The sequence below is a fragment of the Camellia sinensis genome, chromosome 13 (genome assembly GCF_055761805.1).
Source record: "Camellia sinensis isolate YWXY chromosome 13, ASM5576180v1, whole genome shotgun sequence".
Lineage (NCBI taxonomy): Eukaryota > Viridiplantae > Streptophyta > Magnoliopsida > Ericales > Theaceae > Camellia > Camellia sinensis.
In genome coordinates this window covers 102,917,199-102,989,287 of record NC_138973.1, presented here as the reverse complement: position 1 = coordinate 102,989,287, position 72,089 = coordinate 102,917,199, and the positions used below count along the sequence as shown (strand labels likewise).

The 72,089-nt window shown below is 37.6% G+C and overlaps 3 protein-coding genes across 25 annotated transcripts; 1 reads left to right on the top strand and 2 right to left on the bottom strand.

Annotated features, from left to right (window-relative positions):
* Positions 1–726: 726 nt before the first annotated feature.
* LOC145805936 (uncharacterized) lies at positions 727–2,194 on the top strand. Its single transcript, XM_082901411.1, has 3 exons — positions 727–1,128; positions 1,214–1,312; positions 1,555–2,194. Exons 1-3 carry the CDS (start codon positions 754–756, stop codon positions 1,837–1,839), a joined length of 759 nt encoding a protein of 252 aa, XP_082757537.1. The 5' UTR covers positions 727–753; the 3' UTR covers positions 1,840–2,194.
* A 27,765-nt stretch (positions 2,195–29,959) lies between these two features.
* On the bottom strand, positions 29,960–32,623 carry LOC114278922 (toMV resistance protein Tm-2(2)). The gene has a single exon (XM_082900762.1). The coding sequence runs from the start codon at positions 32,621–32,623 to the stop codon at positions 29,960–29,962; it is 2,664 nt and encodes an 887-aa protein (XP_082756888.1).
* A 4,703-nt stretch (positions 32,624–37,326) lies between these two features.
* On the bottom strand, positions 37,327–66,231 carry LOC114283494 (uncharacterized). Of its 23 annotated transcripts, none has more exons than XM_082903029.1 (8): positions 65,842–66,231; positions 63,045–63,089; positions 61,564–62,000; positions 61,257–61,419; positions 60,772–60,840; positions 60,264–60,345; positions 59,371–59,520; positions 46,207–46,381 (listed from the first exon to the last, which is right to left on the bottom strand). In XM_082903029.1, exons 4-7 carry the CDS (start codon positions 61,377–61,379, stop codon positions 59,414–59,416), a joined length of 381 nt encoding a protein of 126 aa, XP_082759155.1. In that variant the 5' UTR covers positions 61,380–61,419; positions 61,564–62,000; positions 63,045–63,089; positions 65,842–66,231; the 3' UTR covers positions 46,207–46,381; positions 59,371–59,413. The 23 variants fall into 23 exon arrangements, with proteins under 23 accessions (XP_082759177.1, XP_082759170.1, XP_082759171.1 ...); XM_082903049.1 differs by lacking the exon at positions 59,371–59,520 and having other exon boundaries at positions 61,257–61,416; positions 61,564–61,665; positions 61,920–62,000; XM_082903050.1 differs by lacking the exons at positions 59,371–59,520; positions 65,842–66,231 and adding an exon at positions 63,378–63,993 and having other exon boundaries at positions 61,564–61,665; positions 61,920–62,000.
* Between the last annotated feature and the right edge of the window lie 5,858 nt (positions 66,232–72,089).

Sequence of the window (72,089 nt, the reverse complement as noted above, 5' to 3'; positions counted from 1 at the left end):
ATATATGAGCTCGGCTTCTCGCGGCAGCGGCCAGCTGCTCGGAGGTTACTGGCGAGCTTGGGAGGTACATTTCTTCTCCACTTTTCATTTCTGTCTCGTACTTTCTGTACTCTGTATACTGCACACACTGTAGTCTGCGTTACACTCACTGTATACTGTACACACGGCACACACATACATTCTGTTTTACACTGACTGTACACTGCTCACACTGTACACTGCACACAATACACTGCACAACACACGGCTCTGCCATTTCTGCTTTATTCTGTATACCCTGCTTTATCTGAAGGTCATACTGACATCTGTTTTGCAGTTGTGGGTTTATGCCTACTTCCCTAGGCTTGCACCTGTACCAGTTGCGGAGCCTCCTCCGGCTGTTCCTTTCTCGAGTCGCTTTGACGGGGGATGCACCCGGCGACCTCGGGAGACATTCGGCTTCTTCCGCCGATACTTCGACACCATCACCCCCACAGAGGTATGCTTTACTTTCAGTTCGTTTAGCTTCGCTTTCCCACTGCATGTTTCAATAACAGTAGATAACAAACTGTCTGTTACTTTCAGATCACATGGCGGCCATGGGCTTCCTTGCCGTCGGCGATGCGGGGTCGGTTCCCTGGTGCTGAGGAGACCTCGCGTTTCCGGATTCTGCTAGAGGGCCCGGTCTGTCGGGCTTGGTACCTAGGGGAGCGTTTTCTACGCCAGACCCGCGGGTTACCTGAGCAGATAGTCCCGGCTCACCCTCCTGCAGAGATGAGGGAGACCGAGGGGCTGACCCCTGAGCAGCTGGATGATTACTCCATCGGCTGGGAGGAGGCCGGCTTTCGAGGCACCGGCGACTATCAGGAGTACGTGCGGACGTACCTGATGCGACCTTTGAGCGGTCGTCGAGCAGAGGGGGCCAGGCCTGTAGCATCGGCGGCTGGGGCCGGAGCAGGAGCAGGGGCTGGATCTTCGAGGAGGGCCCGAGTCCGTGGCAGGGGCGGAGCGCGGGGAGGACGAGGAGCTGGCTGGCCTGCCCTGCCTGCTGTACTGACTTTCCAGGGGCAGGGTGGGGCGACCTATCAGATCCCCTTCGCCCCTCCACCAGCTGGGCATGAGTTCACTGACATCCCCGACCTTCCGCCGGTATGTATCACTGCACTTCGTACAGTTATCTCACTTCAGTTTACTGATATTCCACAGAATACTAATGCATCTGATACCTTTGCAGGCTTCTCCTGAGTACACCCGTCAGTCGTTGGCGATGAATGCCTCGATGATGGGGATGCTCCAGCGGACATTTGACCTTCTGGCTGTCTACAGCATACCGGTATGTCCTTCTGACACTGGCCTCAAACCATTCATACACTGCTTCGCATAATCTGATTCACGGCACAACACCTGATACACTGATCTCACTGTATCTGAGCACTGCATACACTGCATTCTGCACTAAACTCTGTACTGACAAACTGCTCACGGCATTCATACACTGTATCCATACACTGCATTCTGCACTGATAAACTGTCTACAGTATACTGATGCATTTCACTTTTTGTGTGCTTTTTCAGCCTCCCTTCCAGATTCCCATGGCAGGAGGTGCTCCAGCCAGACCTTCTGTCCCTGCCCGGGGGAGAGATGAGGAGGGCAGGATATTTCCCCGCACTAGGGGTGGGCGTACTCACGTCGGGAGCAGCTCGCGGGCTCCAGTCCCGGACGATGACGACGACGAGGAGTCAGAGGCGGAGGCAGGGTCGTCGGAGGAGGAGACCGCAGACGGTTCTAGCTCGGGCTCTGATGACGACGCTGTTGATGCTCCTGGACCTTCGTCCAGGAAGAGGGCCAGGACGGACTGACGGCCCTTGGAGTGATCGACACAGATGCAGATTTTTGTTATCTTTTCTTTCTTTCCTTGTACTTTTCTTTTTGGTTGGTAGATAGATTACCTTGTACTGCCACAGGCAGGTTTTGTTTCCAAAGCTTGTACATTTGAAAAAGATAATGAAATGAAACGAAACGAACTTTTTATCTGAAAAAGTGTTTACATTTACACATTTCATGCATTGCATCGCATCTCATCATGTTACACCTCAATGTAAATGGAATTGATTGGTTGTCTGAAAATTGAACACTTGCACTGTAATAATCAGATAACTTAAACAGCTAACAACCGAAACAACCCAAGCAACCCACTGCCTGATTCTTAGACACACAGCCCTTACTCTGTTGGGGATTGATCTGCATACAGCCCAAAACACAGCATTCAGTTCATTCTGCACACTGCAATTCTCAAACAAGACAGCCCAATCTAATCAGGACGGACCTCAAAGATGGAACCGGTTGGAGTCGGAACACGTTCCAATGTAGAGAATGGCACAGCATTCTGAGCATAAGCGATTTTTGAAATCGAATGAGGGTTTTTCAAACCGGGATATCGAGCCTACCACTGAACAGAGCGGAAAGGACTCAAATATAGGTACACGACCTAAACACAACGAGACACGCTCGGGAAAGACTAAAAACAAAAGACGAGACCGTCAAATGAAAGAGACACGACACACAGACGCGTAACCAAAGATGGGGGACCTCGGACCACGAGGAGCCAGTTCAATCTGGGTATTGTTTCCCACCCCTTCTTATTTGTGATTCTCACATCACTCAATTCTCAAGCTCGGATTTTCTCTCGAAACCCTTTTCCTCGCTTTTCTCTCAACTTACACCTCTCTATTCTTCATTCTCTCATTTTTCATCCCTCCCCGGGGTGATTGATGGATAAATGGAAAGGTGCGGGTTTATGCTCGACACCGTTAGCTCACGGCTATTCTTCGGGCAGGCAGAGTGCTCTTCTGGCAAGTACGTCGATGACGGGGGAGAGACAGAACGCCTGGCTCAACTGTGCCCCTAGTTCATCATTTTAACCATTTTTTCGTTTTTGCTTTCTACTAAAACGGTTTTGATCGAAATGAGAGTCGGATTAACGTACTTGTTCGACTTTTGTTTTGAAAAGCATGCAAGTCAGGCAGCAAGCACTGAAAATTTTCCTTTTAGGTCCAAGACAATGGTCCGGTTTTGGAAAATGAAATAGTTTTCGAGAAAATAGTCAACCTCAGTAAAAATTTTCAAAAACTATTTTTTAAACAGCTGATGCTCAACAAGCATGGAACTTACTCTTCGAGATGCGCGACCTCGGATCGGAGGCAATGGAAAATTGCCCCTGGTTTAAAGGAGGGTGGGAGGCAACGGAAAGTTGCCCCTAGTTTGAAAGGCGGCTCACAGCGGCTCGTGGCAACGGAAAGTTGCCCCTTGTTTGGGATGGTGCCGCAGCAATTCACAGACAGTCTTCATTGGCGGTGGTCGAGCTCTTAGACACAGCGATGACGAAGACGGTCACAACACATATATGGACACAGTCACCTTGAAGGGTGTTGGCCACTGGACTTTGGAACGAAATTGAAACCATTGCATGGACTGAGACGCTTATGAAAGCGTTGGGGGCTGGACTTCATGATGAAGTTGCCTACGTATCCCAAACATGGGAATCAAGCCTTACGTAGTTCCGGTTAAGGTCCACTCGGGTATTTTAACCTTCACTTTGTTTGGCTCTTATTTTTGCCAAGGCGCCCAATGCGGGTTTTCGACCTTGCGAGCTTCTTTTCATTTTCTATTTCTTCTTCATTTCTTTTGCATTTTTCTTTTTCTTTTCTTTTTTTTGTATTTTTCTCTTGCTCTAACTTTTGCCTGGGTCGCCCTTCTGGGTTTTCGGCCCAGCGAGCCTCTCAAAGGGTAAAAGTGTAGCAAGTCCATGCCAAATGGTTCCTGAACTGGAAGCCTCTCCGTGTCTAAGAGAACGGCTGTTGCACTGATTTGCGGAGAACCCATCAGGGTTACTCTACGAGCTTCTTCCGGCGAGATCTACTCCTTCTGATTCGGCCTTGATGCTTCTTGATCGAAGGCTACCTCAAAACTGGCCACACGGGCCTTTCATGGCGTTTGTCCGTTGAACTTTTTGAACAGTCTGAATGGGTTCAAAGTCGGAGCGGGTTGAATCTTGAGGCTGAGAGCGATCCTAAGCTGCGCGATCTCAAGAACGATTCCACACAGGTCTTCACAAGGCCGCGTAAAATATTTGTTTTTGAAAGTTTTTAAGAAAGCGACGAATCGCTCGTGCCGAAGATAGTGTGGAACCAATCTGGATCAGGCCAGGGTCCTTCTCAGTACTCACGCCGACAAGCATGATTTCATTCATAAAAAGGCTTAGCACGCCTCTCTTTCTCTCAAAGTGATCAAAATTTTGCAAAACCCGAGGAATTCCTTCCTCTTCGTTTTCATCACCGCAGTGTTCAAAAGTTTGTTTTTCTTGAAAAAATTTAGGTTAATGCAATGAGTTTGGGCACACAGGAGAGCAGGTGAGATGTACTGTCAGCCCATTCAAATTCTCCGGTCCTCATGCTGAAAGCAAGCATGAAGGTTGAGATAGCAACAGCTGTTTCAATCGGCTCTGTTGGTGCAACTGGCCCCTCGGCAGAAACAGACTCAAAACAAAAAAAAAAAAAAAAAAAAAAAAAACAGATAATAATTACAAAACAAAATGGTGTTCGGGACAACAACCCCAGAATCACCTGGTATTATATACAACGGGGACTGACTCGATACAACAAGACAGACCTTTAAGCAAAAAAGACTGACTCAAGACAAAGAGACAGACTCAAAACAAAAGACTGACTCGATATCCAAGCCAGGATTTACAAAACTCGGTTTCACCGATGCTCAAAAATGCGTGCCAGACGCTTCATCCAAAAACGTACCAAATGTTGCCCGCAGGCGGTTCACTTTACATACTCGCAGTATCTGAGCCCTCGAAATCCAACAACTGAGTGGTGACGGGCTTGCCTGAGGTAGGTGGTAGGATAACCTTGTTATCAATCAAATCCTGCACTTCATGACGAAGGCGGGAACATCCATCGGTACTGTGACCGGACTGCTGATGGTACGCGCAGTATAAGGTAGCATCATGGGTGGTGGGGAGATTCTTCGGGAGTGGCCGGGGCTCCAAAGGCTTAAGATGCCTATTCTTCGCCAATATCAGCAATGCTCTAGACAAAGGCATGTGGAGGTCGTGAAAGACCCTGCGCCCTCGGGGCAGGTACTTTGCAGTTTGAGGATTCTTGCCAGATGCGCTGGCGAAAGGATCAGCTGGCGCTGCCTTGGCTTTTTGAACCTTCCCCGGTGCAGGGTTGGGAACTACTGGAATTGTCTGGGCATGACGGGGCCCATCCCGGTTTTCTGTCTGGCTTGAACTGCCTTTGATTGGAGCGGGGAAAGCATCATCTACAGCTTTGGTCACTATTGCGGATGTTTGTTGCTTGTTCATCCCTCTGGCCTTCAGAGCCTCGACTGCCCACAGCAGTTGTTCAATAGGGTCGGCATCTACCTTTGCCTTGTCCTTTCCTTTGGCCTCAGCCTGATCGAGGGTCGGGGTTAGTGCTGACATATCGTGGCTATAGCCAGAAGCCATCTCTGGCTGGCTGAGCTCTATCACAATCCGCCCCAGTAGCGGGGGCTCCTGTGGTACAAAATTCCCGGCATACGGTGCCGCTGGTGGTGAAGCCGACATTCCATAGGCGAGGTCTGCCACAGACCTTTGGAGATCGCCTATCATCCCCATCAATTCGAAGGTGGTGGGCTCACGAGCCTGGTATAACTGGGGAGCCCAAACCGGGTGCACAACGGGCGACCTGGGCGGATATGACATACTGATGCTGGCTTCATTCTGCGGAGTGGTTCCCTGCTCCGGTGCGGCTGTCATAACCACAATTTCTTCTGAACTTTGTGTCGCCATAAATCTTGCCTCAGCAAAGGGGAGACACTGGCTGTTCTGTATCAACTCTGCAACTCGCTGGACTGAAAGAAAAACAGACAGCACTTCAGCCCAAACTGATCAAACACGGGTGTAGCCGAACAACTGTTCCCTACTGCTGATCACTGTTCCCAGATTTCTGTTCCCCAAAATACTGAATCTGATACCCGCGGATACCTGATTCTCAAATTCTGATACCAATGCCCTTAGGCCTGATGCCCCAAACTTGCAAACTGGTATGTACATTCCTGTAGAGATACACTCTAAAAGCACATAGCAAGTAAGAGAGAGCCAAAACACCCCTATGTTGGGGTAGGGTTTCCCTGTCCTATTTTGTCAGGAACTAGGATTTCACTACGCACGCAGCGGTTTCAAACAACCTATAATCGGGTAAGCAACCTGTCCTAGCTTGGAATGGTCACTATGGATTCCGAATATGCACTAGGTCGAATGGTCAAAAAAGGGTGCCCCGGTAAAACCGGGGTTTGTGTTCCCACACTGTCAGAGCCCATAGCCGGTCAGCCTTATGGACATGCCTTGACAAGACAAGCCTCCGGCAAACCGTTCAGGAATGGCAGATGGCAAACACTGTGTTCCTAGGCGCACCAATGCACATGCAATGCAAAAAAACACATAAATGAGATCAAAAACAGGATATCACGAGTTCGAGTCAAACTCTCTAAAAGTCCCCAGCAGAGTCGCCAGAAACTGTAACAGCGCCCGGGGAGGGGCCTCGCGCTACAGTTCGGACTCTCGATTTGTGTCACGGTTCTAAATCTGAACCAAAGAGTCCAAATCTGGCAAATCGTTTTGAGAAACAGATTTTTGAAAAAGTAGTGCCAAACATGGACTGCTTTGCCAGATACAGATTCGCCACCTAAATATTTTAAAATGGGGGAATTTAGGAAACCCTGACTCGGTGCCGAAGGCCACATGTCCGTCATCACCGGAGTTGTCTCGGCTCGGGAGCTTGGGTACGATCGGGGAAGGTCAGCTATGAGCACCCCCTTTCGCCCGGTCCGAAGACCGGCCTCTACTAACCGTGATATCTGATTTTGAAAACTTTATGTGTTCTTATCCCGGTTATTAGCCTAGAATTACTATGTTATGCGCACAGCAAACAAGTATAGACTAGATTGCCTAATTTGGAAATAAACATTGCATATCCGTTTGGTTTGAAAATGCTTTGGAATTTGCTACTCGCAAGTAGGCTAAAATACGGATTTCAACGAGTTTTTCCAACTCAAACAATCCGGCCTTCACCCACAGGCATTCAAAACAGTTTAACACATAAGCATCTAGCCACATGTTAAGCATGCTGTTATGGCAACATTCACACTCATGCGATATGCTAAAGCAAAAATACTTACATCGTACTCCGTGCCAAAACAGTAAACTAGTTAGCAAACATGTATGTCCTAGTTCATGTTAAAAGTGGCTAATGCATCACATGCAAAATGTCGCTAAGATAGGCTCGGCTATCCTAAACATGTCATGTGAAAATGCACAATTATCACGTATTCAGTTTGAAAATTGAAGTATTGATGCAATTAGCGTGATGTACCGAGCCTAATGCATGTAATACAAATGCATGGATGCACACATGCATAGCATAAGGTATGCTAAATTAGACGTGACCTAATACTAACCATCAAAGCAGGTAAGTAAAAGGGAAGAAAGAAGTGGGGATTGGAAGACATTCACACACCCACACACACTTATTACAGATTTGCCCTCGCTCGGAGGGACCAAATAAATATTACAAATTAACTAACTACGCAAGCTAATTAATATTACAAATTAACTAATTTAATTAACAAATTAAATTAAATTAATTAAAGCAGGAAAGCGTCTCGGGAAACGCGCCACCATGCGCAAGCTGCCTCTGTTTTCCTCCCTTTCCTCCTCTGGAGGTTGTCAAAACCTCAGGACTACATCCTTGGACAGAGGGGATCACCACCGGCTAGATGAAACTTCCACCGGCAGTGTGGTATGGCCATCGGCACAAAATAGGGCCTGTCGGCAGAGAAAAATGTGCCGGTCGGCACATTACACTGCCGGTCGGCAGAGTATTTCTGCAGAACCTGCAACTCACAGCGACAAAGGGCAAAACAAGGCATGGCAGCATATTTCAAGGCATGTATGCACCAACCATGTCTCTTATCATTGTAATGACTCAAAGGGACATGTGCCTCGATTCTCGGACCACCAATCACGTATTTCCATGCATGATGGCCCAAAGAACCGAGTATGCATCTTTGATTTCAAATGTATGCACACCAATCAAACAAATAAGGCCCAATTCCTATCACCAATTCAAGGAACAAGGCATGCATGCGAAATGCAATGCAACCTAGGCATACAAGCTAGGAGTGCAACATGGCATGGCAATCAACTCATGCAAGCATACAAGCATGCATAGAGCAATGCAAATGGATGGCAAAGATGGACTTAAACATGAATTAGGCGACTCTAAAATAGGCCTAAAACAGTAGCCAAAAGTGCTAAAGAGTGAGAGCTAAATGGCATGCACACACACATGCTCATAAGGACCAACACTTAAGCATGAATCAAACAACATTCAAGCACACTTGAAAGAAGGAAACATGGACAAATTAGCATGCAACATGAGCCTTAAAATCATGTTGTAAAATGATGCCAAATCAAATTATAAATCAAGTCAAGCATGCAACAAAAAGTCCAAGTGTTCAAGGCAAGTTGATAAGGCATTGAACTACACTTATCATGACCAAACATGGCATGCATTAAACAACTAAAAATAGATTTTTAGCTCATAACAAGGCCAAAGGACTCCTTAGATAGCATCTAAGTGGCCCAAATTCAAAGGCATGCAAAGGCACCAAAACATGGAACATTGCAAAACATGCTTTCAAAGCATTAAAGAGACATGCGAGGCAATCAAACAAGCATGGAAATGGGACTGAAATGACATATAGAATGATCCCAAATCACCAAAACAATGCAAAGATGGCATGCTACACATGCACATACTCAAGGCCAACAAGCCCAAATGCAAAGGAGCCTTATAATGCATGCTAAAATCGACCCAAACGACTATGGACAGATCTAAAACATGGCAAAATAAGCATATAACCTTCACAAATACAAGCCTAAAACATGCTCCAACAAAGGCTAACAACCTAGAACATGTTAAGGCACAAATAAGGCATTACATGGCAACTATGCTAAACATGCATAAGGTTCCAAAACCAACTTGAAATCATGTTATATCATGGATATATAAGCATGAAAAACAAACCAAACATGCTCAACACACACTCAAGCATAGGCTTCTTTAAGAGGCCAAAATGTGCCCTTTTCAAGGACAACAAGGAGAGGGGGTGGCCCTCTCCTTCTTGGGACTTCAAAGCATCATCTTTACCACTGAAATCCCTCAAGATTTCAGTGGTGAAGAGACCTCAACACCAAAATCCCGGAGCTAGCACAAAATGGCTCAAAATGAGGCCTTTTGGGGCTTAAGGGTGGTCAACACCCCTCAAACAACAAAACACTCTTAATAAACAATAAAGAGGGCTTAAAAATAGAACTTTTTTATGTTATACAATAATCACAAAAACAGCTCTAAGATAGGTATAAAATTGATGCAAGAATGGGGAATAAAGGTGTAAGTTTCTTACCCTTGTAGTCCTCTTCAACAAGGATGCTCCAATGGCCTCCTTTGGCTCCAAATCAGTCAAGAAGCTCAAGAACAACCCCTTAGAACTCTAATCTTAAGAGGAAGGTGAAACACTAGGTGTTTGTGTGCAATAGTAAGGCACAAAACACCTAGTGTGCAAAATGGGAGGGAAAGAGAGATAGATTGAGTGTATCTAACCCTACCCTAGAAAACCAGAGCTCTCCTCTGTCTTTTTTTCTCAAAAATGTCTAAGCCTCTCTCTCTCTAAGCCTTAGAGAGAGCCCTCTCTATAAGCCTCTTGTAAAGCTTATTCAACAAGCTTTGCAAGAGGGAGATCCCTCCATACACGTGTATGGAGGGGAGAAAAAGTTATACAGCTGTCCTAAAATATCTGCAAAAGCAGATGAACAGCAATCGGCCGGCAAAAAATGCCATCTTGGCCAAACAAAGTGCCGACCGGCACAAAAAAGTGCTGACCGGCAACAAATAGTGCCGACCGGCAAACTATTTTGCCGGTGGCAGCAAAAACCAGCCGGTGGCCTCTAGCCACTGCCGGTGATGGGTGGGGATGGTCTACAAGCCCTACCCTGCCCTTCCAAGGCAAAACACAAGTGTTCGGTGCAAAACCGGACACTGAACGGTCAAGTTCGGAGATTCTGAGGTAGGGCGCGAGAGCCAAAACCTCCGGGAACTCCAAACAAACACAAACAAGGATAATCACCGAGTGTTCAAGCGGTGACGTCCGAGTCTTGAGGACGGTCAAAAATGGGGTGTCTACAACACCCCTTGCGTATTCGGTTGTTTGAAAGTTGGGCTTATGTGTACCACACTGCTGAAAATTTTGAAAACAGTTTGAAAATCAATGATATGTGATGCAATGCAATGCAATAGAATGATGATAAGGATGTGAAGAAGGCAATATGCGAAGCAAACCTCATACAAATGATATGAAGCATACTAAAAGATGCGAACATGAAGAGTACAACCTTTTTTATGTTTTCCACACATCAAGGAGGTGAACATATATAACAAAGTGATCAAGAAAGTGCATCACATACAAACATGTTTCACACGAATGAAAAAAGAGGTGTATTGCATACAAGTGTGTTTCACACAAATGAAGAGGGGTGCATCAAATGAAAGAGGAGGGGTGCATTGCATAAAAATATGTTTCACACGAATGAAACAGGGAGGTGAATTGCATACAAATGTATTTCACACAAATGAAAGAATGGGGATCTATTAGTTTTTTCTATACTTAAAGATGGTTGGTGGAAACATACTCCAAAAACTTGCATGCGACCGGTAATCACAACAATAGGGAACTCCAATCCTGACCTACTAGTCAATAAAGGCAACCCCCAAGGTACAGGCCAAGCACACTTCATGCCAATGGCTAAGAGGTTGTTCAAACATACTACCTCACAAGTGATATAGGGAGAATTATGTAACCAACAACTTGTATGCAACCAATAGTCACAACAATAGGAAACTTTAATCCTGACCTACCAGTCATGCGAGCCCCGGGGTGAAATCCAAACACACTTCGTACGAATGGAGGAAAAGGTTATAGCCGACAAGCCTAAATGCATTTCATGTGAAGAGGGTGAAGTTATAGCCAAGTGATAACAAACCTGAATGTGTTTCACACGAAAAGGGTGAATGTAAGCCTAAACGTATTTCATGCGAAAAGGGTGAAGTTGCAGCCAAGTGATAACAAACCTAAACGTGTTTCACCCGAAAAAGGTGAATAAAACAAGAGAAACTATGGTATGCAATGTGATATATGCAACAAGGAGTTCCATAGATGCACAAAAACGGTGAGATAAATACATCTCACAAGTTTGGAATTCAGCGTATGGAATCGCTTAGCTCCGGGAAGCAATGCTTTTCAAGTATCTCGGGATGAAGTGTTACAGATAGCTCTTGGAATATTGACATATAAGGTCTTCTCATCCTTGTTGAAGCAATGTTCTTCAAACATCTCAGGAAGCTATACTCCAGAAAACATCTCACAAGGTTTGGAGATTGGTATACAAACCATGTCTCTATGAAGCAATGTTCTTCGAACCTCTCAGGGTGAAGATTGGCATACATGCCATGTCTTCAGGAAGTGATATCTTTCAAATATCTCATGAAGCGATACTTCAGAAAGTATCTCATAGTTCTGGAAATGGCATACAGGGCTGCTTTAATCTGTGAAAAGTGCGATGTTCTTCCGAACATCAAATTTTGAAAAAGTTTTGGAACTTGGTGTATGGAGCTTCCTCATTTGGGGAAACAATGTTTTTTAGAAAATATCTTGGGAACTGCTTAATTCCGGGAAATGAGGTTTTTTTTAAAACATCTCAAGAAGCGGTACATATGGGAAAACACCTCAATGAATGCAACAAAGGCGGTATGAAGGGATGCATCTTATTTGAATGAAGAAGGAGTGGTGTGAGGGGACACACCTTATTTGAATGGAGAAGGAGTAGTGTGAGGGGACACCTTATTTGAATGAAGAAGGAGTGGTGCGAGGGGATGCACCTTGTTTGAAAAACACTACAAGTAAAAAGGGTGCGTGATGCATTTCTTAAAACATGAATGTCATGGAAAGAAATGCATGATGAATGATATGATATATGCATAGTATATGGAGCAATACATGATGCACTTTATAAGATGAATAGTATGGAGAGTGGTGCATCACATACCTAATGAAATAAATACAAGGCAATGTGCATGACAACTTGTGCAGCTTATTGAAATGTAACTAAAGTATAACCAACTCCATGGGTTAAACCCAAACACAACTCGAGGCACCTCAACGCAACTTAATTATTAATAGTGACAAGTACGGAACAAAGCCAAGAGCTAGAGCAACGAATCATGTAGTTCAAATCAACTAGAGTGTGTGAGTATGCATGTGTAAGCCAAAGCACATATATTAATCAGAGGGAAGAGGGCAACCAAAAAGAGTCTTGAATTGGTTGGGGATAACTTTCAAAGGCTAAATCATATCATAATCATCATAGGAGTGAGCTCACCCTAACCTAGGAAAAAGTGCTTGAGAGATAGCTTGTGTAGACTGGGAGAAAAGTATGGTTCATGCTCCTTGTTTAGTTAATAGCCCAGTTAGATGTACTCTTGTCCTAGTTGCTAGTCACTATTTGAATTTTTGAACATTATGCAAGCGCCTGTGATGAGGATCATCAAATCATAGAGCAACTGCCAACCAATTAGACTCATGCTTCTCCTATGCCCCAGAGTGTTGAGAACTTATTTCAGTCCTTGTAGTAGTGATGGATTTCTCATATATATTTCACAATGATCATGGACTTGATGCCCCTTGTGTGGGCACTCTCAAGTTGTTTGTGACTTCCACAAACGGACTTGTTTTGAATTTGGAGCGCAAATTCATGTATAAAATTTTGACCATGCCACTCTATTGAACTTTGAGCCATGCATACACTAATAGACACAAGAGAGACTTGATGATTGTAGACTGAAACACTCACTCGACACGAAAACAACAAGACTCGTAACTCACCTAAAAGCCAAAGAAGAAAAAAAAACTCAAAGTAACTGATCATTCATTATGCCCCTAGTATTCTCATGCTCACCCATTTATTCAAGAATCGACTTTAGAATTTGATTTTACAAAAGTCAAGTTTCAATCCCCTTTGGGCTCAAGTTGAAGATTTCACTGATAAGTTCAAGTATTGAAAATTTCTCTCCTTATTGATTCAAACTAGTTCCTCTTTACCCAACGCAAACATACTATGTGCAGCAGTCATTATAGCTCAGGGATTTAAAGATGTGAATTGGGCAAGGATATTGGATCGAACCTCAGGAAGAAGGTACATATATATCTCAAAACGAGAATCAAACCTCATGTAGTTCATAGTTAAGGTTCACTCGGGTGTTGACACTCTCCTTTTACACTCTAACTTTTGCCAAAGTCGCTCTTTCGGGTTTTTAACCTTACGATCTCTAACTTTTTTCATTTTTCACTTTTTCACTTTTTCATACTCTAAGTTTTGCTTGAGTCGCCCTTTCGAGTATTCAGTCTAGCGAGCCTCTCAAGGGCAGTGTTACAATATTTGCAGTGAATTTGATCAACAATCATCATTGCCCTAACAATGAAACTTGTTTCACCTTGATTTGAGCTTGGTTCTCCCTTGACTTGTGTATGCCATCTTCCTCACTTTTACTCCACTTTCAAAGTCAATTCTTTTCACAATGTGGTACCTCATTGCATTGGCTTCTTTGAATTCAGACCGAACTTTCTTTGATCGGATTTTTTTCCATGGATGCCCTTGGCTTGATGGTTTTTTTTTTCTTTTCTTCTCGTTTCTCTCCTTTTTTTTTTGATTTTTTTTTAGTGATGAAAATGACACGGGGAGGAATTCTATGATTGTGTTGCCACAGTGATTACCATATTGGAAAGAGAATTCCCAAAATAGTGTAAAACACCACATATAATTCTGAATCTATCATTGCAAGTTTGCAAAATAAAAAATAAAATAAAATAATGCTTTAAATTTTGGAATAATCGTGAAGAGCATTGCACCGACAATTCAAAATTCATTTGGACCATTTGGGGGATCCTTCTCACCACTTGAACTTATTAGTGAAATCTCATTCTTATTAGCACATTGGTCAATTTACACATTTCCCTTGCTCAATTAAAATTTTCAAAGCTTTTCTTATTTTCATCAGGTCATACATGGATTACTGTAGGCACAATTAAATGATCAAAAACTTGACTCTCTTTCTCTTATTGAAAAGACAAAGACATGAGGGTACACAAGAGAAACTCAAAAGAAAAGACTCAACCGACACGATGACACAAGAAAAGACAAAGAAAACAAGGCTCTTACTCGACACACAACTAAACCACCCACAAGACACAGCTCAAAATTTAACAAAATCACATCATCAGTATCCCAAACATAAAGAGTTTTCATCATCTAAGTCCATCGGTAGAATTCATGATAAACTTCAAATAACCCATTGGTGGGTCCAAACTCGCTTTCATTTCAGCATCACTATCATCTACACCCAATGGACTCGACTTCATATGTTCAGATTAAGTCTCACAATTAGCTTGGTAACACTTCCCCTTGACTGAAACAACTTTCCTTTCAAATTTCTCACGACATGCCCCTAGTTTAAAAGACCATTACTAAGTGCTTTCAACAATTGCCCCTAGTTAATCTTATTATTCATCATTCCAATCATCATTGCTGGCAATAGTTAAGGGAGCCTCCCGCTTCACTGCAACACCATTAAGGTTAAGCTCATTAAGATTGAGTAAGCCTTCTACCTCTTCAATAAATTGTTCATTTTGCTTTTCTTTCTCAAAATTTTTGATGAAGTAGAGATCTGAAGATTCAGGAATGAACACAATGGGTTTGGGCTCGGTGGTGGGTATGATGTATTGGCTAGGGTCGAAATTGATTATTCGCAAGGCATGGATGGAATTTATGTTCTGTGGTGGTAGCTTGTTATAGCTCGACTTTTCCGCGCTCTTTTCGGAAGGTGAATAAGCCCTACAGTGTCGGACTCTCGTGATTCTGAATTTTATTTCACAAGTGTAATGTGAAACAATGAAAAAATGCAAAAGAGTCCAAATTTGGCAATTCTTTTGGAAAATCAATGTTTTGAATCAAATGCCAAAAATGGACTGCTTTGCTAGATTTACAAAGTCGACACCTAAATATTTTTTTTTAGGAAAATTTAGGAAACTCGAAACTCGTGCCAAAGGCCATTAGTCCGTCATCACCAAAGTGTCTCAGCTCGGGAACTTAGGTATGAGAGGGGAAGGCCATAAATTGAACATCCTACTAATCATGATATGAATCTTATTTACATTATATGCTCTTGTTCCAATTATTAGGTTAACTTTACTATGTGATGCATACAAGTATAGACTAATTTTGTAAGCATTGGAACACTTGATTCATGTTTGTTTTGGAAAAGTATTTTGAATATACATCACTTGAAAAAGTGATCGCATATGAACATTATTCAAATTATTCCAATTCAAGCAAATAGCCTTCATCCATAGGCATTCAGGCAGTTTATCAATTAAGCATTTAGCCTCATGGCAAGCATGCTAGACATAGCAACAATCACACTCATGGAAGTATGCTAAAGCATTAAAACTCACCTAGTACTCCGAGCTAAGAAACAAAAGAGTTAGAAAAATATGCATGGTTCCTAACTATACAGGATGCCTAATGCAACATAGGCAAAGAATACAATTAATAGGCTCGGCCACTAATATGGCATATGAATCGATTTGATAACATGTGGTTAAATACATATTCAAAGAAGTATTGAAATAACAATGCGGTTAGAATGATGCGTTGAGCCTCAGTGCATGCAATACAGATAAATGGATGCAAGCATAAAGCATAATGTATGCTAATTGAAACATGTCCCTAATCTAACCATCATAAGCAAGTAAATAAAAGGGAGAAAGACGTGGGGTTGGAAGACTTACACAAATTATTACATATTTATCCTCACGTAGGAGGGTCTAAATTAATGTCCAATAGTCCAAATTAAACTAATTATTACAAAACTGAATGAATAAGTGAATTAATAAGTAACTAAATAATAAGCTACAAATCCGAAGATGCATAATGCTCGCATGCGTAACATCCAAAAGATGCTCTATCTACCCAGATTATTCTGTTTCACCTTCAGTCACTGCCCTCTGTTTCTACACAACACACTGCCTTACCATTCATTGATGACCGACCGGCCTTCACTGATACCCGGCCGGGCCTATAGAAGGCCGGCCGTGCCTCAATCTCATGCAAAATTCCATTTGGTGTCCTGAAGTGAAGACAGTGCAGACAGAGTGTTCTGGACTCTGTTTGTCCCTCTCACACTTCTCTATCGTGGGAAAGCCTCGAGAGAAGGTTGAAATTGATTCCAAAACCAACAACGAGAAAATTGATTGCTCGATAATCTCGGATACAATTTTGGAAAAAAATTAATGAAATGCAATAAATATGACCACCCCTCCCTCTTGTCATGGAGTGAACTCAAATGGGGTGGTAGAGACGCTTCAAAAATCATCAAAACACCATGAATTAGCGCATGATGACTCTTGACTCGACAAACTTTGCATAATGTCCGGCCAAGTCTAAGCAATTAAATTCATTTTCTTTATGTGCGTTGATCTAATTTTAAACTAATTTGTTTAGTCATTGCCATTCATTAGTCCATTTGTCCATGGTGATTAAGTCCTCTAAAAGGAGAGAAGCATCAAATGGGAAGTAATTCTCAACATGAAAGAAAGATTACACCGTTGACAATGAATCTCCGTAGAGATTAAGCCATTAAGTGCAAAACTCTCGTTCATGTGCTGAATAACCATCGACTAATTGAAATAACTCTCAAATGAAATAAAAGAGTGGCAACTTGATTATTAAAATGAAATGAATTGAATAAAAACTAGAACAACATGTAACAAACTATACAATCAAACTTATGAGACAACAAGCAAACTAATCAAAGCATAAGCTATTTAAATAAATTAAAACAACCCTAAAACAGCCCCTAATGGGTGGAAAACAGTAGCTAAAAGCAAGAGAAAATAAGTAAAAAGAGTAGAGAAAAGCTATGGAACAAAGCATAAGGAGGGGTGACTAACCCCTCCAATTTCAAAACCTCAAATCATGTTTTTGGACGTCAATTCAATTCTGAAAATCGGTATATAAAGGTAAAAAAAAAAATAGAGTAAAAGAGTACAAAAAGATGAAAGAAGAAAGTGCAAAATTATACCTTTGAAAGAGAGGTAAGCTCTTAGTTAACAAACTTGATTCCAACACCCTCAAGTATGAGTTATGGTTCACAAATCTCAATCAAGTTCCAAGTCCAAGCTCTATGTTGATATGGTATGGATGGATGATACAAAGATTATGAAAGTAGGAAGATGACTTACAAAAGAAGGATTATGCTTATATAATTTGGTATCTCTAAACTTTGATATATATCAACCTCTCAACCTCCTCAATTCAGTCCAGCAACTTCATATTTATAGAGCCTGAGCTGCAGATCAAAATATCTACAGAAATACATAGCTGGTAGATATTCACATAATCTGCTTTGAAAAGTCAAGAGGTCTGGCCGGGCATTAATACCCACAGCCGACCACCACTGAGGCACGACCGGGCTTCAGTGTATTTCCACTACTCTTCATTGTTAGGTCCAATGCAGGTTGGTACAATGTTCAAAATTGAGTTTCTGGGGTAGAAATACAGTGGGTATGACAAGTGGGGATTGTTTAGAGCTTGAAATCGGATTTCTTTGTTGAGAATTCAAACCATTTACATAATGTAACATTCATCATTGAGTGCTTGGAATCAAGCGCCTAAGTCTTATGATTGGTCAAAATTGGGGTGTCTACACCTGTTATGGTCAAAGAAAGGATTGATGGCAACTTTGGAATTTTTAGGTCGGATGATGACCTTATTGTCATTCAAGTCTTGAATTTCATGCTGAAGGCGAAAGCAATGGTCATTATCATGACCATGTTGTTGATAGAAGGTACAGCATTGGGTGGAGTTATGTTTGGTTGGGAGTGGATATGTGAGTGACTTTGGTTCAAAATGTTTGAGATAGCCTTTTTTTAGTGAGGATTTGAAAAGCTTTAGACAATGCAATGTAGAGGTGATCAAAGGTGCGGTTTTAAAAGTGGCGAGCACCAGTCTTAAAAACATTGGCAAAGAGGTTAGCAGGTATTAACTGGATACTCACAGGAAGGACTCCTATGGGTTTGGTATTGGAGTTAGAATGGGTATTTCTGGTAAAACAATTCTCTTTATGGCTTGGTCTTCCTTTGTTTCTCAACCCCTGACTCAAAGTGCCCTCAACCTAGCTTCTCCTATTGAATTTACTTATGATAACCCCCACCTTGGATTGGTGGATTGAACAATAAAATTTTCATCCAAAATCTTCTCAAGAACTACAAGGACTTGCTGCTTGTTTAGGCCTTTGACCTTTAGAGTCTCAATAACCCATGGGAGATATGCACAAGGATCAATACTTACCCCAAACTCATGCTTGCTTGCTTCAGCATTGTCATGGAATTGGATGGCTATATTTAGGCAAGGCTCATTTGCTGTTGGCATGACCCAAGCTTGAAATGTCTTTAAACAATGTGTCCAATTGGGCTACCTTTCAATTATCACCATCAGCCTTCATCACAGTTTCGACTTTGGGTTGGCCCATTCCATTTTTAACTTGCCCCAAGATTTGAGGGCTTTTTAATATGAAATTCCCAACATGGGATGTGGTCGATGATGGGGCCAAAACCCCAAAGGTTAAATTTGCCACAATTCTCTAAAGGTCTTTAATCATTCTCAACATCTCAGAAGTAATAGGTTCGGCCATTGGTGCACTTGCTATATTTGAACTGGATTGGTCTAGATAGATTGACTAAGCTAGGCTTTTTTGAGTTGACTGGACTTGAATTGAATTGAACTGGGCTTTTTCGAATGGGCTTTTTGGGATTGGATAGGTTGGACCTTTTTGGAGTTGGCTTTTCGGGATTGGATGGAATGGAGTGTTTTTGACTTGGATAGGTCGGATTATATGGAGTGTGATGGGTTAAGCTTTTTCTGAGTTGAATTGGACTGTGCTTTTTATGAATTGGGTATGCTTTCTCCTGACCCACCAAAGTATGTAAGATCATGTTCTCTTGACCTCAATGAGTCCTAGCAGCAAAACAAACACCCTATCAAATCATGGTAATAGGCATGCCAATCAAAACAAAGCATGACACAATTTTTAGCCTTGTGGTTCTGATCTTATTGTAAATTTACCCATTCAGATACAATACCCAAATTCTGATCCTTTACCATATCAAACACAACCCCCTAGATTCTGACCCAAATTATGATTCTGATATGACCCTAAATTTTGAAAAAAATTCCCTTAGAATTAAAACTCTCCAAGGATTGGGTGCCCCTTTTTCCAAGATCTCACATTTGCACATAAACAAGCATTCCAAACACCCTTATGAGATGTTAGGATTTCTCTGTTCTAGTTTTGGATAGATCTAGGGTTTCTCTATTCAAGCAAAGGCTCACAACATCCTGGAAATGAGAGAATATCCTATCCGAGATTGGAAGGCACTATTGCTCACTTTATGCAATGGGTAGGATTGGTCAAAATAGGTACCTCAGTAAGATCGACCAATATACCTCTCGTATTTTCAACTGGGCAGTGAAAGGAGAACCAAGCGGTACATTAGGAATCCAGATCCAAGGGTTGTGTTCCCACCATGACAAAGCCCATGACCGACTAGTCATACAAGATATCAGGTAGCAAACACAGGAATTTAAAGCGCACCAATGCAATTGTAATGCAATGAACATATAGATGGAAATGAATCTCATATTTAGAATTCACGAGTCAAGTTCTTTTAGTGTCCCCGACAGAGTCACCAAAAATTATGGGATCTCCTGGATCGAGGGATCTAAGCACTCCCGAGAGTTAGAACCCTTGGTCTAGTTCCACTAGTGCAATGTGGAATAGAATGAGAGTTTAAATCTGGAAAATCTATAAAAAATTCACTAATCACAAGAAATGACAAAAATGAACTACATCACCAGACTCAGAATCGCCACCTAATCTTTTGGGAAAACTAGAAAACCTATGACTCGTGCCAAAGGCCATTATTCGTCGTAACCAAAATGTCTGAGCTCGGGAACTTAGGTATAAAGAGGAAAGGTCATGAATTGAGTACCCTCGCTCACCTAATCAAAGATCAGCATCTATTAATTCTAGATATGAGATATATTACCAATATATGCTCATGTTCCGATTATTAATGCAAAAAATTGCTATGTGAAGCAAATAAGTGTAGACTAGATCACTTACTTTAGATTGTTTTGATGTCATGCATTTTTAGAAAACAGTTTGAAAATGTGTGACTCAAAGAAAAGATAAGTCTACATGCATGGAAACCAATATCATCCCAACTTAAGTGAAATAACCTCCATCTGCTAGCATCCAAAGAGATATATCAAGTAAGCATGTAGTCGTATGGTAAATAAAAAATATACATAATCAGGATGCAAAGAAGAAAAAGAAATAAGCTCACCTAGTACTCCTCGGCACCAAGTCAAGCAAACAAGTGTTAGGAAAATATGCAAGATCTTAGATGCAAGAAAACTAATGCAAAACACAAAATGCCACTAAAGACTTGGCTACTAAACATGACATATGAATCATCTCACGATATGGGATAGTGTACATAATCACATAAGAAGTAATGAAATGAGAGGTAAAACGAGCCAAGTCTTATGCATGAAGAATGGATGCAAGACATGAAGAATGATAAAGAAAACATGATGCCAAGATAGGAAAAACTCTAAATAAAAGGGATAGAGAAGAAAGAAATGTATACACAAGTATCTATACTAACAAGAAGTGAAATGACAAGGATAATGGAAGCTAACTACTAATAATGCTACCAAATGAAAACACATAAGAAGCTACCAAACAATACTACATCATGGAAGCAATCAAGTGATAAAGGAAATGAAAATAAGCTAAATCCACCATTCTCACCATGGAAGGGATGAAATGGTGGTTTTCCTTCACCAATGGATATGGAAAATCACATGATGACTAAGGAAGCAAAACAGAAAAGATAGCAACCATACTCATCATGGAAAATGGATGAGATGATAGACTTCTTTGATCATCAAAGATATGGAAGATCAATGATGATTATAGAAACAAATATGTAATGGAAACTAAACAAGGAGTAAATCAAAGAAAGGAGTAAGAATCTACATAATCTTTCATGAAAAGGAGCAAATTGATGCTCCAATTTGTGTTAAAAGTGGATGAGAGAGTAGATTGCAAAGTCGTTTCTAGGTGGAAGCCATGCTTGGTTTCCAAGAAAATAGAGAAAAACAAGAGAAAGTAAGAGAAAATGAAAGAAAATAAGATTGAAATACACTCTAATCACCAATTTAAACCCATGGATCACCTAATTAATCCACAAGACAATCCTAAAAGATCATTAGAATGTAAGCAATAATTCAATTATGAAAATTAAACTTGTATGGATGATGAGAAATTAGTGAGAAAGTGATGAAAAATTGAAGAAAATGAAAGTAAACAAAACAATTATCAAAACAAGTTATAGGGTAGGACTGGAACCCTCTATACAAGTCCAAAACTAAACTAAATTACTAAAGAAAATTAGAAGTGGAGTGTTTGGGAGGTAAGAAAATAAGAGAGAAAATGAGAGAAAGTGAAAATTCAAGTAATCCAATAAATCCTATGAAGAGGTGGCTAATCCCCTCCACTATCCACAAGGCCCAATTACATAATAATCAATACATAACCTCATAGTTATAATGTTTGGCAAGAGAGAAAAGAAAAGAAAATGGGAGAGAAAGTGATAAGAAAGTTGGTGGATTTACTTCAATTGAAAAAGATAAGCCTCTTGATTAGCAATCATTTCCTCCAAGCACCCTCAAATCTTCTGAGCTTGATCTTCAATCTCCAGCAACTTGAGCTTCAATCCATGGTCTTCAATGGTGTATGTATAGGTGTATGTATATGTATAGAGAAAAGATTTGAAGAATTGCACGCTTAGAGAATTTTGGGTGTCTCTAGGCTTAAAAAAAATTCTTCTCTCCTTTACCCTCTTAAAAGAGAGGCGTTTATAGACCTTGAGGTTGCTTGGTTCGTAATTCATGCTAGAATTATGGAGGTGGCACCTCGAAATGCATGGGGGGACCATCTCTCCAAAACTACTCTATTTCTTGACAAACTTGTCTGGCTAGCCAAAAGATATCTTGCCATCTATTTTATGACCGGCCAGCCAAAATATGGCCGGCCAAGCATAAAATTTGTATGATTGGGCTTCTTTTTGTACGCCTAAGGCAATTTTGCAGGGAAAACAAGGTTTTTTGAGAGGATTTTCCTCCTTTCCACTCATTCCTACTTTGTCTTTACTTGCTCACCGAAAATCACAACATTTTGATTTTGAAAGATGAGCTCAAACATTATAAAAATGATTGGATTTATGCATGGCTATTCTAGGAAATGCTTTTTTAAAGGTCTGAAAACATTTGGCCAAAACATGTGAAAAAGTTGGGATGAATTTTTGGGTAAAGCTCTTTGTTGAAGGGATCGAAGGATTTGTGCGTTTTGGTCTTTCATTATTATGTGCTTAAAGAAAAGGAGCCCAAGTCTTAGGATTGGTCAAAATACGGTATCTACAGTAATTCCTCAACTTATCTACAACAGCTCATTCACACTTTTGGCTAAGAATTTGCAATCAAGCATCATGGTGCCCTACATTATTTTTGGGTGTTGAATCTCATCACCAAACTCATGGTTTATTACTCTCTTAAATAAAATATATTCTGGATTTATTAATCAAGTCTAGTCTGGTATGCAACAATCCAAGCCTATTCAGACACCAATCTTCGCCGCTTCCAAGCTTACTTCTGCTTGTAGAAATCCTATGGTTGGTCCTACACATTATCGCATGGTGGTTAGGTTTCTTCAATACGTTACATTGACACAATCGGATATCTCATTTTTTGTCAATAAGGTATGTCAATTTATGCACTCACCAACTAAAGAACATTGGCAAGCAGTGAAGTGAATCCTTCACTATCTTAAACACACCTCTAATTTTGGACTTTTTATTAAATCCTCATCTCCCACTCATCTACAAGCATTTTGTAATGCTGATTGGGTGGGTTATGTTGATGACCGAAAATCTACAGGTGGTTAAGCAATTTTTCTTTGTGACAACTTAGTTTCTTGGTCCTTTCAAAAGTAATAAACGGTGGCTCACTCCTCTACTAAATCTTAATACAAGGCATTGGCTAATACTTCCGTTGAAACTTCATGGCTTCAATCCTTACTTTCTGAACTGGGAGTTTTATTATCAGCCCACCGATTATGTGGTGAGATAATCTTGACACTACCTATTTATCTACTAACCTAATTTTTCATGCTCATACTAAGCATGTTGAGATCAATTTTCACTTTGTCATTGAAAAGGTAGCTCACAAGGATCTTCAAATTCAGTTCATATCTACTAAGGACCAAGTTGCGGATATCTTCACCAAAGGCCTACGATCGCAGTCTTTCTGATTCTTCCGCGACAAGCTGCAAATTCATTAATTTCAGCTTGAGGGGGGGTCGTTGATAAGATTGTTGAATATCCAAACATTCAAGATTGTAGTTAAGATTAGCTCCTAGTCTATCACTTAGTTTCTTGTATATATCAATTGTATCTATTATTATGTCATCCTTATCATATCAGCAATAGTTTATACGTATACCATCGCCATGTAATACGTGAGTGTATGAAGAAATCATTATCATTGAATAATATTATTTGTTAAATCCAATAATCTGTTTAGTTTTGATATCCCTAATGTCTTCATGTCGAAACCCTTTTTTCGAACAAACAAATCTGCTAGAAGTGATCTTCCTTATTTATTTATTTTTTTCCATGTGTTAGAGTATTCAATTCGAACACTGAAACCAGTAATCCTTCCGAACTCATTGTAAAATTTTTTGCATCATCCAATAAATCAAACTCCAAACCTATTCGGGGTTTCTAATCTGACATATTGAGGCTTGGGTTGGCATCCCTACTTCAATTTTCAACAACAAAATAAATTATATTATCAAATTGATTGGAAAAATCATAAATTAATCCCAAAAGTATCAAAAGTTATTGTATATAGGTTATATTCACAAGAGTTATCTAAACCACGTGAACATCTAGAAGAAAAAAAAAAAGAAAAAAAGAAGTCCAATAGATATACAATATATATATATATATGTATAAACATATATATTCCTGTGAAACTAGCTACCAAGAGAGAGAACACAGATCACCTAGTTGATCCTGACAAATCTCACATCCATAGAGGTTCAAAACCTTCTGTAAAAACTGATTCATCCATTCGTTTTTTGCAAATGAAACTTTTGGTGAGGAGGAGAGAAAATTTCAGGAAAAAAAATCACTTCGATTTTCAGATTTCGAGTGTGAAGATGAAAGATGAAAAGTCACCAAGATAGTGATGAAATTTTTTCCAACGCTCAACGTTAGTGATCCTCCCTTAAACCCAAACGATGTCATTTTGGGTTAGAGTCAGTAATATACTTGTATGGCTGGAGCTCAACCATTAATTACCATATTTGTTGATGTGTCACGATCTTCTAAACTGGACTGTTTCGTCCAGTTTTTCTCTCAACATGAGAGAAGCCACTCCCGATTAATTTATACACGTTAGATCAATAATATTTATAGTCCCAACAAGGAAGGGAAATAGTTTTCAATTCTTACTGGATCAATTTTATCCAAAATAATAAAACGATGTTTGACTTTAGAGACTCAAAATTTTCAAATCTCCCTTTCAAACATTAGTTCACAGAATTTAAAGAAATTTTATTCTATAAATAAAAATACGGTTTAACATTCTCTTCAGGTGTCTACACAAAAATTTCTCATAAGTAAACACATTTGAAGAAAGAGTTTCTAGTCAAAATTTTAATATCTATTCATTCATGCATTCATTCATATTATAAAGGAACAACATACTTGTTATAAATAAAATTAGTACATATTTAATTTAAATTCTAATGCAATTCAGATTGGAATATAGATCATTTGTCTCCTTCCATGTACCATTCCTATGTCTCCTTGAATCTTATTAGTTCATAAGATTACTTTTGCTAGTATGAACAATCCTATGAAGGTCTTGTTTGTTTGGGGGATTAGAAGGTAGGATATGACTCCATGTCCAATATATGAAATAATTTGGTGTATGATTCAAAAAATATAAGACGGACTAATAGTCCAACCGGACTATCAATCCCATATTTATAGGATTATTGTGTCCAATGAGAGGTGTGGGATACAAAAATGTGGGATAAATCCTCCTCCGGATTAGAGGGTAAAAAGACATTTATGCCCTCCCTTTTTTTTGTTTAAATTTTATTTTCAATCAATAGGAGAGTAATACAAATTTGAGAAATATTACATCAAATAGAACAGTGTCCTAAAATAACTAGAAAGTTTATTCCTGACATATAATCCCATGAATAACCAAATATAGGATACACATCATTTCCAACCAAACAGTCTAGGAACTATGTATCCCAGTATTAACAATCTGATAGATTAGAATACTCCCTTATTCAGTCTGTCCAAACAAATATAGTCTAAGGGAACATAGAAGGAAGTAGACGATCTTTATTCCTCAGATTGTGCAACAATGAGATGTAGTAAATACTTTATGAAAAATGCTAGAGGTCCCAAATTTTCTACCAAATAAATGACCAAATGTCTCACATGGGTGTGGGGCCCACAAAATTGCGGACCCCACACTCATGTGAGACATTTGGTCATTTATTTGGTAAAAAATTTGGTGTCCCTAGCATTACCCAACTACAAAACAGATCGATCCAAGGAACCAACCCCTTGTAAATCATTTTCAAATAAAGAAGCTACTAAATTAGGTGGCACCCGCAGTATAACATCAATAGCACGCTGACTTCTAGCTAACTTGGCCAAGCAATCCGCACAACCATTTACATCACTCCAAATAACGTGAAGATTACAACACCAATCTTTAGCTAGAAGAGCTTGAACTTCTTTTTTATTTTGGAAAAAAAAAAAAAAAAACAAGCAAACAAACAAACAAACAAACAAACAAAAAAATGGGGTGTGTTTGCACCCGTTTTTGTAAAATGTTTGTCGACAGGCGCAAAAATCAGATTGTTACATGTGGTAACAAAGTCATAGTTGGGGTGCGTATTAATCAGAGGATTATGTGGCAAGGAAATAGTAGTCACGTGTGCAATACAACAAGAGCATGTCATGGGCTAAGGTTGTGGACCAGTTGCAAGCTTTATTGGAGATCATGGGCTAATTTCTAGAAGATGTTGATGTTAATAGGAATTTCCTCAATCGATCATGCTCATTAGTTGAAGGAAAATTGGGTGATGATGTGGCTAGAGATTTAAAAGTAAAGTTGGGACAAAGATAAAAAGTTTAAAGAAGCAAAGGAGGTTGCAAGTAGTTATGGGTTTTAGTAAAATGGTCTCCTCTGTCGAAGGTAGTGCTAGAGATCATGGGAGACATGTGGCAAGTCTGTGTGAAGTGCTAGAGAAAGATGAAGAAGCAGTTGCAGCAATTAGGGAAAGATTGGTCAATAAATTTCAAGGAAGGTGGGATCATGTGCTAGAGTTTCAACTAAAAGTATAAAAGCTGAAAATTTGCAGAGAGAAGGGGCAATCAACAAGTCAACAACACATGGCTTTTAGACGTAGGAGTAGTTTATTGTAACTTAGAAATAGTTTCTTCTATAATTTGTAGTTTGTAATTGGGTGAACACCAATTGTTTCATTTTGAAATTACTTTGTGTTTGCTTTGTTTACTTTTTTACTTTCAGTTGTTTCAAAGAAGTCCTCATCCTTTTGAGGCATTTGAACCAATTTCACAATTTGTTGGTTGTTCTTGTTTGATTGTTTAGTTGAAATTGTTGTTTAATTCCTGTTGATTGGAAGTAAGCATAATTCTACTAACAATTTTTGGCACGCTCAGTGGCACATCTTCCTAATTTGAAATGATGACAAGAATTCGAAGGCAAGATGAAGTACAAGAAGACCTAAAATATGGCATGAAAAAATCTCATAAAACACAGTCACATGATGTTCCAATAAGTGGATTTCCATAGAATGACATGTCGAGACAAATAGATGAAATGATTTTGTTTTGTGAGATGAAATTCGTTGGCATGAGAATGAAATTTTGTATTTACAAGAAGAGATCGATTATCTTGATTGGCAAGAATTTCAAACAATAGCGCCATTGCCATATTATTTGAGGTTAAAAACATGAAATCATTTTGATAGAGTGATTGGGAAACTTGATGATCAAATTGACCATTTCAAGATCGATATTCATCAATGGAGGGAAACATTGAAAATTCTTACGGAAACCAAAATTTGTGGCTTTTCAGTTGTTCTTCCTATGCCTTTAAAGGTTATGAATAATGAAAAAGTTAATTCATCAGTTGTTATGAGTGAAAAAACAAAAGGCCATGAGAATAAAAATTCCATGGCAGGGGGGCAATTTCACAAGAAAAAAATATTTTCTAGGTTGTCAAACAATATTTCTAACCCATTGATGTGTAAAAGGAAAAATCAGTCATTTTTCTCAAATCTTAGTCTAAAGAGTGATGCAAACAGGGTGGTTAAAAAGTTTTAGTTCAAGCCAACTATGTAAAAATGATGAACATCAATTCATGATGATTTTAATATTTTTGACATTGTTCAAAATGTTGAATTTTTCAAAAATATTGAGCCATGCAAAATTATGAATTATGGCATTCAACACCCATTTTGGGTTTGTGGATCACACCAAAACTTAATGTTGGTGAATTCGCTAAAGATCCAACGTTATTTGAATAATATTCAGTTGGTGGAAGGTGGTTCTAATTAACCACTTGAAGATCACATACTTAAAATATTGCCAGTTTGCTCTGTCGAAATAATATACCTCACTTGGATTGAGTGTTATTGTAATTTTTCCAATTAAATGGCATATAATCATTAATAACAGTGACGTCAATTTATCGACAATACTATTTTGGCATATATGGTGTTTAATCACTAGATTTTTGGCCATAGGCATATATTTTATATATGTTTGTTTGTTAAAAAGGCTGCTGTCGATTTAATTTTGATTTTATAACTCTTCAAGAATTCGATAAAGTCTCATTCTTAAAGAGTTAGTGGGGCATATTTTTGTAAAATGTCTGTCGACAGGTGCAGAAATCAGATTGTGACATGTGGCAACAAAGTCATAGTTGGGGTGCATATTAATCAAAGGATTATGTGGCAAGGAAATGGTAGTCACGTATGCAATACAACAAGAGCATGTCATGGGCTAAGGTTGTGAAGCAGTTGCAAGCTTTATTGGAGATCATGGGCTAATTTCTAGGAGATGTTGATGTTAATAAAAATTTCCTCTCAATCATGCTTATTAGTTGAAGGGAAATTGAGTGATGATGTGGCTAGAGGTTTAAAAGTAAAGTTGGGACAAAGATAAAAAAAAAGTTTAAAGAAGCAAAAAGGTTGCAAGTAGTTATGGGCTTTAGTAAAATGGTCTCCTCTGTCGAAGGTATTGCTAGAGATCATGGTGGACATGTGACCAGTCTATGTGAAGTGCTGGAGAAAGATGAAGAAGCAGTTGTAGCAGTTCAGGAAAGATTGGCCAACAAATTTCAAAGAAAGTGGGATCATGTGCTAGAGTTTCAAGTGAAAGTATAAAAGGTGAAAGTTTGCAAAGAGAAGGGGCAATCAACAAGTTAACAACACATAACTTTTAGACTTCGGAGTAGTTTATTGTAACTTAGAAGCAATTTTTTCTGTAATTTACAGTTTGTAACTAAGTGAATTTCAGTAGTTTCATTATGAAGTTATTTTGTGTTTGCTTTGTTTACTTTGTTACTTTCAATTGTTCCAAAGAAGTCATCGTTCTTTTGAGGCATTTGAATCAATTCCACAATTACTTGGTTGTTCTTGTTTGATTATTTAGTTAAAATTGTTGTTTAATTTCTGTCAATTGGCAGTAAGTATAATTTTTACTAACTGGGGCTAAAAGTTTTTACACTCTAATTAAAGCATGAAGCAGACAAACAACCATTACCTATTACTTTCTTCTGCAATCTTCTCCAATGTACTTATAAGTCAGTTTCAAAAACTAGGGGGCGGCTTTCCTCTGCAAAAAAAGATTACTCCTAATTAATAACAGATCATGTTCCTTATTATATTCCTCCAGAGTAACGTGTAACACAAAATGTAATAAAAATAAATAAAATATTTTCTTATATTTAATTGTTACTTTAACATTAATATTGTATTGTATTTAGTAGTGCTGGTGGTGGGACAGCGGAGGCGATAAGGTGGTGATCTTGGTGGTATGTCATATGGTAAGATTTTAATTCAGAAAATATTTTTTATCTTTTAAAAATAAAAAATATTTTTGACTTATTTTTCATTTATCATAGAAAATATTTTCATTATTTTATTTTTCATCGTACCAAACTTCAAAAAATATGAAAATAATTTTTTTTAAAAAATATTTTCTTCCAAAACAAATATTGGAATCCAAATTAAGTATCAAAAACAAGACGATAGTGAAGAAGCAAACCATTGTCCCAAAAAAAATGATAGGTTAAAAGGGGTCTGAAAATTTTGATCATTAATCAGAATAAAAAGTCAAAAATTTAAAAATATAGAAAATAATGTCAAATCTACTTTACAAATATTCCTGTTAAAAACACAGCTTGTAATTTTATTTATTTATTTATTTATTTTTTAACATGCTAGATTTTTAAACCAAAAAAAAAAAGAAAAGAAAAGGAAATGATAAAAGAGTTGAAAGAGTTGGCTACTGACTATTTTCATTGATAATGCTTATGTCTCTGATCCTCTTTGGAAGTTTAATGACACCTTCGAAACGGAAATTTGAGATTCTCAACTTGTTGAGTTGTGGCATCACCTCCTTCTCCAATATTAACTCCACTAAAAAAGGCAAGTCAAAAACTTCAAGCACTTGAAGTTGAGGAAAGTTATCATCAATTCCTCTTCTCCCGGAGCAAACCATCTTCTGCCCAATGTAGGAATTTGAATCCAATTTGAGAATCTTTAATTTTGGTAGTTTCTTCAGAGTCTCCATTGGGTTCTCTTTCAAGAAAGTGAACTTGAGAGTAAGTTTTGTGAGGTTTGGAGGAAAAAGGCTAACATGATGTTGTAACTCCGGTAATGCTCCTCTCAAATGCAACCTAGAAAGATTCTCAAAGCGAAATAGATTCAAATCTTGGATATTAAATGAATGTAATTCTCCTACTTCAAGTCTAGACTGCAATCGCAAGGTATCTAGCTTGTGTGATGCGGTGATTGCATCTAGCAACACCTTGACGTTTGACAAGTCACAGCCCTCGAATGAGACTCCCAATTTTCTCAAACTGGTAAATTTTGGCACCCGGTGCTTGATGGGCCTACGTTGAAGCTTTAGACCATAGAGGGTTTGGAGATTTAGAGAAGAAGCTTCGACTGGATGTAGAAACTTAACCTTGTCAAGCAAAAAACCCCTTAAATCAGATTTAATTTCATAATGCAAAGGTAGAAAAATATGTTTTAAATGCTTCATCTTCCATATAAAATCTGGAATGGTAAATTTACCACCACATCTTCGAAAATCCAATGTCAGCAAACTTTTGATATTGATGATAGAGGAAGGAAGTTTGATAGTACAACCACTTGCCCCAATCAGACGTATGTAACTCAAGTGGCCCAAATTGCCAATTTCACTTGGCAAAGAAATTTTGAGGCCTCTGCACTCCAGACGTCCACACTGTAGACGTACCACGCGAAGATATCTCAAGTCTCCGACAACATTCTTAAAATGTTTCTTTTCCAATTCCTTCCAGTCTTCTTCTCTGAAACATAGCAATGCACGAAGTTTAGGAATTCTACTGAAATTAGTGTAATCACAGAGACTATTGTGATAGGTTGTAACTCTACGAACTTTCAAAGCAGAATTAGCAGAACCAACTTCATTGCAAGTGTGAAAGAGGTTACTCTCCTTGGCCTTCTCCACGCAAAGAGCGTGCAGAATATCATGAATGCGTACGCTTTTAACTCTCCCATCCAGTTCACTACTTTGAGCCACTTGAATCATGTTCCTAGCAATCAAGTGATTTAAGTAATCATCGCCTACATCATCAACCTCCCGCACTCCACTACCTTGAATAAATCCCTCTGCCTCCCATAAATTAATTAAGTCAAAAGCCATAATTTCACAATCCTCAGGAAAAAGACCAAAATAGAGGAAGCATAGTTTTAATTTTTGGGGTAAATCTTTGTAGCTCAGAGCAAAGATCTTTAAACATTCATCTTCCTCTTGACCCATGTTCTCTAACACCGCCTTCCATGCATGTGTCTTTCTTTCTTTTTTTCTCAACAAACCTGCTACTAATACAATTGCAAGTGGCACGCCACTGCATCTTTTCAATATTTTCTCCGCAATGTTCTCCAGTTGTTCTAGAGGGTCACTTGCTTCTTCTTCAGGATTATGTGGAGGCCCCCCAACAATTTTGAAAAACAGGTTTCTACTATTATTTAAGTCCAAGGGTTGTAACTCATGTAAAGAGCTTTGCCCACCAACATGTACACCTACATCTCTGTGTCGAGAAGTAAGGATTATTTTACTACCATTTTCAAAATTGTTAGGGATGCCAAACTTTAAGTAATCCCATGGTTGGGTTTCCCAGATATCATCAATGACTATTACGTACCTTTTGTAGTACAAAAATGCAAACAAATTGGCCTCGATGTCATTCTCCCGTTTCTCTTTCCCTAAGCCCACTTGTCTTGCTATGTCACGCAGAAGTTGATCCATGTTTGGCTGTTGAGAAACACAAATCCAAGCTGAACACTCAAAACTTCGTAGAACAGAGTTATAAACTTTCTTAGCAAGTGTTGTCTTGCCCAAACCAGCCATCCCAGTAATTGAGATGACACTAGACCGTGAATTCTTATCTAGCAATTTGCCCACCAAACTATTAATGTGTTCTTCAAAACCAACAACATTTGGTTCATCATAATGAGGGAAAGATCGTCTTCTACTATAACACGTCTCTCCTTCGTCGGTGACATTCTTTTCTTGAATCCCATACACTAGTCTGCGAGATTTAATGTCTTCGACCCTTCTTTTGATCGTTTCAATCTCTGCAACAAACTTATGAGTAGTGGAAATGGAGCCAAAGATACCAAAGAAGCCCTTCCTCTTGGATGATACAATCTTAGGGAAATACTTGTCCAAAATGTCCTCCACTTCCAAACCAAGGTCCCTTATATCAAGCAAGAAGGAAGCCACTCTTTTGTCACCTTGCTTGCCATCAGCATCTTCCAAAAAGGATTGAATATATGTCATCTCTTGCTGGATCCAATCCACATGCTCTCTTACATGGTGAGGAACTGCTTGGATGATCAGATTACTGCCTATTTCAATTGCTTTTCGAACCACTCCCGGAATAATGAATTCTGCCATCTTTAACTGATTTTCCAATCACAACTCACCACAAGATGAACAAGAACAAGAAGGAAATGACAATAGTGAAGAAAACAAACCTTCAATTGGCTAAAGCACTGTATTGATAAGACTGGATTTTGTGTTGAGAGTTGCTGGCCAAAAAAACCAAATCTGAGAAAAATCAACCCATACAAAGACTTCAATAAAGACTTCGATTAAATTAGACCAAAAAAATAGTATGTGCATGTGAACATATGTATTGAAAATAGTGACATTAGTATTATTATATATCAATCTGATTGATTTTTTTTTTTTTTTTTTCGATAGGGGAGACAAGCTAACCAGATTCAGCCGGAAGACCATCTGAAAAAAACAAGAGCTTGAATCAAAGATGGAACCTCTTCCATCCAAACACGAACTTCCTCAAACCGAACCGCCATTCGAGCCAAACAATGAGCGACAAATTTGTGGTAGGTCAGTTAATTTCACACTAATCCTAACTTATTTATTTATTTTTTAAAAACAATGAGCGACAAATTGGTGGTAGGTCAGTTAGTTCCACACTAATTTATTTATTTATCTTTTAAGCAGGGTTAAAAATGATTTCTCCATATGAAAAAGTAATGATTCCAAACAGGATCAAAAACAAAAAAAGGTAAATTACACTCACCATATTGAAATTTAAAAAAAAAAATAAAAAACTATATTTAGTCATATACTTTTGACATAATTTCACTAATATAACACTCCAACTTTTATTACTCGAATTTGCTTCCAAATCCTTTATATTATTACCAGTTCCAATGATATCATACACGTGCCACATAGACAAACAAATACATAGTGGCATTCTCTCTTCGAAGTAATGATGTTACATAAACAAATTCTTATAGAATGCCCTTAGTCTTATATGAATAACAATAAATGAAAGGGAATCTACCTTTATACAATCATGGCATTTAGCCAACAAATAAAAGGCTATGTGGCCAACAGATAAATAAAAGACTTCAAATTCGAGCAATCCCTCCAGCCATGTACCTGAAAAGTTTGTCAACACGTAGGATGAATACAAAGCCTAGTAGAGATCTCAATATAATCCTAAACAATAATGACATGCAAATATCTATGATCATGACTGCATCAAGACATAAGATATAGATAATGTGACAATTTGATAATCAGAATATACTTATTGTGGTGAAGTGGTTTGGCAATACCCTTTATGATCCAAGCAGATGCTCTTGATCCTCTAGTTGATACCTAAAATAGGAATGAATGCTCCGGTCGGGGGGTTGCCGGTATTAGCACTCCGACGAGCAAGTTAGCATTCTTTACAATCTTTCTTCTATTACAAGTTATCGTTCTCTTTTTTTACATACCTCTTTTTTGGCTGATGTTCCTCTTTATATTACGCCAGGGCCCAGGTTCGGGCCCGCTCTTGACCTTACATATAATTATCTAGTCGGCCTTCCAGCTAAGTGTATTGGCTCCCACTCAGCTCTTTGTATGGCCGATTCATATACGCGGCTTTATGGGCCTCCGAGTAGGGCTGATTTGTCTTCTGCCCAATATCCCATCTGGCCTACTCGACCTTTCTACCTCATTGATTAAATTCAACCTCCACACTTGTATAAGTACAGTTTCTTCCAAAAACATTTAACACCACAAGGTGTAAAACCATTTGTTCCCTTTCCAATTATTCCATTTAGTTCCAAAAACATTTTTTTCACAACACAATCTTTACCCATTAAACATCCACGCTAATATAAAAGAATTTCACTCATATACATACCATAGCACTCATAACACAACCCACTACACTCGCTTATAACATAACACATCCAATACTCCCCCTGGCCATAGGCCCAAGGGCAAGAAACACCTATAATAGGATACCGATGTACAAATATTTCTAAACAAAAATAATTGAACGTAATACATACTCTCATTTCCATTTCCATCGGCATACAGCATAGATGACAAAAGATACAAATCCACATAATGCTTTACCGGCCTCACCTGAAGGGGAACGACCCCAAGGCCACACTTTACCGAGTACAAACCGAAAGGGAGAGGAACCTATCACAATGCGCCACGCTTTTCTGACCCCACTCAGAGAGAAACGGACCTCCATTCACACTTTACCGGCCTCACCTGGTGTGACACGGACCCCCCAAACAATATCACAATAATAGCACAACATGCTAAACTACGTAAATACCGTACAAGTGTAATACATACACATAACCTATTCAACAACAACAATGTCATCCTCCACCGATGACCAAGGACACCTCTAAACAGATAAATACATATACACCTCTTACAATATAAATCCCTTGCTAATTCCACCTTTTCAAAATAATCATTTTTCATTTCATTTCATTTCACAAAAGAGTTACACTCGTCATTTTATTTCCAAAATCTAAACCATTATATCAAATTCTCAACATCTCCAACCCATAGCCAAAACCATTTTCAAACCCAATTCATAAAACACAACTACAACCCAACTTAACACAAAATTAATCAAAACAACTACTAACCCAATAAGTTCTCATTTTAACAACTAAACCACTAGCCCAATTCTTTAACACATAACTCGGTTATTCCACATCTTTACCCCTTTATGATTAATTACGCCTACAATGATAAATTAGGGTTTCCTCCCCACTCTCAACATAACACGTTTAGATATCTCCCAAATCACCTAAAATGACTGAAAAACATGCAACTCAACTTCCGAAATTCAAACTTCTAAACCCCTTTATATACTTTGTGGAAAATCTCCCAACAACATGCTTTTAAACATAATAAAAACTACCACACACACACACACACACACATATATATATATAACAAAGTATTGAAAAGGAGCAAAGAAATCCCTACCTCTTAAAGCGAAGAAGAGACAATCCAAAAATCCCCAATGACGAAACGATGATCCGCTCAGATTAAATGGAAGCCCTTGTCGAGCTCTACATTTTGGTCCATGAGACTTAGCGTAGGAAATGGGTAAAAGTAGATGAAAACCAAACTTGAAAACCTGAAAATACCAAAAATGGTGGAAAGGAAGAGAGAAGAGAAGATGAACTCAAAAATGAGATATTTTCAAATTTTGGGGCCTTATATAGAAAAAAAAAAAAAAAAAAAAACCACGGGCGTAAACAGATAGACCACGGGCATGAACAGAAAGACAACACAGTCACCAGCGCGACCAAGCATGTCGCGAGCCACCACCACGGGCCACGCAATCCTTCGCAGGCCACGTACCCTCCCCTAGGCCAACAGACCTGAAGCTATCTAGGTCGCAGCCCGGTTGAAGCCCATTGTGGGCACAACCTCTACCCTTCAACCATTGGAACCATAAACAAGGTGGTCGCAGGTGCGACCTACTTGAGGCAGAACTCCTAGACTGCTGTTTGGAAGCCTGCCAGAACACACCGAAGGTCCAAACCACCTAAAGACAAACAGATACACTCGGACAACCCCGTGCCCCAACAGAAAAAATAAAATGGGTTGGGTTTTCTAACCTGAGCCTCTACTACTAATCTTTTTAAACTTTATTTAAATAACAGTTAAATTATTTTTCATCAATAATTTGTTAGTCGTATGAATGAAAAAATGATATTGTCATCTCTTATTTACTAAAATATACATTTATTTTTGTTTATTTACAAAAATATATATTTATCTACTTTAGTTTCAGTTGATTTAGCTTTATTAAAAGAAATGTCAATGTATTTATGTCAAAAATGTGAGACTAACTGTATTTTTCTCAAAACTCAAGGGAGATAAGTATAATTTACCCAAAGCAAATTGGTTATCATGTGAAAAGGTTACATACGAACTCAAAATCTTTGTTTGGGACATTTACAAAAAAAAAAAAAAAAAAAAAAAAAGAAAAAAGAAAAAAAACAACAACAACAACTCAAGGATTTGACCCTTATAACAAAATAAATTCTAAATTTTCAACTTTGTCTATTTAAACACTAATTTTTTTTTTTTCAATCTAAATTATTTGCCTATTTTCATTGACTAAAAGTTGACAAAAAAAATTATGTTTTAATCATTAAACTCAATTTAGATATACATAAAATGTCTAAAATATTCATTTTCATAGTTTAATGGTTAAAATACCTATTTATTCGTCAAATTGGAAAAAAAAAATTAAATAGTTCAAATTGATGGCCAACAACAAAAAAATTAATAAAATATTCATTTTTAATGGTTAAAAAAAATTATGTTCTAAAATATTCATTTAGTGGAAATAGGTAAATAGTTCAAATTGAAAACAAATCAAAAGTTTAGTGTTTAAATTAATAAAATTAAAAATTCAAGGTTTATTTTGTTATTAGAGTCAAACCTTGAATTTTTTATTTTTTATTTTTTTTGTAATTTTCCCTTTTTGTTTTTAGTTTTTTATTTCTCTCTCTTTCTTTTATATATGATTGGTTAAAATACCTCTTTCTTTTCTTTTCTTTTTCTTTTTTTTTTTTTTGTTGTAGTATGATTGGTTATCAAAAAAAAAAAAGAAAAAAACATTTAACCATCTAATGATGTTTTTAGTAAGATTGTTGGTAAGAGTTTAAGTAAATGTAACATTACTCCTTATATATACTTATTGTAACACCTCAACTTTTATTACCCGAATACATTCCCAAAGTCTTTGTTAAAGTCCATTTTCACTATAATAAATGCGGAAGTAATAAATAAATAAATGAACAAATAAATATTTTCTTTGATTTACACGATAATGAAATGTTTGATACAATGAATTTCAAATGCCCTTAGGCTTACAATTAAAATAAATAACCAAATACAAATACAAAAAAAAAAAAAAAAAGGTTTAATCATCTTTTACTAACACAACATTCCACCTATAGAAAACAAGGCCCCATCGCCAAAAAATGAAGAAGATCCTTTGATCTCGAACAACTCTCTAACTTGTACCTGAAAAATGGTTAACAACACGAGACGAACACTAATGTCCAGTAGAGATTTCAGTGATTCTAAGTAATAACATCATATAATGAATGCTCTCAGGTCATAATTATATACATAATGTGTGCATTTCGTAATCCAAAATATTCATACATAAGTATACATTTCTGAAAGAATCAATCTTTATCATTTCAAGAAAACGTTGCTTAACTCTCCATTTAGTCGTCAACAGTTCAAAAAAATTTCTTTCACTTGTTTGACTTTGAAAACCATTTTCCATTCGTTCAAACACTCACAAGATGTCCATTAAATTAAATCTTTATTACCTTTCTGCTTCGTCTCACTAACCAATAAAACTACTACAAGTTCACACCTCGCTTGACCATTACAACACGTAACCGATACTAATGCAACCAATGACAATACTTCTACTATCATACCCTAACCATCTATCATGTCATTATCACAAATTACGCGAGTCATAATTTACACATCAATACTAGTTCAATTACATTCTCAGTTCACGTACTCATCAACACACATCTATATAAATGTACACATATTAATAATGAAGTCTAGAACACATAAACAATCGGTGGTCTCACCAAGCCCCACTTTATAACCGCGGTCTCATCAAGCACCACATCACTATCTGCTTTACCAATTGCTAGCCGGAAGGATCGCATTACCTCTATGTAGCATCAACCTACTTTACCAGGTGCTAGCCAGAAGGAACGCATTACCTCTATATAGCATCAACCTACTTTACCGGGTGCTAATCACAAGGAACGCATTACCTCTATATAGCATCAACTTGTTTTACCGGGTGCTAACCGAAAGGAATGCATTACCTCAATATAGCATATCCCATCCTTCACATCAAATCTCCACATCATTCTAAACTACATAGTAAAACTATTTAGCAACAATCATTACTATCCTCCACTGATGGCCAACAACAAAACCTCTAACAACACCAAGCTCATAAAAAAAAAATACTCAGCAACAATAGTTTTTATCCTAAGTATAAACTCATTCCATTTCTCAATTTATATAAACATGCACAACCATCTCTTTAGTTTTCACAACTAACCTCGTTATTCCTAATCTTTAACATTCAGATCATTTGTTATATCAAGTAACACAATTCCATTCTTTCTAAAATTCACCTACTGATTCCAAGAATTTAACACTACAAGAAATTGTACTTTTGGCAACCACTTTTGGTGAGACGTCAATTTTTCATGGCCAAAAGTATATTTTTTGCGACATAGTGATCAATTTCATTAATAAAAGTAGACATTTAATATTGAAATTTACTACCATCGCTAAAAAAGCATAACGTTCACTAAGCGCCAAAATTATTCGTTGGCTCCAAAATTTCAAAAAATTTAGCGACGAGGGTTATTTTTTGGCAACATAGTAAGCATTGCTATTAGTTTGTTTACTTTTGGTGACAACAAATTAGCATAGGCAAAGAGTTAAACATTTAGTGACGACAAAACTATTCATAGGTAAAAGTTTTGCTAATGAAATGAGGTGGTTTCGTGATTTGCGTTTTTATTATAACTTTTCGAAGGGGTTTAAATATTCTAGTTAACGAATTGTAAAATTAAAGTGATCGTCGAACTAGATCACAAAATGAATGCACCAGGCCCAAACACTCTCTTCAATTGAGATGGCTAATTTGAGATAATCTAAACTCTTTCCAAAAAATGTGGTTTGATTATCAATTTCAATATGTTTGGTTTTGTTTTCTGAAACTTGTTTCAATTTTTTTTTCTAAAAAACTAAAAATTAATTTGGGGAAAAAATAAAAAATACTTATCATTTTTGTATAATTTTATCTTTTTTGAGGTCATAAATAATTTCTAAAATTTAAAAATGTATTTTTGATATTTAGTTTTCTCAAATTAGTTTTAATTTTTTCAAAAAAAAAAACTAAAAATTGCTTGTTTCTCCCAAAAAATAGAGGCGGTGGGTCAGTTTGTAGAAAAATATCAAACACTGCTTCAATTCCCTCCCAAAATTCCCCTCTTTTTTTTTTCCAGGGTAGGTAAACCCCGTCATCGCTCTTCATGATTTTTACTCTTGCATATCCTTCTCTTACGATTTGTTCTCTCTCTCACAATCATGCATTTAAATATATACATGAAGATACCCCAAAACAAGTATTCAATCAACTTTACGCTTTGATGTCTTCAACTACACAATCTCATTAAATTAGGTTTTTCACAACAAAAATTAGGGCCTTTCATATTAAACTTCAAATACATAATTCATTAACATAGAATCCTCGTAACCAACAACCAAGACATAAGTTTGAACTCAAAATCCCAAACCCTAACCCACACTCATATGCTTTTCAAAATCTCCCAGACAAACTTAAGTTTTTATGAAATAAAAACTGCCACTCATCTATCTATAACGATATATTAAAAAGAGTCAAGAATCCCCATCTCTTGAAGCGAAGAGGAGAACCCGAAAAAATCAACGACGACGAAATCACAAACTTCTTGGTTCAAAAGGAAGCCCTCGATGAGATCTACAATCTATCTCAAAGGAGCAAGATGAGTAGATGATCCGAAGTGAGGTAAATCAGAGGATTTGTGTGAAAGAGCTAGAATTTTAGAAGAAGAAAAGTGGGTCTTCGAAGAGAGAGAGAGAGAGTGTGTGTGTGTGTGTAAGAGATCCTATATATAAAACTAGGGTAAAAAGGTAGGTTGTTAGCCCCAAGATTATTTAAAATATAAATAAATAAATCCCAAAAAAATGGCTGCAAAACGTAGCAGAATTTCTCATTTTTTTGCTAGGTGTCACTACAACATATAAGAGTTTTAAAAACTAAATTTTTTGGTCTATAAAAGTAAAAAATTTGTTGCAAAAGACATTTAAGGACCAATTTCTATCGTCGTGAGGATAGTCGCTAAAAAGTCATCCCGAAAAGTCAAAAACAAGGCTTTTAGCGACAAAATTTTGAAAATGTCACTAATAAATAGACTTTTAGGGACAAAATAATTTAGTCTCAAAATGGTTTATTTTTTCAGACAAAAAATTTGGTCCCAAAATAACAATAATTCATCACTAATGTCCAATTTTTGTTGCTAAAAATATAATGACGACACTTTTCATAATAAAAATATTTGATCCCTAAAAAATAATTTTGTCCCTAAATTTTGGTCTCTAAAACCTTAATTTTTTGTAGTGTGTTGACACTTGAAGGAGGGATGTCGACACCCTAGTACAGTGGTGAGTTCAAGCATGTTTAAAACAAGTGAAGTGTTGACACCAGAAGGCCCAAGTGTCGACACCTCCATGCAGTGCTACACCTAGATTACTCAGAACAAGCTGTGTCGACACCAAGAAGAGGTAATGTCGACACCAGAGAGTAGAAGCATCAAAAGAAAATAAAAAGAATGCAAGTGTCGACCCCAGGAGGCCTAGTGTCGACACCTTGTTCAGAAATTCAAAGTTCTGGAGCACTTTTCTGACAGATCTGAGCGCAAATGAACATCTCTATCAAATTCTAGATCAGATTTCACTCAACCGATACAATGATACACCAATGATAGATTTCAATAACAAAATAATGAAATTAAACACATCCTATTGACTTATAGAGCACAAGTGTTGCACTCGAATATATAAGTATATATAAAGAAGAGAGAGAGAGAGAGAGAGAGAGAGAGAGAGAGAGAGAGAGAGAGAAACAGAGAACAAAAAGGAAAAAAAATTCAATTATCTTTTTTTAACTTTTATTTTTTTAATTCTTTTAGGAACAATCTAAACAATGTAGTGAAAAAGATAATGCGAAAAAAAATTTCAAAAATAATAAATAAAAAGAATTAAAGAATGAGATTAACAATAACTTCAATAATTAAGAATTATTTTATGATGAGAGAGAAAGAAATATATCAATGGTTAATAATAATGGTAAATTATAAATACACTCTTTAATGTTTGCTTAAAATACAGATTATCCCTTGTAATTCTAAAAATTACAAATATACTATTGTCTGAATTTTTTATTCAACAGAGTTGACAGAAAACATGAAATTCATAACTATCCTTATATATAACAATGAAATTATCATAACTGTTAATTGAAATATATTGTTGATATTATTAAAAATTATTAATTGACTTAATGGTTGAGTAATGAAAAGAGTTATTTGTTATGCAATTAGAAATTTGAAGGAACGAGATGTAATTTTTAGAACTACAAGGGACAATTAGTATTTTAAGTAGATTTCAAGAGGCATTTGTAATTTACCCTAATATTATTGAGATCTTTGGCAAATTCTATTTCCACACATCATTTAGACTTAGTGCACAACCCTCTCTGTTCACACACTTAAAAAATTATAATTTTCTCACTCTATATACAAGCACACACAATTATTCCAACTATGCCCTTTCATGATGGAAAAATCAAAAGTGTAGACACATCCTTGTTACACACACCCACTCAATCATGGAGTTATCCATTCGTAGGAGAAATTTCGTCAGACCTCCATTGACTTCCATTGTTAAAGCTTCATTTCATTGGGAAAATTTTTTCAGACCTCCATTGTTGAAGCTTCATTTCATTGGGAAAATTCTTTCAAACCTCCATTGTTGAAAGCACCTTCATTATTTAAAGATAAAACTTCATGAAGATTCAATGAAATATATGTTGTAAAAATGGTGTAATTAAATAAAACAAATAGATTCATAATTGACAATTGAAATTTCAGAACCAGAAAAACATGCTGAAAATTACAAGTAGATTGAACAGAAATACATAATAAAATAAAATAGCAAAAAGAAAGCAAACCGAAGCCTGCATTAGACAGTTTCCTTAAAACAGATTCACGACATCACCGGTTGGGTGCTGGAGGTTCTTCAACGTCTGTCTCCCAAGATACAATGGTTAGACCAACTACAACAATGCACCTACTATCTAGCGTCGGCGAACAGAACTACGGCAGCACTCTTTCACTAGGAAGAATATAAAAAACTGGAGGAAATTTTTTGGAGCACAAAGACAGCAAAAATTCTAGTGTCAAAACCTAAAGGAGATGGGCCTCCTTTTATACACATAGAGGGAGAAAGGAAGAGGCTCTTGCCATCAAAGCCCATCACAAATACAGAATTAAACTCTGCAAAACTGACGGATTTAATCCATTATGAACATAGGAGTTACCAGCTATTATACACGTATATTGTGTATATTCCTGCAACCACATATCTAGTTTGGCCAAAAAGATTAAGATGGGTAGGCCAAGAAACTCGGTTCAACCCCCACACTCAATCCAGTCTAGCAAGCCTCAAGCCCAAGTCCCAAGATCCACGATCCATGATCCACGGATCACGGACCCGGCCCGGTCCGATCCCGGCAAGCGAGCGACGCACGCACGTGTGGCAATTTTTGCATGACCAACTTGGCCCAAGTCCATCCTTGAAGCATCCATGACTCCCTTCCTTCGAAAAATCTGGATGCCCCAAAGGGCTCATACCTCTATCAATACTCTCCTCTATAATCAATGTGGGATAAAAGGTTACATACCTTTCCCAACACCTCTCTCATAATGCCAACTTAATGAGTCAATTTCTCATTCAAATCTTAATGGTTTGTGGTCATTCTTTTGCGGTATAAAGATCTCATTACAAAGAATCTAAACCTACTTTAATCCACCTCAATTAAGGATTGGCACTCACTTTAATACTGCATTAAAGTCACCAAAAAATATTATTTTCCAACAATCCCCCACATGAATAAAAATTGACCGAATAACAACAAGCGAGCAATGCTTAACAACAAAAACTCGGAGAGAGAGTGCAACGGAATAACCCCTGCATTGGAAAAGGTAGCTTTTGGCTTTGAACCCCTCTTAGTGAAGTCTATCGAATTTACTGGCTGCCCAGTGAATGCGAAGTCTTGAACTATTCAACCGTTTATATAAACCAAGACAATAGGCCTCACACAGGTATGACTCCAACCATCATTCTGTTCTCACTATTGTGTCCGGTTTGGCTCTAAAACACTAGTCTGGTTCAGTGAGTGGTTTAAAGAATTTAGCATTGTCAATTTTTATGGAAGCGGCCCCACTTCACACTCACATAGGTGACTCTACTTGAATATCCTTCTATACTCAGCTCAACACACTAGAGTCATTAAAAGCTCAGCTTAACCTTTACACTTGCATGTATCATTGATCAAAGGAATGGCTGGAGGTTAAACCTCCTCAGTGACATACCACCGTTACACGCAATTAGGTTGTCTCATTGAACCTAGAGCTTGGGATCTCCAGTCAACTAGGTTAAGTTTCCATTCCGGTAACACCTTACACTAAAGGCCTTCAATACATTCCTTCTGATGACTTCTCTACCAACAATCGATTTAACCCTTTAGTTAGCAGATCTGCAATGTTGTCCTTAGACTTCACATAGTCTAAAGTGACAACTCTGTTAGAGAGTAGTTGTTGTATGGAATTATGTCTACGACAGATATATCTAGACTTTCCATTATACATATTACTCTGTGCCCATCCAATAGCTGATTGGCTATCACAATGAATAGAGATGGCTAGCACAGGTTTCAACCAACGTGGAATATCTTCAATGAAATGGTGAAGTCATTCTGCCTCTTCTGTTGCTTTATCCAACGATATAAACTCTGATTCCATCATTGATCGTGATATACACGTCTAATTGGAAGATTTCCAAAACACAATTGCCCCTCCAAGGGTGAACACAAAACCACTAGTGGATTTCGAATCCCTAACATCAGATATCCAATTCGCATCGATATAACCTTTTATTACTGCTAGATATCTAGTGTAATGCAGCCCATAATCCTGGGTGAAACGAAGATACCTTAACACCCGAACGATACCCTTCTAGTGAGTGGCATCAAGATTGCTCGTGTATCTACTAAGCTTGCTAACAGAGTAGGCTATAACCAGCCTTGTATAACTCATCAAATACATCAAACTCCCATTGACACGAGAATATTCTAGCTAAGAGACACTCTCACCATTATTCTTGGTCAAGTGTAGACTCAAGTCTACCTGGGTCCTAGACACACCTATATCTGATTTACCAAACTTCTCTAGTATCTTCTCAACATAGTGAGATTGAGAAAGTACAACACCATCAGATGTTTTGGTAATCTTAACACCCATAATTACATCTGCAAGGCCCATGTCTTTCATGTCAAACTTAGAGTTTAACAATCTCTTGGTAGTTCTAATCATCTCATCATTACTACCAACAATGAGTATGTCATCAACATATAGACACAAAATGACATAACCTCTTTCCGCGTCTTTGACATATACACATTTGTCACACTCAATGATTTTGAACCCATTTGACAACATAGCGTTGTCAAACTTCTCATGCCATTTTTTAGGAGCTTGATTCAAACCATACAATGATTTGACAAGCTTACAGACTTTCTTATTTTGTCCTGGAGCTGAAAACCCCTCGGGTGGCTCCATGTAGATTTCTTCATTTAAATCTCCATTTAAGAAAACTGTCTTTACATCCATCTAATGTATCTCCAGACCACGTAAAGTTGCTATCGCAATCACCATGTGAATGTATGTAATCTTTGTCACAAGTGAATACATATCAAAGTAATCCAAGCCTTCTCACTGCTTGTATCCTTTGATAACTAGCCTAACTTTATACTTATCAATTGATCCATCCGCTTTCATCTTCCTTCTAAAGATCTACTTACTCCCCAAGGCCTTACTACCTGGGAGTAGATCAACCAACTCCCAGGTATGGTTCTGTAAGATAGAGGCAATCTCACTCTTGTGAAATCGCAGCTTCATGGAAAGTTCGAGGTACTCCCTCTAACATATAAGTCAAAAAGTTCGGACCAAACGACTTTGCGGTCCTAGCCCTTTTACTCCTTCTTGGCTCATCAACTTCCTCAACTTGATCATCTATGTGATCATTTGCGTGATCATCTATGTGATCATTGTCACCTTCAACCTCTTTCATGGAACTCGAAACCCCTTCTTAAAGACGACAAGGAAAGATGTATTTCTTGATTCCATGATAATATTCTTGTGTACGTCTGGAACAGCAAATCTATACACAAGAAATCGATACAAAATCATAAATAGATGACATTTTTTTTGTGTGATGTATGTTATTTAATCACACATTTTAAGTTTTATTAAAGTGTGATGTTTGGGAGTGTGATTAAAAATGGTCATTTTTAATCACACTCCCAAAGTGTCATTAAAAGATGATTCCATCACATGCTTTGAGTTTGATAATAAATATTTAGATCACATCTTTTAAATGTAATTAATAACTAATAAAAAATATTTAGATCACAGATTTTAAATGTGATTAATATCTAACAAAACCTGTGATTAATAACATGTAAATCACATCTTTTAAGTGTGATTAATAACTAATAAAACCTGTGATAATAAACATTTAGATCACAGATTTTAAGTGTAATTAATATCTAATAAAATCCGCGATTAATAATGAGATAAGATTACACGTTATATGCATTTCTCATCACAGTTAATGTGTGTGATAAAAAAAAGGGTTCCAACATATGTGAAAAATAATCAATATTATTTTTGTATGCACATTTGAATAATATAATACACATTATATAATATACTTTGAATCACAACCACATATTGAATGGAATAACATCATAAATTTCATAAATGAAAGTTAAATGTTCAAAAGTAAATACAAAAGAATTAATAAAAAGTTTTTAACTGTGATTATATATATTAAGAAATGAAAAAACTTGAAAACTAGAGTCTTGAATTCTTTAACCATATTTTGCATCTCTCTTAAATTTCTGATCTGAAAAATGAAAACACAAATTAATTCAAAAGCCGCTAGAAACATATGAATAAACTTACTATTTGTAGAGACTGTTCTAGTCTTACAAAAGATAAAATGAAAAAAAAGAACCACTTTGACTGTTACTAGTATAAAATGTTTGGATTACCATATAGATATGACATATACATAAAATCAACAAATCCAAAATGAAAATCTTCAGTGTATAACCAGATATTTTAAAGTTATAAAGGCCAACAATTGTTTAAATATAGTGAGGAAAAAAATCACTTCTCAAGGTTTCTGTCCTCAACTAGTAATATAAGGGAAGCTCACTTGTCCTAGGGAGAGGAACATAAATGACCCCATGGTTCCTTGCAATTTTTCATTTCACAGAGAAATGCACTTCTAGTGAAAAAAAAAAAAAAACTGTACATATCAATTATAGAAAGAAAACAGGAGTGAAATTATAATTTAACCTGTCTAAATTAATTATAGTTCCCATGAGTTTACCATTTCTGCCATTGATGAGATCAAAAAGAGTGTAAATTGTGGGGAGGAAGGCAAGAATAAATCATCTAAGAATCACAAGGATACAAACTGCATGGCCAACACCAGAATGGAAATTGACGGTTAATTATTTACTATTTCCTCTGATTTCCTATAGACTAAAAGCTGCAGAGTGTGCAACTTAATGAAAGAATGATGAATAGAATCAACAGTTGGACAACTAAATTTCTATGTTATGGTGGTAGTAATGATGAATAGAATCAACAGTTGGACAACTAAATTTCTATGTTATGGTGGTAGGCTCCAACTTGTTCAATCTGTTCTTTTCAACAGCATATAAGTTTACTGGTCCTTAGTTTTTATCCTTCCTAAGCAAATCTTGAAAGAAATAGAAGCCATTATGAGAGACTTCCTTGGGTTAGGGGTTGAAAACCACTTAACAAATGCTAAAGTAAGTTAGGAACAAGTTTGCTGTCCAAAAAATAGAGGAGTTCTGGGAATTAAATCAATCATTCATTAGAATCAAGCTACAATTATGAAACTCCTTTGGGCTATATGCAAAAAGTCAAATATCCTATGGGTAAAGTGGATTCACATTTATTATCAAATCTAAATACTTCATGAAAAATCTAGAAATCCCCTGAATGTTGATTTGTGATTATGTATCAATAATGTTAACGAGTGTTGTAGACACCCCCATTTTTGACCGACCTTAAGACTCAGACGTCGTCGTTTGAGCGCTCAATGATTGTACATGTTTGTGTTCGTTTTGAGTTTCTGGAATTTTTGGCTTAGTGCCTTGCCTCCAAGCCTCTGAACTCTTTGTGTTTTGGCTTGGTTTGTAGACCATGCCTTGTTTTCCCTTGCCTAGAGGGAGAGAGAGGTTTGTAGACCACTTTTTGTGGTCGTAGACTACTTTTCCCTCTGGTAGGCTAGTTTTCGGTTTCCGGAGCCTTCGGCCGAGCGCCTTGTCTTGCTTCCTTTTTGGTTTGGTTTTGAACCAAACCTTGTTTTCCCTTCCCTGGAGGGAGAGAGAGGTCTCGTAGACCACCTTTTGTGGTTGTAAACCACTTTTCCCTCCTGTAGACTAGTTTCCGATTTTCGGAGCCCTCGGTCACGCGCCTTGTCTCGGGACAGCTTACTATTCTCCTTTTGGCCTAGTTTTCGAACCATGCCTTGTTGCCTTGGTCTAGAGGGACACAGAGGTCTTGGAGACCACTTTTTGTGGTCGTAGACCACTTTTCCCTCGTAGACTACTTTTGGTGCCCGTAGACTAGTTTTCGAGGCTTGCAGCTACGCGCCTCGACCCCCGGACTCTTGTCTTGCATCCTTTTTGGTTTGTTTTTAGCACAAACCTTGTTTTCCTTACTTAGAGGGTGGAATGAGGGTTGGAGACTAGTTTCTCTCCCTAAAAACCACTTTTCTTCCCCGCCAGCCAGTTTTCTTCCCTGTAGACCACTTTTGGTGGTCTACAAGTGGTTTGCAGCTGGAAAAAGTGGTCTCCAGCCATGCCACTACCTTCCTCTCTCTGTGCATACCACCTTTCCCCCTTTACCGACCACTTTTTGTCCTGGCCGACCAAAAAAAGTAGCTGGCCGACCACTTCAACTGGTCGGCAACTTTCTTTCACTTTCTGCAGGTGCTATGGATGCCAGTTGTGCCAACTGGAGTGCACAAATTGCATCCTCCATACACGTGTATGGATGGATTGGTTCAAGCTCTTAGCTTGTTCAAGAAGCTTGATTCTTGTTTTTCTATAAGAGGGAACCTCCTCCCTCTTGTCTCAGGTTGAGAAAATCACTTAGGAGATATAAATACACATTTATCTCTATTTTGCTCTTCTCTCTTCATATTTGTGCTAGAAAGTGCTTATTCTTCACACTTTTGCACACAAACACATAGTGAAACACCATACTCTTGGAGCTGAGGCACCTAGAAGCTGGTTTTGGTGTTTTTGAATTGGTTTGAGTTCAGAAAAGCTGCTGGAGTTGCAACTTTGAAGTTGTTCTTCAAGGGTGAGTCGACTAGCCCTTTAAAGCTTTATTTTGATTAAGCTTTTGGACCTATTTGCATGCTTATTTTAGCTTGAATTTCTACCGCAAAAAGTTCTTTTTTTTTAGTGCTTAACATGTTTGTTTAAGACTTTGTTGGTGTTGGGGGTGGTCCACCCCATCTTGTGCCTTGTTTTGTGCTATCTTTTTAAGCTATTGGAACCACCTCTTTTTGACCTTCTCACCATTGAAACTCAGAGGAATTTCAGTGGTGGAAAGGGTGTTTTGAGGTCCTAAATAAGAGGGGGCCATCCCCTCTCCTTGTACCTAGGATGCTTGCCTTATTAGCCTCATGTTTGAGCATGGTTTTCTAGCATGTGTTGGCTTGTTCTCAACTTGTTTTTGGTGTTATTTTGACATGGCATACCTCTGTTTTAGCTTGGTTGAGTCACCACTTGCATGCATTCTACACTTGTAGTGTAATCTTGCATGCTAGCCTAACATGCATCATGCTTTTGGACCATCATTTTAGCATGTTTTGGCTCAACTCCAAGAAGCTTTTGTTCATTTTTTAGCATGCTTTAGGTCTGATTTAAGTGTTTTGGGCCATGCATGCATTGCTTTGTATAGCCATAGTGCATTCTAGCTCACTAGCTTTGAGTTTCCAAGCCACTAGCATGTATTGCTTGGGCTATTTGCATGATTTGGCATCATTTTTTATGTGATTCCAGTGCATGTAGTGTGTCCATACACTCACATCTTTCACTCATTCAAAGTTTTGGAGGGTTGGTTCTTTATGCCTTAGGTATGAGCCATTGTGCATGCCATCTTGCCTAGCCTTTTGGACCACTATTTCAGTGTGTATTTGGTCCTATTTTGCCATGATACAACTCTGATTTTTGTTGGCGGAGTCACCTCATGCTTGGTTTTGGTAGGTGTAGTGTAATCCTCCATATTGGCCTTGCATATTCCATGCTTCATGCCTTCATGCTAGTTTGTTTTGGCTCTGGTCCATACATGTTTTAGCATCATTTAACATACTCTAGGGCTTTTTTGGGTTGTCTTGGCCATATGCTTCATGTATTGCATAGCTATATTGCAAGTGCTTATGCTAGTTTCAAGCTTTGAGCCTCTTAGCATGCTTCATTTGTGACATGTACATGATTTGGCATCATTTACCATGTTGTTTCAGAGCATATAGTATTGCCATGCTCCCACTTCTTTCACTTTTTGAGTGCCTTTAAAGGTTGTGCATTATTGCCCTGTTTGTGGCCTAGCTTGTACGCATGCATGCCTTGCCTTTTGACTGCTTTGTTTGGCTAGCTTACACTTTGGTTCTGTGCTGAAGTAGTTAATGCGCTTAGCTACTCATTTGTATTTAGTTAGCTAGTGTAGTTAGTTAATTAGCTTGTTTTGTAATAATTAGTTAACTTGTTAGTTAATTAGCTTTGTTTTGTAATAATTAGTTTAATTAGCTTAGATTAGCTAGTTAGCTTGTTATTCGGACCCTCCGTCGAGAGGGCACAACTGTTGTAATAAGTGTGCGTGTGTGTGATGCATGTCTTCCAACCCCTATTTCTTTCTCCCTTTTATTTACCAGCTTTTGATGGTTAGTTTTAGGACATGTTTCAATTAACATCCTTTTGCTTGCATGCGTGCATCTATTCATCTGTTTTGCATGCACCGGACTCGGCACATCATACAAACTGCATTGTATTTCAATACTAATTTGAATACATGTTATCAAGTTGCATTCACATGACATCTTAGAATAGCCGAGCCTGCTTAGTTGCATTTTGCATATATTGCATTAGGCATCTTAACATAGTTAAGAGCATGCATGGTTTTCTAACTAGTTTCTTTTTTTGGCTCGGAGTACACTGTGAGTGTTTATGCTTTAGCATCCTTGCATGTGTGTGAGTGTTTCCATGATAGCATGCTTGCCCTGAGGCTATTTGCTTAAATGATATAACTGCATGAATGCCTGTGGATAAAGGCTTCATTGCTTGAATTGGAACAATTCATCAAAATGTGCGTTTTAAGTCCACTTTGCGGAGTGGCAAAATCGTGTTGTTTTCTGAGACCACTTGAGGGTGGCAAAATCCGCGTCTTAGCCTACTTGCGAGTAGCACCTTCAAACTATTTTCAAACAAATGAACATGAGATGTTTTGTTCCAATTTAGGCGATTTAGTCTATACTTGAATGTTGTGCGTATCACGTAGTAAGTTAGATTAATAACCGGAATAAGAACGCATGTGTTTTCAAAAACAACATATCACGTTAGTAAAGGCCGATCATTGATCGCGCGAGCAGGGGTGCTCATTGCATGACCTTCCCCTCTCGTACCCAAGTTCCCGAGCCGAGGCAACTTTGGTGATGACGGACACGTGGCCTTAGGCACGAGTCAGGGTTTCCTAAATTTTTCCAAAACAAAATATTTAGGTGGCGACTCTGAAATCTGGCAAAGCAGTCCATGTTTGGCACTTTTTGATTGAAAATCGATTTTCCAAAATGATTTGCCGGATTTGGACTCTTTGGTGATTTATCAGTCTTACACTGCACTTTGTGAGATTAGATTCAGAACAGTGACAGGAGTCCGAACTGTAGTAGCTAAGAACAATGATTCGCACCCTCGCGCGCTGTAGAAACTCCATTTTTGACCGTCCTCAAGACTCGGTTGTGCTTGCAAGTACATCCGGACACAAGTTCGATTGCTCGTCAGGCATTCGACTTTCGCGGCGGAACGTCACAGATTCGAGTTTTCCAAACCCTGTATCCTTTCTGTCCCATTCTTGGACCATGACTTGGTCCTTTCAGCATCTTTCTCCTGGTGCACTACCGGCCATGGTCTGGCACTGCCGGCCATGGATTTGTTTTTGCCGGCCATTGAATGAGCCTACCGGCCATCAATGAGCCACTATCGGCCATCACTGATGGCCGGCAAAACCCTTGTCTCAGCTGGTTTTACTCCAAATATTTTGAGCCAGCTGGAATCCTTTTATCTGCCCTCCATACACGTGTATGGAGGGATGAAGCTCTTGCCAAGCTTCTTGAAGAAGCTTTGCATTGTTTTCCTTCTATATATGGAGAGAGCCTCTCTCCTTAGAAGAGGTTCAGCTCTTTAGAGAAGAAATATCCCTCTCCCTCTATATTTTGTTGTATATTTGTGCCTTGAGGCCCATTTTCCATGCACTTCTACACTACAACACATAAAGATACACCACCACCATTGGATTGAGGTTCTTGGGAGGACTTCTTGAGCTTTGAAAGTGAGGTTTTACCTCCTGAGGTTTCTAATCTCAAAGTTGGTCTTCAAGGGTGAGTATTTTCCCCATTTTAACACTTTTTTGTACCCCATTTTGGCCATCCTTGCATATTGTTTTAGGCCTTGCTTTCAACTGAAAAAAGTCTTATTTTTAAGTGCTTTTGGTGGTTGTTTAAGGTCTTTTGGCTGTTGAGGGTCTTCAACCCTCTTGTTGGCCTTGTTTGGCCTTGTTTTGAGCCATGCCTTAAGGCCTCCGAGCTAGCCTTGGTTTAGCCTTCTAACCACTGAAATCCAGTGGATTTTCAGTGATAGGCATGAGGTCTTGAGGCCTCAAATCAGAGGGGGGGCCCTCTCTTTTGGTTCTTGTTTGCTTGCATTTTTGGCCTTCCAAAGGAACATGCCTCTATGTATTTTTGAGGCTTGGTTCAGGCCAATTTTTGTGACTTTTAGGACCTGCCTTAAGGCTGTCCATGGATGGTTTGGTCATATTTTGCATGCATCTTACATGTGTAGTGTAATCCCATTCATAGCCTTACAAAGTAGCATGTTCTTCTTGCATGTGTTGGCTCCATTTCAGTAAGTTTTTGGTGATGTTTTACCATGCCTTAGATCTGTTTTGGGTTGGTTTTGTCACTCCATGCATGCATGATACACTTGTAGTGTAAATCCCATAAACTAGTCTTGTATGCTTCTTGCTTTAGCATGTCATTCTAGCTTATATTGAGCCCATTTCAGCATGTTTTTTGGTGATTTTTTGCCATGTCATGACTCTGTCTAAAGTGGGTTTGGTCATCCTTTACATGCTCCATATACTTGTAGAACAAATCTTGCTTACTAGCTTTATGTGCATGATGTTTTGATTCATCATCCTAGCATATTTTGACTTTGCTCCAGCATGATTTTGTTCTTAATTTGAGATGTTTTAACATTGTTTTAGGCTGCCATGGCCATATCACTCATGCTTTGTATAGCTATAGTGTAAATGCTTAAGCTAGTCTTGGATTTTGAAGCCCCTACCATGCCATACATGTGATGTTTGCATACTTTGCCATCATTTCAAATGTTATTTCAGTCCATAAAATGTAGTCATACACTTGCATTTGACATGCTTTTAATGCCTTGGAGGCTTGGCTCTTTATGCCTCATGAATAGATCATTTGACATGCCATTAAGCCTAAGCCTTTGGCTCGTCATATCAGTGCATTTTTTGTCTTGTTATACCATGATGTAACTCTGTTTTATGCTATCCAAGTCATGCCATGTTTGGTTTCAATAGGTGTAGTGCATTGTCTCTTTTGTAGCCTTGCATGCTCCATGTTTGTGGCCTTGTGTTCTAGTTTGTGTTGGCTAGCTTTGAGCTTGTTTTTGGTCTTATTTGGACCTGCCTTGGGACTATTTTAGGTTCCCTTAGCCCTTTGGGGCTTGCTTTGTATGGCCATGGCTTAAGTCCCTTTGCTAGTTCTTAGCTTTTGAGCTTCATGCATGCCATGCTTGTGTTATGTGTGTGATTTGGCATCATTCCTAACATCATTTCAGAGCATGTAGTATTGTCATACTTCCATGTTTGTCGCTCTTTAAGTATGCTTAAGAGTTGCATCTTCGTGCCTTAATCCTTGAGCCAATTGGCATGCATGTTTGCCTTGTCTTTTCATGCTTTTCATATTATTAATTCATCACTTATGGCCACTGATTTTAGGCATGGCTGAGGCCTATCCATCTTTAGTGTAAGCCCATCTTACCATGTTGTCACATGCTTGTCTCATTTCGTATGTTGTTGCACGCCTTCGCATGACTTGCATGTTTGTATGTTCATGTTGCATTTTATCATGTGATTCAAGGTTGTTACCTCACATCATGCTTATATGCTTGTTGCATGCTTGATTTATTGCATTACATGTTTGCATGCTTGTTGCGTCGCATGTTTGCCATGCTTGTTTTGCATTGTCGTTTGGATGTGTTAATCCGAGCACGAGAAACGAGGGGCGTTTCATACTTCAAGTGATGAAACGTGTCTCAATTCTCGGTCGCCGACGCTCTTGATCACACATGATAGAGTTTTAGGCTTCATGGGTTTATTTGTGCATTCATTTTTATATTGATTTGCACAAGTTGGATCTTCAGCCATCATGCATCGGGATGCGTGATTGATGGTCTTGGATCCGATTATGCCTCTCCCTTGATGTTTCGAGGTGATATGGGATGGCATAGTGCGTACATACCCTTGGGAGACCCTCCATTTTCTCTATTTTGTGCTCTGCTGTAGCTTGGTGTCCCAGCACGTTAGTGGCCGGCAGTGCCCTACTGATGGCTGGCACCTCCTCATCCTTGGCCGGCAGGTGGTCGGCAGCAGCTCCCCAGGCCGACAGGCCACTGATGCACTCCCCCAGACTGGTTTTGGTAAGGTTCAGCAAGAATTCTTTGAGGACACCCTGCAGACAGAGCCTCTAGAGAGCAACCGGAAGGCGTTTCAAGGCGAGAAACCGAGCGCGAGCATGCATACCCTTCTGCTTCTATGAACAGAGCTGGAGCAGCATTAGTTGTCGCTTTTCATTTGTAATTAATTAATTTGTTAATTAATTAAGTTTTGTAATAATTAATTGTAGCTAATTATTCATTTTTTGGTTATGTAATAATTAATTAGCTTGTTAGTTAGTTAATTAGTTTGCATGTATTATTCATTCGGACCCTCCGTCGAGAGAGCAAATTTTGTAATAAGTGTGTGTGCGTATGTGCATGTCTTCCAACCCCACGTCTTTCTCCCTTTTACTTACCTGCTTTTGATAGTTAGTCATTTTCAATTAGCATACTTATGCTTGCATGTTTGCATCATTCATCTACATTGCATGCACCGGGCTCGGCGCATCATACTAACTGCATTGTATTTCAAATCCCAAATTGAATACATGTATCAATTATCGCATCTCATATGCCATCTTAGAATAGCCGAGCCTATTTCTAGTTGCATTTTTGCATGTGTTGCATTAGCCATCTTAACATGAACTAGGATCATGCATTGATTACTAACTAGTTTCTGTTTTGGCTCGGAGTACACTGTAAGTGTTTATGCTTTAGCATATTGCATGTGTGTTATTGATTACCATGAAAGCATGCTTGCCATGAGGCTATTTACTTATGTGATATAAACTTCCTGAATGTCTGTAGGTAAAGGTTGGATTGCCTGAATTGGAACAATTCATTGAAATCCTCGATTTAGCCTACTTGCGAGTAGCAAACTTCAAACTGTTTTTCAAAACAAACAAGTACGCAGTGTTTCGTTCCAAATTAGGCGATCTAGTCTATACTTGTGTGTTGTGCGCATCACATAGTAATTCTAGGTTTAATAATCGGAATAAGAACACGTGTTTTCAAAAACAAGATATCATGCTTAGTACAGGCCGATCTTTGATCGAGCAAGCGGGGATGCTCATAGATGACCTTCCCCAATGATACCTAGGTTCTCGAGCTGAGGAAACTTTGGTGATGACGGACACATGGCCTTAGGCACGAATCAGGGTTTCCCAAATTCTCCCAAAATAAAATATTTAGGTGGCGACTCTGTATCTGACAAAGCAGTCCATGTTTGGCACTTCTTTCTTAAAAATCAGTTTTCCAAAACGATTTGCCGGATTTAGACTCTTTGGTGATTTATCAATCTCACATCGCACATTGTGAGATCAGATTAAGAACCGTGACATTTGAGTCCGAACTGTAGGCATGAGGCCCCCAAAGGCGCGTCTACACGCGCAGAGCGGATTTTCGGGCGGTCTACAGGTGCATGTGTCTTAGATTTCATTTTTCATGCTACATGTTCTTAAAATCTCCAATTTATATCTATTCATATTTTCATCTCATGCTGCAAGATAATTGTAACAACCCTCGCTTCATCTTGGTCGTGCTCACGTGCATACACATGAATTTGTTTTGTTAAGTTGCATTTACAGACCTTCATTTGTTTTGTTTGAGTGTTGCTTGCATGTTTTGTTTCTCGCTTGGTGTATGTTAAGCCGAGATCATCTTAAGCCTAGGTCACACCTTCGAACCTCTTACACCTAGGACCATCTTGGAACCACTTTGGTTGACCTCCATCTTCACCCTGGCGTCTTGGCCGAGATGTCATCATCTAGGCCGAGATGCTATCAGCTAAGCATGCGACATCCTTGAACCTTGCACCTAGTGACCTGGTACTGGGACTGGAATGACCTAGACTGAAGTGTGGCACATTGAGGCCGAGGTGTGGCACAGCTGGGCCAAGTGTTATCCTTCCTAACCGAGATCATTGAGACCTTACTTGCCGAAGCCTTTGTCCTAACCCGAGATCATTACCTGCCGGAGTGCCCATGTCACCTTGCTTGTTGTATACACTTTGTCATGCTCTTGTCTTGTTAGTCAGTCACCTTTTGAGGAGAGCCAACCAGCTGTTGCCACGTGTCCCAACAGAAGTTTAAGTCAGCCGACAGTAGAGAAAACATATCATTTGTTGTATCTTTGTCCTAGGAAGAGAGAGAAGCTCTAGGAAGAGGAAGGAGTTCTTGAAAGAGAAGTAGATTTCCAAGCTTAATCCTTAGAGTCTAAACCGTTTGATCCATGTTTTGAGATTAGATTCTTGATTTGCTCTTGTTGTTCTCCATGTTCATCTAATCACATTGCATGATCTAGCATTATTCATGAGTCATGCATTGATGTAAAGCTTGTTTTAGAAAGAGAAAATGATGTTCTTGTGTTCTTGAAATAAAACCATGTTTTGATCTGGAAGTTTGTATCAAGATCCATGTTTTCGTGTTTGTTTTCATGAAACCTCTAAGTATGGGTACCCAGGTCCATGTTTTCGGACTCATCTCATGAAATCTCAGATTTTGTAATAACAAGTTAAGATTTTAGCATTCATGTTCTTTATGTTCTTCATGTTCATGTTCTTCATGTTCCTCGAAGGGAAACCCAGATTTTCCCGACTTCATTTCCTTGAATGTGGTCATCGGGACCACACCTCAGCCAAGAGGTGTGGGACTTCGGCCAAGACCTGGTTGGTGCCCAGCATGTTTTCCCGAGATGAGAAACAGTGATTTAACTCCCAGCACATGTTTTGCATTGTCTTGACTTAGTTTTGAAAGAAATACCGAGATCATTTACACTCATGCAAAGCTTATTTTAGGAATACATTTCATATCCATCTTTGAGCATCCCTTCTTCTCTTCTTGAAATGCATTCAATGGGATTTATTATGTGCTTGTAGGCCTTGGATCCTTGCTTGTAATCCTCACACCCGAAGAGCTATGTGAATGGTATTTTTAATAAAGCTATGTTATAAAGTTTTGATAAAGCTTTGCTTTGGAAAAGTATTTGTCCAAGCATGAATGCCTATCCCTAGTTTTGTATCAAGTATTATATTTGTTTTGATGACATTCTTGAAAAGTCCTTAGTGCTAGGGGACTATAATGCAACTAGTACCCTTGTTTTGAAAGTCCTTAGTGCTAGGGGACTATAATGCAACTAGCACCCTTGTTTGAGATATCTCCCTTGTCTTGCCACCGACGGTTTACCGCGTGGATTTGTCTGGAATGTCATCCCTTGTATTATATTGATGCTAGTAAGCATCCCTTGAAGCTTTGAAAGATTTGATAGATGAACTTGGTTCATCTCTTGCTTTGTACAAGCTATGATATGTATTGTTCTGATAAAGATCTCAGATATCATTCATTTTAAACCTTTATTTCTAATATCATTTACTGAGTATCCAAGCTCACCCTCTCCATATATATATGTAGGTGACAAGTAAGAAGGCGGTGACGCCTAGATGATTATTTGCAAGTTGTTTGGATTCATATTTTGTAGCATCTTGAAGATTATGCTTCTTGGCTTGGTCATTGTAGTTCATTTTGTATATGTCGGCTCGAGAAGCCTTTTGATCAAGATGTAATATGTGTTTATTTTATTTGTACTCAAGTGGTAAAACCATGTTATGTATGGCATTTCATTTGATCTATGCACAGCTCTTGTGGACTATTTAGATTTAAATTTATTGCTTCCGCATATGTGAGCCCCATATGTATACTCTGATTGTGTGTGACTTTGTAAGTTGGCCTTTGGTAAATCTCGAATTACTGGCCATCATGGCACCATTCTACTAAGGGCAGAATGGGGTCGTGACAATAATCTTGTCATATGTCTATTACTTTTTTCATATACTCTTGTGGCACTAATAGTTATTTTGGAGATTGTGGCACTGCTCGCTGTTTTGCAGATCATGACCTTGAGAAAGAAGTTTGCTTTTGTTGGCTGTAATGGGTTGGGGTGATTAGGATTTTATTTGTTAGGTGTGTTTTGTCACGGCATTGCCAAAGGGGGAGATTGTTAGGTTTTTATTCTTGGCAATCCCGTTTGACAAAACTCCTTTCAGTTGTACTTGTTTTCGCTCTTTTATTTCAATGAGGCTGTGAATTTTTAGATGCGAATCCAACTTGAATTGTGCCTTGCAGAGAAGTTTGTGGTGCTACTTCTTTCATGATTGCCACTTCGCTATCCCAATCAATCCGAATCCACGCTCGATTCCCGTCATAGTCAGAGAAGTGGCAATCATGAAAGAATTAGCACCACAAACTTTTCTGAAAGCATAATTCAAGTTGGATTCGCATCTAAAAACTCATAGCCTCACTGAAATAAAATAGCGAAAACAAATACAACTGAAAGGAGTTTTGTCAAATAGGATTGCAAAGAATAAAAACCTTACACTTCAGGACTATGCAAGTTCCTTCTAATGTGTCTTGGACAGTGAGGAACTTTTCAGTTTAAGAAGAGAAGTTATGCCCCTAATTAAGAAAGTAATTGGCAATGGAGAATCCACCTTCCTTTGGCTTGAGAATTGGCACTCTTTGGGACCATTGTACCAGAGATTTGGGGGGACTTGAAAGGAATCAGAAATCTGAATGCTAGAGTGGTAACTGGAACTGGCCTATTAGAAGGAATGAAATTCTATTGAGTATTATTGATAGTATTCTTAACAACATAATACCTATCATCAGACAAGGGGTATGATGTGAGATGGATAACTAAGAAGAATGGCAACTTCACGATACACTCAACATGGAATGTAATCAGAATCAAACAACCACCTACTTCTTGGGATCAAATGATATGGTTCAATGGCAATGTATCCAAATGTTCTTTTATTTTATGGTTGAGTGGTAAGGGCAGACTTGCAACTCTGGACAGACTCTACAAATGAGGGCTAACTGAAGTGAAGACTCACCAACTTTGTGGGTAGGGTGATGAGAGTCATTCACATCTATTCTTTAAAGCGAGTTTTCTAATGGTATATGGAAGTCCATGATAGATTTGCTCCAGTGCAATAGAGATCCACTAGACTTGGAGTAGGAATTCACATGGGCCGGACAAAATGCTGCAAGAAAATGTTTCAGGTTTAGGCTATACAATCTAGTAGTATCAACTGCAGTTTATAGCATTTGGACAAAAAGGAACTCAAGACTATTTTTACATAAGGCTAAACATGAAAAATTCTTGAAGGTATTGGATTTAGGATTGCAACTAGGGAAAAGATCAATGACAATGCAATGAATAGGAGTTTGATCTATGTTTCTCTCTAAATAAGAAAATGATAAGTAGGAATATCATGTTCTAAGTCTCAGCTATTGCAGTGTGTTAAATATGGGGTATGACTCATGATTGTTTATATTTTTGGTGTTAAATTCACCAAAAGAATTGAGAACATGGGGAATGCCTCTAGAAAAAGAATTCACCAAAAAAATTCAGAACTATATATAAGAAAAGGAATTATAAAAAAATTAAAAGAAAAAGAATACAAATTAGAAAAAAGAATTGTACTAAGAAGACGGAAAATTCAAAATGAAAATCACCACCCTGCATAACCAAATGTTGAAGGCAAGGAAGCAACAAATCAAGAAAACAAAACAAAATTAATCAAAATACAACCTTCGGTAAAACAGTTAGTATTAAGCATAAATAACATACTTCAATACAAGTATCCATCAATCAAAAAAGAAATATATATATATATATATAATGCTTCTAAACCATTCAATTACAATAAAAACTTAATCCACAATTGCGGAAAGTATTTGTTTCCTCAAACACCCTAAACTACAAATGGGAGATAAAGCTTACCCTTGACACAGCAAACCAATGGTGGCAGAGTGCATTCAGCAGTGGCTTCCATTGACTTCAACCTATAATGCCTCTGATATACCTACAAAAGCAATTATGAAAATGAGGCTAGAAACTCAATAAACCATGATAAATTAGTTGTTTGAGAAAGTCATGGGAAGAAAAAAGTGGTAGCAATAATAATTCATCATCAAACTAATCTAATAGAATACAGTGCAAAAAATACATTTCTAACAAAACCCAAGTGACAAAACAAAGATTTGTCATAAACCCATGTGTAATCACCAAATGAATTGTCCTAAACATTAGAGTTAGAAAATAATCCAAAAGTAACATAACCAATAGGTGACTTGATCAGCATATAACATTTTTAATTCTTTATCATTTCAAAATAAACATTTCTGGGTCAAACATTTGAACAAACAGTTCAAACACTATTTGGTGACTTGAAATTGTAAAGCTAGATCAAAGAGTAACATAACCAATAGGTGTACCATGTAGTGGTTACCTTAAATAGAATGAGACCCAACAAGCTCCCAAGAGTTATGCTCTTCTCATGGAAGAATGACCCTATTGACTGAAAACCAATCATAGTGTAATCAATACCAGAAATTCATCTTAAGCAACTACTTTTATATTACTAATTAATTTGCACATTCATATTTTAAAATTTCTTTGTTTCGAGATTTTAATAATAACATATTGCATATAGAGTGCATTGGTGGTAGCATATGATAAATAAAGCAAATGAATACACATACAATAAGTTCAAGCAATTATGAATAAATATGATAATCAAAGGTACATAAATCAAAACTAAAAAGAACATGCAATTTGCATTTAGTGCAAGTACAATGTATGTAACACATATCACAAGTAGTACATGCATTGGACACATGTTACACTTGCCCCAAACACAATTTTTCCACTAATATATAATTTTTTGTTCCTTCTATTTTTTGCAATTTTTCCATTTTTTTTTTTTTTACTGACCTCTATATCCAAATCTAATGTAGAATCAGAAAAGGAAGTAGGAGGAGAAGCACTGAGAAAAGTGTGGAAAGATGCTGATCCAAAAAAACCCACTATTTCTGACCAAACCACCAACTCTCTCATTTAGTGGCTGTAGCAAACCCAATGGCCATCCCTCTTCCTGCTTCAATCAAATCACTCTCATCTCAATTTCATTGGTTTCAATTTCAAACTCAACAACAACAAAAACGTCATAAAACAAAGTAAATTATCACAAAAAAATAGAGTTACCAACAAAACAATTTTGAGTCAGATAAACAAGTAGTACCTATCGAGCCATAGCAACTTCCAAGTATTCTCAGATTTCAAATAGAGAAATAGAGAGTTGTCATTTCCATAGTATTCTCTCTACTGCTAAACAGCGAGAGTGCTGAGAAGATGAACATGTAGTAAGTAAAAAGGATCAAAATCAAAAGAGAAGCAGAGCAACTATTATAATGGAATTAGGAAAAACAAATCAAAAAAGAGTAAAGCATTGTAAGACGATGGCAACAGAGATGCGAATGGGCTTCCGTAAGTCTATGCCTGCAGTGGATAGCCTCCTTCATGGGCGGCAGCATGAAAATACAACTCAAGTCCCAAAATGTAACCACATATAAGTCAATAACCAACTCAATCAAATACCACTTCTTCAACTAATGAATTCCCATTCTTCAAACTTGCTTTTCAATCGAGTTCAACAGCTCGTTTCTCCAAAGATATCAACTATAAAACCATAATTAGATTTACCTAGTTAGCAAAAGCAATTAGAAAATAAGAATAATTACATACTCCAAAAACCAAAGAGATTACCGTGACTTAATTTGAAGTTCTAGTAATTGGAGTTGATATGAAATTCAAGCCATGAACACTAATTCAATCTATAACCATAAGGACTATAAACGCGATATATCATTGTCCATCTTTGTACTCATACATTTTTTATTTTTTTTTTTGTAATTATATATGAAGGGCCTTATGTTAATTAAGACTTTGCCTGGGAACAAACAACTTAAAACCATCATAACTTTTTAGAGAAACACTACTATTGACACACTTGAAAGAGTGTGTATATTGTGTCATTTCATAATTATATCACAAAAAATTGTAATATAAATAATAAAATGGCATTATTTTTTTTAAATACAAAGAAGTATTAACTTTTTTTTATCACCACAAGAAGGTGAAACATAAATCATTATTCATAATATAACCGAAAAGGGTCATAATTAATAATGTTCTTGTGATTTGTGATTCATAATTACACAACAATAATTTTTAACTAATACCACAAAAATTTATAACTTCCATTACGAAAATTCTTAATTTTCTTATGATAAAAGGATGTGCATAATAGTATTTTTCATTATTTTAATATGAGATTTTATTCAATTCTCTGTACCTAACCAAAATCAGATATATATATATCTGTATATTTGAGAATATAAACATACCATCAAAGTCAACACCACACATATGTATCAGCAAGACTATAAACTCAGAATTATCTACCCAAAATTTATCAAAAAATAAAAATTAATGGTTCAAATTTATTTCACTTATGAAACCCACACTTTATCAATTTAATCTTCACCATACATAACTATTCTGAGCAAATTTTGAATCTCAAATTCTGGGATCTAGCTTTTTTGTATATGTATTTACATGATTGTCAACAAAACCCACCAACTATACTCAACAATCAGGAACATTCGCCAAAATCACCAAAAGAAAACTAGAAACCAAAAAAAAAGTCATGCGAGGACTCACAATTGAATTCCACTGGCATCTCTTCTCTTATCTGCACTAGAGAGGCTGCATCATATCAAGACAAATATCAATTAAACTCATCAAATAACTAATTTTTCCTTTTGCCAATACATCGTCACCTTCAATAGATGTATTTTATATATAACTACTAAAGCAGAATTGGGAGAGAAATAAGTACCTATCAATTTGAATCAATAAAAAAATTTCTGAACATTTTTATAATTGTCGATTGAAAATATGGAATCAAAAGAGGTTTCCTTGAATGAAAAAAAGGAATATTTATTGAAAAAGTAACTTGTGGCCAGGGAGGGAAGCAGCGTTGAGGTCCCTTACCAACAGTAGCAGAGCTGTGAGTTGTGAACCCTGTCATAGCACTCCGGCTGCCTGTGATTACTGTATATCTCAACCCATCTCCAACTAAAGTGATCTCATTCATGTTGCTGCTTATCTCAATATTCTCCCTAATGAAAAATTCCACGCTGTTGAAACCCGTGACAAGAGAGTTAACTTATCCAGCTGATTGTATTTTGGTTCCTCGCTGAAACCATCACAGAGAGAGACCACCACACAGTCTAGGCACCATTCACAGTGGAGTGGAAGCCTGCAGCTGGGTTTTGCTCGGTGGCTGGGCCACATACCCCTGTTTGCATCACAGAGAGAGGAACAACACAGAAGTGCCCTTTACCTGTTCGACAAAATGCCCCAGTGAAACCTTGTCACTGTGCTATCATAAGATGATTAAGGAGAAACAGAAAGAGAAAGAGGACAATGAGAGGGACAGCGAGGGTAGCAAGCTATCATTGAAGAAGGGCAAACTAGCCAAGAGCAAACTAGCCAAGAGTAAATCAAAAAGTAAATCTTCGACTAAGGTATCTTTGAAGGAGTTTGTAAATCAGGTGGGTCAACTATCTACTGATGATATGCCTAATGTACTTCCCCGTCGGTCTACACGCATTCGAGGCCCCCCAAAATCTCTTTCACTTGGAGATTTTGTGGGACCGTGGCAAGGGCCCTCAAATGTAAACAAGAGGGGATTAAGGGACGTAGATTCAGAGGATGGCTCAATTGAGTGTGATTGTGATCTTGGTACAACACAGTTTCGCTAGACTGTGAAAATGCAAGCCTCACCTGAGCAATCACCAAAGCAGCATCAAACACCTAATGCATGGAACACACCAACTAGAGTGCTAACTGATGTTGAGCAGTGGCCAAAATTGACCACTGTGTCCCCATTGGTGGCAAACGAAATGATGTTGTCAAATAAATTTGGCTCACTTAGTGCTGATCAAAGGAAAGAAGAAATGGGTTCCAAGCAACGAGAGAGTGATAAGCCCGTGTGAGCTTGTCGAAATGAGGATTCGGTTGATCTACATATGGAAGATGGTAGTGAAGGTCTGGATACACTTGCTATATCAGGTAAACCTCTACAAGTTGGGAGCTCTTTAATTAAAGAAGAGATTAACAAGGTGTCAAAATTGAAGTATAAAATAGGTGCCCATAAGATTGAGAACCAAGTAGATGGCATTTACAATGTCCCTATTGAGATCTCAAAAAAAGGCTTTTCTCATTGGGAAAATGCTTTGGTTGGATACTTCATTGATAAAAGATTCTTTTTCCATTATGTGAAAACTTGGGCGGAGAAACTTTGGGGAAATTTGCTTGAGAACGTTGTCTCCATTGACAATAGTTTTTTTATTTTTAAAGTAAAAAGTGAAGAGGCTATGGACACAATCTTGGAAGATGGCTCCTATTATGTTGGGGCTAGATTGATTGTTATTAAAAAATGGCAACCTGGACTAAAACTAACAAAGTGTGAATTTTCAAGTGTGCCATTGTGGGTGAAGTTGTACAATGTTCCTTTGGAACTTTGGAGTGAAGAGGGTTTGGGTTACATAGCTAGCATCTTGGGAACTCCTCTTTATTTGGATGAGCCAACTTTCAAGAGAAGCAGACTTATGTTTGCGAGAATTTGTATTGAAGTGCCAGCAAATAAAGAGATCCCTAAGTCTTTCAAAATAAATCTTGGTTATGGTGACCCATATGTGATTCAAGTTGAGGTACCATGGAAGCCCCAGAGGTGTGATGGTTGTAAGACTTTTGGCCATACCACTAATTTGTGCCATCAAAAGCCAAAGTCTTTGAACCCTCCCTCCTTCAAACATGAGTAGAGAGTCAAGGACACTACAACACAAATTCCGACTAAATGGGAAGTGATGAAGAAAAATGGGAGAGATGGTGGGCAAGGTTCAACGCCATTGATCAACAAAGAGAGAGAGACGCAATCTTCTATCCCCTCAACATCTAATGCCTTTGATGTCCTTGAATCGTGTGATATGGACGAGTTAGGAAATGGAGATTCAAGTCAAGAGTTGAGAAATAGAGGGAGTCCATCTCCAAGTGATCCTAGTTATGGGGAGACTTCAAAAGAGGATAATAGAAGAAAACTTAAAGCGAAACTTCATGACTTGAAGAATGCTAGAAGGAAATTTTGAATCCTTGTTTTGTTGGGAATGTTGTGCTTGTTTTCTACAAGCTCAGTTTGTTTTTTGATGGAGTAGTTTATTTTGTTTATTTTTGTGCTCCCATCAAAAGCTGTGTGTTGAACTTTATTGTATATTTTTCTTTTTTGGTTATAATATGACTTACTTATCCAAAAAAAAAAAAAGGAATCGTAATAGGTTTCCTTGAATGGTTGGAAACTGATTAGGAAGTGGGTCTTGAAAATACTTCAGATCTCTTCATACCAATTAAATCATAATCAAACCAACCTAGATCAAGAATTAAAACTAAAAATTACCTTTCTTGGCCAGCAGTAGTGTCCCAAATCCAAGCTTTGATGACTTTGCCATCAACATTCAATCTTCTGCTAGGAAACTCAACATCAATTGTAGACTTGGATTTGAGACTAAACTCATTCGCCGCCACTGCTGCCGCTCATCACTCTTCTCCGATCGAAGAGTGAAGACAATGCCGACCAATCGAAGGATATGCAGAAGACTAAGGTTAGGGTTTAGAGAGAGAGAGAGAGAGAGAGGGAGGGAGAGGGGTTTGGAATCTCAAAAGATGAAAATGATTTGTTTGAGAGAGAGAGGTTTGGCATCTCAAAAGATGAAAATGATATGTTTGTTCGTGGGGGTGTGGGTTGCTGCTGCAAGCCAGAGGGGCCAAATAAAAAAGGGTTAAAAGTTTAGAATAAAGGTTGAGACCCTTTGGGGGTTACCCTCTTGACCCTCTTTAGTTTTGATTAGTCAATTTTTTTATTTTATTTATTTATTTTTTTTTTTTTTTTCTTCTCACCCAATTCCCAACCTCCATGTGTGTGAGGGAATTGTGGGGTGGGTGTTTTAAGGAGGTCTAAATCAATGCCCAAAAGTTTAATGACATGTTAATTAAAAGGTGTGATTAAAAAATACATATTTAATTATATTTAATTAAAAAGTGAGATATGAAATAAATATTATCACATTTAATTAAATTAAGTGTGATTAAAATATCGATTTAATTTTTTTTATCATACTTCTAATAAAAGTGAAATATTTTTATTTGTCAAAGTATGATCTGTAACTATTTTTGTAGTATATGCACTGCTATTACATGCATAGTCAATGAATATACAATCCACTGACTTTGGGCCTATCTGAACCCACTTGGGTGTAGGCACTGCTACTTTTGCAAGACACCTCCACATTCATAAGTATTTATATGAAGACTTGTGGCCTTTCCACAACTAATGTGGAGTATTATCCACTTTCTTTCGAGGTATTCTATTAAGAATGTAATTGGCAGAGAGAATTGCTTCACCCCACAAGTTCTGTGGCAACTCAAAACTTATTAACATTGCATTCATCATTTCTTTTAACGTCCTATTTTTCCGCTCAGCAACACCATTTGACTGAGGGGAATAAGGCGTTGTGGTTTGGTGGATAATCCCAAATTCAACACAAATCTCAGTAGACGGGGATTCATACACACCACCACAATCATTTCTTATAGCCTTGATCTTACGGCTACTGTCACACCCCAAAATTTGGGCAATTAAATATTAAATTAGGACTAAATCCCAATCAATATTCTATCATCCAAATCCTAAGGGTGAAACAAAATCTAAATGTTCTCACATCCATAAGGTTTAAGTAAATTTCAATGCTCAAAAAAAAAATCAATGGATAAAAAAAAATAACAAATGCCAACCAAATCAGCCATCATAAATTCATGACTATCCAATATATCCACCATTAAAGTAGCAACAAATAGTCAAAACAACTTAAATAATATAAAGTTAGAAAATTACCCACAATGCCAAAATATCAAAATACTAAGGTCATAAAAATAAATAAATAAATAAACTAATATTAACCTTAAACTCCAAAAAACAAAAGAAGTTCGAAAGATATGTCTTACAATCGTAGTTATTTCTCATCACTACCATAGTTCCAACTAATCCTGCAAAGGAAGCTCGGTTGCGCTTAAACAGAACGCACCTGAGTTGCCAAGAGACTTATGAGTACAAGATTTGACACTCACGTGTCCACTAGACACAAACAAGAGTACATTTAATTCTTGTTATTAGATAAGACAAGTAGTTCCACTAACACCGAGACGAATGGGTAGTTTCCCAAGATACAGTGATATTTAGTTTCTTAACCGTACACAACTAAATATAAATTGAGTATATAAAAAAAATAATGAAAATAAAAATAAATATGGTGGGTCAGCCCTGCATAAAAAGTTAGTAAGACCTACCATTCTGCAAAAAAAAAAAATAATTTAGTATAATTTAATCATAAGTAAATTACTGAAGAAGTATAAAAAACAAATGCACTGTTTCATGCTTAAATCATTCGAATTGACCAAAACTCAAAGCACAAAAGTTGTACAAAATCAAATTTCCTAAAAGGAATTGCGAACGAATTTAGTAGAAACTGAACAGGTTGAGATAAAAACTTGATAGAAGAACCTAGACATAATTTGACTGAAAAATATGAAGCTGAAAACGAAAAGCAACTGCCCTAAGATGATTTGTTTCGGAAAAGTTCAAAACACGAAAAGTGTTTAGAATAATATTTTACTTCAATTTTCGCGAAATCAATAAAAATGAGCTCATTTCGTGGGTTAAAACAGCATCTAAAATTTGCATTGTTAAATGAATAAAAACTATTGTAACCAAGATCATCTGATTACAAGTTCTAATCGATCTTTTTAGTAAAAAGTTAAAATACAAAAGTTGTCTAGAATTACATATGCATGCCTCTGGCCAAATTTCGTAATTTAACGAGGTCGTTTACTATTTTTCGAGATGTACAAATCAATACAATTTAAACTATACTAATAAGTTCATATTTAATTCTTTGTACCGTAACTCCACCACTTCAACCTTTCACTTCCGGCCTACACATATATCCGATGTGCCTCCCGTATACCTAACATCACTCTGAAGCCAATCTTTCATAGGGATGTCTTCCTGAGTTTGACCCACACTCTCTGAATGGTTGGCATATACGTACGTGCGTAAACCAAAGCGCTCGTATACTCTTGGGAACAAGGCAACAATATATATATACACAACCCCTCATCTACTCATGAGAACAAACATAATAATGTCGAGCCTACGGCATTCAAATAAATCTCATAATCCCCATTTTTTTATACACTTTTTCTCACCAGCACTCAAATAAAACAACAATTCATTGAGTCATAGTGGAGTATTCAGAATTTATCTATTGATTCCTAGTTTATTTTAATTTCGTATATCCATAAGTGTGATTACATCCATAAAATAAATATATATAAAAACCCCAAGCCTTGCATACACAACTAACCAAAATAATTGAAATTAATCCATCATCTTTATGCCAATACAATATCAAATCAACATCAAATAAATAAAAATAAATAAATAATAATAACAAAATAAACATAAATCAAGGAAAGTGGGTTTTGCACTCACAATTATTTTTGAAGATCAAGGAATTACTTGAAGAATTAATGAAGCCACCAAAATAAAACCCTAACCTTTTCTTTTTCTCTCTACCTCTTCTCTCTCTCTCTCTCTCTCTCTCTCGGCTTTCTCAAAGACGCCTCTAATGCTTATAACCTAATTGACATTATATTCTATTGTTTTATATAAGTACAACATATATAATATGCTATATAAGATCAATACATATGTATAACACCTTTTATATATATATATATATATATATATATATATATATATATATTCAGATTAATTATATATAATTAAATATCACATTAAATTCTCATGTATCCACACAATTAATAAAGCAAAAAATAATAATAACAATAATAAATAATGACATAAGAAAAATTAGGGTCGCTGCAGCTTAGTTAATTCTCAACTTGAAAACAATAAATTTATCAATCCCTCATCTTTGCTTTAAGTAAACATACATAACAGTATTTAGTGCAATCATCAACAAAAGTAATGAAGTACTTGTTACCACGTGATTATACGACTTTCAAGTCACACACATCACTATGTACTAAATCTAAAGGCTCGGTACTTCTTTCAATAGAATGAAATGAAATCCTTATCAATTTTGCTTCTATACAAGTTTCACACTTGTGATTTGAATTGAACTTGAAATATGGTATATAATCTAACTTGATTAATTTACGTAAAGAGTCAAAATTTACATGACCTAGTCTACCATGTCATAAATAAGGGGACTCAAGCATATAAGCAGAAAAAGAAGCTTTCTCATTAATTTTAGGGATAAAAGTCATTACATTGAGCTCAAACATACCGCCCGACATATACCCGTTCCCCACATAGACCCCGCTCTTGGTCAACACGACCTTATCATACTCAAGCACCATGCGGAAGCCGTACTTACTTAGGAGCGACCCCAAGACAAGGTTCTTACAAATGTCCAGCACATATAGAACATCGTTCAAAGTCAGCTCTTTTCTTGAAGTCAACTTCAGGACCACCTTGCCTTTACCTTCAACAATTGAGGTCGTAGAATTTCCCATGAACAACTTCTCACCGTTTGAAACCAGTTCGAAAGTTGTGAACATCTTCTTCTCAGCACAGACATAGCGAGTGGCCCCAGTGTCCACCCATCATTCCTTTGGGTTAGACCCTACCATGTTCACTTCAAAGACGACAACTGACAAATGCATGTCATCCACATCTTGTGATAAATCCTCCATCTCAACCATGTGAGCCCGGCTTTTGTTTTGTGGAGGGTTCTTCTTATAGGGTTTTTTCTTCTTGCGGCAATCAACTGCCCAATGCCCATCGCTTCCATAGTTGAAGCACTTCCCATTGAACCTAAAAGTAGGTTCCTGCGACTTGTAGACTGGCTTTTTAAAGACACCGCCTCTAGCCCGCAACTTCGAGCTTTTGCTTGCCAGTGGCTTCTTCTTCACCCCCGATGACTGGCCATGCTCAACCACGTTTCCTTTCATAGTAGAGGTACTCCCCTCCCCCTTCTTCATGTTGTCTTCCTCAATACGAAGCCGAATAACGAGCTCTTCGATTGTCATCTCCTTTCACTTGTGCTTCAAGTAGTTTTTGAAATCTTTCCAGCCGTTAGGTAGCTTTTCAATCAAAGCAACTCAACTGCCTGGAATGATTCACTCAAAAACATTCCTTCTACATGTATCTCGTGCAGAATTACTTGGAAATCTTGGACTTGACTAATGACAGTTTTTGAGTCCACCATTTTGAAGTCCAAAAACCGACCAACGACAAATTTCTTTGCCCCAGTAGCCTCAGTCTTGTACTTCTTGCCCAAAGCATCCCACAGCTCCTTTGCCGACTTCTTGGCATAAAACACATTAAATAGTGGGTATGCCCAGCCACTCAGAACATAATTTCAAAAAAAGAAATCTGACTACTTCCAAGCATCTAGAGCCATGAGGTTCTGCTTGTCTTGCTCATTCTCTTCCACGGCTGGTGGATCCTCACTCAAAAACCTCGCAAGGCTTAGAATAGTCAAGTAGAACAGCATCTTCTGCTGCCATGTCTTGAAATTCACTCCCGTGAACTTTTTCGGGTGCTCATGATGATTGAGCGGGCCTCCCGGAACAGCAAGAGCAACAACAAGCTTGACCACAGAAGTCACAACAACCAGGTTGCCTACAGAGGTCACAACAGCAGGGATTGGCAAGCTAGTTACCCCAGGGTTCTGATCCCCACCAACATTAGTAGCAACAACAGCAGTATCAGTGACAGTTGTTATTTCTGAAAAATACAACAAAATCTCACTATTCCGTGTTTCTAGAAATTAATCTTAACACTAGAAAATTCCATAGTTGAAAATTTAATTCAAAACTAGTCTCACCACTTAACCTATAATCGAACATAGTCAGGAAGGTTCCTAAGAAGACTAGAGGGGTCACACCGATCCCACTTAAAACCCAGTTAACCTTAGAAAAAACTTTCAAGAGCATGTTGAATCCTAGTCTATGGGAAACATTTTTTAGAATTAAGTTTTCTAGGGGATGAATTAGGTTAAAACAAACCAAGTTCCAAACTTACATGCAATATAAAAATTACTACCCAAAATTACAAGCAATGAAAACATTGCTACAATAATTACAAGCAATTACAATGCTTCAACATATTGGTAAATAATCACAATTAAAACTCAAGCAAACAATTGCTTCAAATTCAGTCCAAAAAATTCCTTTCCACGCCTAGATATTCCAGTTCAACACAAAAGTTAGTAGTCCAAAATTTTTGTTTTTACATCCCAAATACTATTCATTTGGTTTTGTATATGTTTTTCCAATCCCTTTCGCATAGGTATTTTTATAAAGAAAGTTAGCAAAAAAACACAAGAAAATACAAACCAAACAATCTAAAGAAACTATAAATATAATAAATTACTTGAAACCATCTAGCAAACTATTTAATAATAAAATTAACTAATGAATTAAGATGCTAGATGAGCTACAAAAAATAAACCTATAACTCTAAAAATTAAATTGAATTATAATTTTCATAGGCATGAGTTATGTATGATATTATTACACAATAAACGTGTAAATAAATATAGACAATTAACATACACT

Bases quoted from the DNA above. Each gene is read 5' to 3' on its own strand.
- LOC114278922 (XM_082900762.1), bottom strand. From the start codon at position 32,623: ATGGCAGAATTCATTATTCCGGGAGTGGTTCGAAAAGCAATTGAAATA.
- LOC114283494 (XM_082903030.1), bottom strand. From the start codon at position 61,379: ATGAGAGAGTTGGTGGTTTGGTCAGAAATAGTGGGTTTTTTTGGATCA. The intron at 60,346-60,771 runs GTAACCACTACA...TTGCTTTTGTAG, and splicing joins TGGGTCTCATTCTATTTAAG to GTATATCAGAGGCATTATAG. The intron at 59,521-60,263 runs GTAAGCTTTATC...ATTTTCTTGCAG, and splicing joins ATTGGTTTGCTGTGTCAAGG to CATTTTGTCCGGCCCATGTG.
- LOC145805936 (XM_082901411.1), top strand. From the start codon at position 754: ATGAGGGAGACCGAGGGGCTGACCCCTGAGCAGCTGGATGATTACTCC. The intron at 1,129-1,213 runs GTATGTATCACT...ATACCTTTGCAG, and splicing joins ACATCCCCGACCTTCCGCCG to GCTTCTCCTGAGTACACCCG. The intron at 1,313-1,554 runs GTATGTCCTTCT...GTGCTTTTTCAG, and splicing joins TGGCTGTCTACAGCATACCG to CCTCCCTTCCAGATTCCCAT.